We start from the raw sequence: 60,948 nt of genomic DNA, 5'->3' as shown, positions 1-60,948 counted from the left end.
CTGTGAATGTGGTAATATACAAATGTATGAGAAAGAAAGAAAAATTCACCTGTTAGAAAGAATTCCAACCCCTAGATAACCGCTATTAAGAAATCATTGAGTATTTTTCTAGGTTTCTGTTTGCCTGGCCAGAGCCCCACTCGGGGTCCTGGCCCTATAGTACCTTTGTTCCCATTTGTGGAGTGGCTGAACTGCTTTCCTTGACCCAGCTGAGGGTCAGCTGGGTTTGTATGATCAGCTCAGAGGCTGGAGCACATATAAATCTGCACAAATAAGCAAGGCAGGAGACTGCATTTCAGGGAAATCTGATCCTCTGCATTTAAAGTGGCAGAGGAGGCAAAATCCCAGACATTTTGAAAAAATGGTGAAAAAATCCTCACCAAATCAGGGCACTTGGGGAGTTGACATTCAGTGATTTGATTTCCAGGGGATGACTGGCGCCCACAAGTGGGGTTCCAGCTCCTCAGCTGATGGGTGTTGGGTAGGCCTTGAGCTGTCTCATCCTCTGGGGGCACCAGACGGCTGGTGGGGCTGTCTCCAGTACCCCAGGTGCCCCTGGGAGGAGTCACTCACCTCTCTTCTTGTCCATCTGCCTTGACTGGGCTGGATCCTGGGCTGAGACTCAGCCTCCTTGTGAGAAGCCAGGCCTTTTCCTCATCTTCTGGAGTCTGTCGTGCCTAGTTGAGCCCCTGATCCTACTGTGGGGACAGAGACTCCTTTACTATCCTCCTATCCACACTGCATCTGTTATTTACACCCATGTTTGTTACAATGTGAAGTTTTCAGTTTCCTTTATTTCTGTCTCATTCTCCCTTACAGGAATCTAAAAAACAAAGCCAATGGACTTGTTCTTTCTTTATTTTGTAAAGATTTACTTATTTCATTTTAGTTTTGGCTGAGCGGGGTCTTTGTTGCTGCTGCGCTCGGGCTTTCTCTAGTTGTGAAGAGCCAGGGCTACTCTCCAGCTGTGGTGTGCGGGCTTCTCAGTGTGGTGGCCTCTCTTGTTGCAGAACACAGGCTGTAGGCTCATGAGCTTCAGTAGTTGTAGCAGTCGGGCTCAGCAGTTGTGGCTCCTGGGCCCCAGAGCGTGCAGGCTTCAGTTGTTGAAGCTCATGTGCTTAGTTGCTCTGTGGCATGTAGAATCTTCCCAGACCGGGGAGCAAACCCGTGTCCCCTGCATTGGCAGGCGGATTCTTATCCACTGTATCACCATACTACGGAAGTCCTGAACTTGTTTTTTAAAACTCAAACCTTCTGTAGTCCTTTTTGCCTTCTAAGTGGGTAGCAGCGGAGTCATATTCTTTATACTGGTTGGCAGGGAGAGTTGGGGTGGCAGATAAAAGCAGCAAGACAAGAGGCAACAGGAAGAAGGTCAGAGAAACATTCCATGGAGAGACAGCAGAGGACCTTTTACTATGTACTATGTATCTCACAAGTAATCAATTTTATCACTAGCAGTGAAAGTGAAAGTGTGAGTCATTCAGTTGTGTCCGACTCTTTGTGACCCCATGGACTGGAGCCCACCAGGCTCCTCGGTCCATGAAATTCTCCAGGCTAGAATACTGGAGTGGGTAGCCATTCCATTCTCCAGAGGATCTTTCCAACCCAGGGATTGAACCCCAGTCTCCTGTATTGCAGGCAGATTTTTTGCCTTCTGAGCCACCAGGGATAGCTATTAATTGCATGCAAAAGACACAAGATAATTCCTAGGGAATAGTTTCTTTCTTCCATCTCTATCTCCTTGGCCATCCAGGTCTCCTCTCCAGAGACCCCCTATTACCTATTTCTTACATATAAGAAAATCTTTTAAGAACAGGATTGTCCAAGTTTAAGTTGTTTGCACGGCTATATAGATCAGTGCTTTTCAAACTTTGATCTGCATATGTCTTATCTGGGAGACTTGTTTAACTGCAGCCTCCGATTCAGAAGGTCTAGGGTCGGCCTGAGAGTTTGCATTGCTGACAGGCTCCTGGTGATGTGATGCTGTGGGCCCAGAAACACAGGGTGAGTAGCAGTCATTCTACGTTTTCAGCAAATGTGCCATGCCACTCTAAGTTTATTCACTCAACTAATATTTACTGAGCTTTTTTTTTGGTGCCAAGAACTGTTCTTGGTTACAGGGACTCAGCAGTGAATTAAACTGAAAGTCCTGCCTGTGTAGAGTTTATAATTTAGTGGAGGAGGACAGACAATACACACAATGAGTATATAGTGTGCCAGAAAAAGATGGAGCTATGGAAAAAAATAGAGCAGGAACATGGAACTGGGGGTTCTCGGGGAGGAGGATCTAAGTGTAGTTTTAATGAGGATGACCACAGAATGCTCTGGTGAGGAGACATTTAAATAAAGACTTGAAGGAGGGGTGGGAATGAACCATAGATAATGATTTAAAAAAATTGTGAGTAGGCTTAAGTTCCATATCAGCAGAGAAGGGAAGAGACTTGCCATAATCTGAGATACATGTGAAATCAATATGTGAGTAGATAAGTAAACTCAGGAGAGCGGATTCTGAGAAAAGGAGCCCCTTGGTATATTAGGGAGAGAAGTGGATCTCCATAAGAACAGAGGATGAGGTCTTGATTGAATTGTATGAAATCCCTTCTTCTAACTGTTGAATTATATACTACATAAAGACGAAGGATGACTAGAGAAAGAGTTAAAGAAATATCTATTACCCAGTACAGTTAGGTCATATGCCTTACTGTGTCAGTTCTGCCTATAAGGTTTGCTTACAAGATACAGCCCATCCAGGCATTTCTGAGTCTGGAAAATGAAGAAGGAAAGAAGTGCTACTCACAACAGGGAAGGAACCTTATGGCAAAATCTCTACCAAGGAAGAGGTTGCAGCTTAAGTACATACTTTGTGGTTGGAAACATTAGAGGCCAAAATGCCACATGAAACGAAGACGTTTTCAGGTTGGCAGCCAAGGAAGGCTGTAGTTGGAAATCTCACTGAATGCCACCTAAAGAGGCACCATGCAAGAGAACTCTGAGGAAAGGAGTTAAAGAGAAAGGAGGGGAGCAGAGGGAAGACGATGGGGGTAGTACCTGGTCGACTCATCCTGGAAGGGTGGGTTCCAGAGACTGGAGGACCAAAGATGCCTGATTCTTCCCAAGTAGCTGGAATCAGACCAGCTTCAGCGTCTTCCAGAGAAGTGGGAAGCCTGCCTTGTGTGTGTGTGTGTGGGGGGCGGTTGGTGGGGAGGCCCAGCACCTCTCATTCTGACCACCCCACTAGGTCCCAGGAGGTCTAAATCCCATTTACTTCCAGGGCTCACCCCCTCCCCCAAGACAAACATAACTGCACCTGCTGGCTGATGCCTGAAATTCCTTTAGCAGATGTTTTCCCTTCCACAACTGGAAGACGGGAGTTTTAAAATGCAAATGACTGGTTAAGATATTAGGTCACCTGCTAAAGTAGAACTACCAGTCAACAAGTAAATGGTTAGCGTCATATCCTGTTACTTTTTGACAAGGAAAGAGTTAGAAAAAAGGTAGACTGAAAGGGAGGAGGTAAGGAAATAGGGATTTTTGCAGCCCAGCCTGCAGGCAGACAAGGGCTGGGCTATTTACCTTCAATAGCTCTGGGGAGGAATAGTCGCTGTGTGGAGAGGAATTCTGTCCTGCACATCTGTGTGTTCTCCCAGCTTAGTGGGAACTTGGCCACTCAGACATATGATTCACATCAACTGTGTTTTTCATAAGTTTTAGGGTTTTCTTTTTTTTTTTTTTTTTAGCAAGATTGATGTCATTATGAAGGAACTTTTTCTCATAGGTTCCAACGGAGGTACCACTTAAAATGGCACCAGGGAAGGCCTTCAGAAGTAGCTTTTAAATTCTCCCTTCTCTCTTTCAGACTGAGAGGAATGAGAGGACTTCCTGACAGGAACAGAAAGAAGAAGGGTTTTATTTTTATCTGATCATAGATGTAATGATTCTTCAAGAGTGATTCTACATTCTTCAAAATGTAGCATTCTATTTTGGCAAACAGGACAGTATAAAATGAAGGAAATTCAATGTTAATTACTTAATAAAATAAAAATGTCAACTCAGAAAAAGTCCTCATTTACCTTTGATTTTTTCCCTTAAATTTTTTTTCTGCACATGAATAGACCATGATTTCCTTGAACACTTCAGATGGTATTTCTAGTGAACGATCTTTTTTTTTTTTAATTACAAAAATAATATTTGCACGAAGTAGAAAATTTGGTTAGAGAAAAAACCCAGGATAAATTCTTTGCAAAGAAAACAAAGTTTTTTGAAGTATTTGCTTCCTTCTGCGGGTTTTGTTGAGTTTACCCTGTGTTTACTGTATTAAATCCCATTTTTCTTTACTTGGCCCCATTTTCACACATCTCCTGAGCTTTTGCGGTGGATGGTCGGGAGCTTGAAGAGAGACAGTGCCTGTTTTTGCCATATCTGGGTACAGCCAGAGACTGGGGCCAAGGGATCATCTGAATGCTTTCTCTTTGGGGTAAAGTCGGTCCTCTGGTCTGGCTTTAGCTAGAAAACGGGCCGGGCAGGTACTTGGCGCCTCGGATGAGGAAGGAATGCATTTGGACGCCTACAGTGGCGCAAGTCGGGGACAGCAGGAGCCGCGAGGGCGCTGGAATGGGGAGTGAGAGGGAGGCAGGGATGCGCCACCGGCGGGCTGGGCGGGGCGGGGCCGCTCCCCGGGGTCAGTCAAAGGCGGCTCCAAAGCTGAACTGAGTTCTCCCTGCGTAACTGTGGTCACCTTAATAGTTTGCAACGTTTGTATTCACTTTGGTTGCCAAGAAGACTCAGCTGAGCGGATTCAGGCTTAGTAGGTGACATTTTATGAGGAAAAGAGAAGCAGTTGAGAGGGCGGGGTGGGGATGCGGTAGGAGGGACCTGGGGAGCCAGAACAGCCCGCTTTGCTAGTAACCCTTCTGGTCGCTTGACCCCCATCACCAACTTGCTTTGGGAAACTTCACAGTAGAGCTGCATTGAACTAACAGCACCTTAGTGTCGTGGTGTGAAACCAAGGCCTGACTCTTTTTGATGATGTGATCCTGGGCAAGTCACTTGACGTATCTGAGCCTAAGTTTCCTGCAAAATGGTGAAATAATGGTTAGCTGCATGATTGTTATAAGGACTATAGAGAAGGTCTGTAAGGTGCTTGGCACAGAGCTGGCACTCAATGACTTCGCTGTAATTGGATCTGATGGGTGTGAGAGTCATTAAGAGGGTGGAAAATGCTAGGCATGCCCATGAAAGGATGAGGTTATGTTCTGGTAGAGGAAACTGAACACTCACGTCTCCACTGTGTGATGGGATGAAAATGACGACTGTGGGCATGACCACAGCCCTTCCACTGTCAGAGTCCTTCACAGCCAACCTCATCCTCCCTTTTCTTTCCCAGCCCAGAGGAAGCATTCTTTCTTGGTGGGAGTGAGGCTAAGCCCATCTACCTAATCAAGTGGTGAGAGAGTCGGGGCAGGTGTAAAAGTGAGCGTGGAGGATTGTGCAGAAGTGTATGTGGGGTGAGAGGGAAGTGGGCACCAGAGTGAAGAGATTCTAACATGTTGCTGTGGGCTGTGTTTATGGGTTTCCTTTAATATTTTTCAAGATAGGAATAAAGATGGAATTCTTTTTTTGTGGTAAAATATATATAACATGGACTTCCTAGGTGGCGCTAGTGGTAAAGAATCTACCTGCCAATGCAGGAGATGCAGGGTCATCCCTAGATCGGGAAGATTCTCTGGAGAAGGAAATGGCAACCCATTCCAGTATCCTTGCCTGGGAAATCCCAGAGGAGCTGGCAGGCTACAGTCCGTAGCGTCTCAAAGTGTTGGACGTGACTGAAGCGACTTAGCACGCATGCACATATAAAATAAATTTTACCATTTTAACCATTTTTAAGTATACAATTCAATGGCATTAAGGATATGCACCATGTTGTGCAACCATCATCACAGAACTTTTTCAAGATCCCAAACAGAAACTCTGCACCCATTAAACAAAAACTCCTGAACACCCCCAGCCCCTGGTAACCTTTATTTTGCTTTTTGTCTCTATGAATTTGTCTATTCTAGGTACATTATAGAAGTGGAATCATACAATATTTGCCCCCGTGTCAGTCTTATTTCACTTAACATAATGTTTTCAAGGTTCATCCATGTAGCAGCATGAATCAGAATTTCATTCCTTTTTAAGATTAATATTCCATTGTATGCATTGTTATAGTCTACATTTTGTTTATTCATTTACCTGATGATGGGTATTTGGGTTGTTTCTACTTTTTGGCTATTGTGGATTGTGCTGCTATCAACATCGGTGTACAGGTATCTGGCTGAGTTGCTGCTTTCAATCTTTGGGCATTTATCTAGAAATGGAATTGCCATATTTGACGGTTATATGATGATTCTAGTGTTTAACTTTGGAATGCCACTTTAAGTGCCTCTTTGTTCTTATTTTGTTTCTCAAATCCTCTCTCTCTGTTATAAGCCCCTCCCCTTCTTTATTTATGACATTTTGTTGTTGTTGTTGGAGCAACTGGATTTCTTGTCTTTAGAGAATGATTCACATTTTAGATTTATGTATTCCGTCCTTGCAGTGCTATTATTTTGCTCCTCCATCCCTGTATTTCCTGTAAACTGAAAGTTAAATATAGAGTCTTGATGAGATTCTGGATCATTTTCCGCAGGAACATTTCATAGAGGTGCTTTATATTTCCCATTTGATCATATCAGGAGGCACAGATTCTATTTCTTCAATATAAATATACTCTGACAAATAGTGTATCTTAAAGGTTATATATGGAATCTAGAAAAATGGTACTGATGAACCAATTTGCAGGGCAGGAATAGAGATGCAGACATAGAGAACAGATTTTTGGATATACAGGGGAAGGAGAGGGTGGGATGATTTGAGAGAGTAGCATTGAAACATATACTTTACCATATGTGGAATAGAGATGATTGAGATGATTGTGTGCTGTGTGCCAAGTCGCTTCAGTCAAGTCCAACTCTTTGTGACCCTATGTCTCCTCTGTCCATGGAATTCTCCAGGCAAGAGTACTGGAGTGGGCTAGTGGTAGAGAACCTTCACTACCAATGCAGGAGACGTGGGTTTGATCCCTGGGTTGGGAAGATCCCCTGGAGGAGGAAATGGCAACCCACTCCAGTATTTTTGACTGGTGAACCCCATGTACAAAGGAGCCTGGTGGGTTACAGTCCATGGGGTTGCAAAGAGTTGGACTCCACTGGGCGACTGAGCACTCAGATAAAACAGATAACTAGTGGGAAGTTCCATATAACACAGGAATCTCAACCTGGTCCTCTGTGACAACCTAGAGGGGTGGGATGGAGCGGAGATGGGAGAGAGGTGCAAGAGGGAGGGGACATACATATACTTATGACTGATTCATGTTGTATGGCAGAAACCAGCACAATATTTTAAAGCTTTATCCTCCAATTAAAAATAAATAAAAAATACTCCGAGAAGGAACAAGCCAGGCATCTGGTTTATTAGAACTAGAGTTCTTAGAGCCACATTTCATAGGAAAGGAGTGGGGTTAGGATGTAATGGTCAGCAGCTGCAGCACTCCTTCATAGCATCCCTGGAAAGTGTCCCCTCTCCCGCCCCTTTAACCTCAGATCTTTTCATTCTAGGAGGAGGTGATTTTGGAGTATTCAGGAGCTGCCTCCCAGGCACCTTGATCTCACTACTGCCTCTGACCCTCACACTGTGGTGTGGAGTCTGGCCCACTTCCTCTTTCAGGGTGATTACTTTTCTGGGTTTCAGGTGCCGCTAGTGTTATGAGTCTCCTTTGGACCTTCTCACCGTCCACCCAACTGGTATTACCTCTGTCTTTACACGTGTGAACCTCAAACGTGATTAGAGTTCAAGTTATTTTCCATTGGTACAGAACACTACTTTAATGTCTCCAAATGTTTTGTGACAGCTTCAGTGGCATAAGAGTACCTGCAGAGTGGTGTCATTCAACTCCACAGGCCAAAATATGTGTGTTTGTGTGTCTAAGGTCAATAACAACAATCCCTGAGTGTCAAGATTCTTACTGAAAAACACTTATTTTTCTTTACAATTTCTGCTACATCAGGTATTTAGTACTTATATAATAAAAGTAAAATTAATATAATGTGAGGAAAAATTTTAAAGCATATAAAAAGCAAAACTAAAATAATCTGTCACCTCAATACCGAGAAATACCTACAATGAAGTTTTTGGTACAACCACCGAGACTTTTTCTTGTGCTTATGGATACACATGATTGGGGTCATCTTGCTTTTCTGGTCACATGTAGCAGAAATCATCCTCAGGAACACTAACCTAAAAGGGAGAAATGTGTTTGGAGGTGCATGGCCTTTTGAGGCTGGAGCTGGGCACTGCTCTCTGCTCTGAACAGCTCTGTGGTCAGTGGACTTCTGGATGGCTCACCATACTTGCTCTGGGGGCCTCCTCCCCCAGCCCTCACCCCTGGTGCATGCAGATGTCCAGGGGAGAGCGTCTACCACCTTGTTGGCTACCTCTTTCCTCAGGGCTGATGTATGGTTCAAGATCAGTTACTCTTCTCTGGGCAGAGCTGTGAACATGAGGGGAGGAATTCTTATTTCCCTGGCATTAAAAAAAATTTTTTTTAAATGAAGTATAGCTGATTTTTAATGTTGTGTTCATTTCTTTCCCAGCATTTCTAAAGTCCTCTATACCTAGGATGGGAAAGAAGTAGATCGAGTTGAGTCAAGAAGTGCAGAGAAGGACAAAGCTCTGTCACACGGACACAGCACTCTTGCATTTGGCAGCTCCTGATCAGAGCCGTCCCTCTTTGCTCAAGCGGCTTTGATCTGGGATTCTGTCACTCGTTTCTAAATGAGACTGACCAGTATCTCTGATCGTGGCTCACCCGCTACAGTTCCCCGTTTTGGACACTGGTCTTTGCTGCCTTTCCAAGTACAAAGTGGTCTGTACTGTTGGGGCTGGGGGTTTGGATTATAGATCCTCAGTCTCAGCTGTGTTCAGAGATTCCCTGGCTGTGATCGAGCCCCACATCCCTGGAGAGGGGATTTGGCCAGAGAATGGAGTCACACAGGAGAACTGTGGCTGCCTGGGTCCCACCTGTGTGGGGGTGTGGGTAGGTAGTTTGCCAGAGGAATTCCCAGACAGAGAGAACCATTGTGAGCCAGGCAGGCACCCTGAGGCATTTCCTAAGGGCCAAAGTATGCTTGTGCAATGATCCATTCTTTTGTGGGCAGCAGTGGTACTGGCGCTACTGAGAACTTGGTTTCTGTCGCTCTGCAAACGCAAGGACTGCCTTTTACTGTGGGCTCCTCCCATCTGTCTCCTCCTCTGGACCCTCGGGTTTCTTTCCTGGCTCCTCCTCCCCATCCTCTGCTCTAATTAATCAACGCCCTGCCCAGTGGAGACCTTGCCCTCCAGGTCACCGTCTGGTATGGAGACCTGACGTGCATGAACTCCAGTGACACTGAGCTGGGAGTGATGAGAACGATGCCTGAGTCCAGCAGAGACCTGGCAACAGACATGCTCCCAGCTGGGGTGGCAGAGCGGACCTCACAGAGGAGGTGGTATTTGAGCCCGGCTGTGGAGGATCCCTAAGATGTACATGATGCCCTAGGAGGGAAGACCCCAGGTCCTAGGGTGGGGGATTTCAAAGTGAGAGTGTGGGTTCAATGGAATGGGAGAAGGAGTATGAGGTGTGGGGGGATGAGGTTGGACAGAGCCCGGAGAAGTTCTTGGATATCATATGTATCTGTACCGAACAGCCAAGGGCCCCCAAAGTTCAGGGTTGAGAGGATGGCTCGGAAGTAAACTGTGTCCCTGGGCCAGTATAGTCCTTAGATGTGGGCAAGCAGGACTCTGCCCCAGGCAGGGCCTCAGAAGTCTCAGTGCTTCTGACCGCCCGCCTGTGAGTATTCGGAAAACCCACTTGGATGTCTGGGATGGGCTGGGCCGGGTGCCCAGAGCCTAAACTGGTCTTGTGAGGGTTATGGGCTCTAGAAGCCTGTTCCTCAAAATTTTCTGAGTCCCACTTGGATGACTGAGAGCCGGGCTACCCTCCCGGCAGAGCCTGTAGCCAGTCCCAGGACCCACGCGGGCCCTGGGCCCTGGCCCTCCCCTCCGCTGACTCTCTGCTCTGGGTATCGGGTGAACCAGATGCCCTGAGGAGATCTGGAACTCCTACCAATGGTGCCGTCCTGGGGCTTGTGCTGGGACCCCACTTCCTGGAGGGCCGCCTGTGAGTGGATTGCTCCTGCTGGCCGGCACTGTATGTTTGTGTGGGATCACATGAGTTTGAGTCACCCAGGACTCAGGACCAACTCAAGGCTCTGGGCTGCTGCCAGCCCTGGAGCCTGCCTGTGTGTGTCCACGGTCTGGCCTGGCGGGGCTCTAACCACGGGCTGCCCTGGGGCCACAGCGCCCGAGACGGGCGGGGGTGGCAGCGAGTATTCCCTGTGCCCCCTCCTCACCCTGATGGGGGTCTCTAGACCCCTGTGGGGCATTCTCTGTGGTGGCCCACCCATCTCCTCCCAGGGCTTTCAGACCTGCTTAGCCACAAGGGACCTTTCCCCTGGGGGTCCGCACTTGCTGTGAGGTGATGGGGGACATGAACGAGACTGTTCCTTTTGCTCTGGCCGTGGGCATCTTCACCTTTCCTTCCATGGAGTGTGGAAGGCAGGGCTGTGGCCAACAGGGAAAGAGGTCACATTCTAAAAATACCACAATTATGGCCTAAAGCGTTCCAGAGGGGTCATGGTTGGAAGATGTGCTGTTCTATGTTCACACTGTAAAGTCCCCAGTGGCAAATTTAACATAATAGAAAAATAAATAATTGCTTTCCTGCCACCTCCCCAATACTTTGAGTAAGACTTGCATTTGTGATCATTATCAAGGAACCACCTTACAAGCTTTGAGAGAGTCACCAGAAGCCAACACTCAGGGCCGCACTGCAGATGATGCAGTGATGGAGCTGACATTAAATAAATAATATTAGAGAACCAGAGAGGCAGGGCGGTCTCTACTGTTTCAGTATAAACAGGTTCTGAAAAGCCACAGCACTCTGAGTAAACGGTAGCCTTGCTACCCTTTCCTCCCTGTGAGATTTATGAAGTTAGCTAAGAATGACAACCTTGGCCATAAACAGTGTGAAGAGATGGTTCCTGTATATTACAGAGAGTCTTCAGTGCTCTGACTGGACAATAAAGAAATACTGAAGTATCTCTTCAATCCATTGGTGTGGCTCCGGTGGGCCCATGAATTTTTGCAGTACATTATCAAATCAAATGGTTGATGTTGATGGGGCTCCACCAAAAATATTTGCCCGAGGTCTGCATTCCTGAGGGGAGGTCCTGCCATGGGCAGCGCTTGAAAGATTTCAGGCCCCAACCCCTCACCCCTTTGGACAGCACCATCCATCCTGGTCTTGAGGGAATGGACACTCCCCTCCCTTGGGACCAAGGCCTGCATCCTAGGCCTGAGAGCCTGCCTGGCCCTATGCACTGGGTGGACCCAGGAGACAAGGGACGTGTGATGATGGCATAAGAGACCTGGAGCAGGGGAGGAAAAGGTCACAGGCCAGGAGGAGGAAGTTCGTAACAGAAGGCACATGGGTCTGTCTCTTTTGGGACCAGGTGAACAGAAGCCAGTCCTCCTCTGAACGCCTCCCTCTCTCACCCTCTGTGGGGGTCACCGGGTCCGGCCAGTTTGCTGCAAGCTGTGTGGCAGGATGGGCTGGGCGGGGCAGGGCTGCTTCACAGGGACTGTGGCTCTCAGGATCTTTGGCGTGTTCTTCTTGGGCTGCTTGGACTCCTTCAGGTGGCCCTTCCAGTGTCGTGGCTGGGGGTGAGAACCCTGGCTGCTGGTGTTGGGGGAGCAGACAGATGAGGAGGCTGCGGATGGGTCATTGCTCAGTATTCAAATGTAACCCTGCATCTGACCCCATTTTCAGTGTGGGGCCCTGCCCTCACTCTGCTGGCATGCCAGTCCAGGGACACTCAATTTTACCCTTTCATATAAAAATGCCTTTGGTGTCGGAATAAGGGGAAGCAGGAGATGGGGTGGGGCAGGAAGCGATCTTTAGTTCTCCTGCTCTTGACTCCACCTTCACCGGCATTCTTCCCCTCTCTCCACTTTCACAGGGACCTGGTGGCCCTGATTTGTGAGCCATTGGGCAGCTCTGGGGTATAAAAAGGATTTTTTCTTTACTGCCCCACAGCTCAGGACTGAACTTGCTTGGTTCTGCTTCATTGGTTACCATTTGTCTAATTGCTTTCCAGCTTCCAAAATGTTGCTTTGGACATGTCTCCTGTTCTCTCTTTCCTTATGGGTTTTAATATTAAAAACATTAAAAAAAAAAAAGAATTTCAGAAAGCAGTGGAGATGAATACGTGGGCCCACTCCACTGCCATTAAGCTACCAGAGTGATTCTTTTTTTTTTTTTTTTTCTCCCTAGAGTGATTCTTCTAACATCTAAATGTGATATCTCCCTTCTGTTCAAAAACACTTCCATGGCTCCTGATTGGCAGCAGGGTAAGAAATAGAAATTGAGTACATGGTGTTTTTAAGGCTCTGCCCCAAGTCAGGGTTTACTCCTTTCATGGACCAGACTGCACTTGATTCTATTAATTTTAATGAAACAATTTTAGGATACATAGAGAAAGAAAGAGTTAAAACTTCACTTTTGGTTCTCTGTTCAATGCCAATTCTAAAACAGTACTTGGCAGTTACTTGCATAACTTTTTCTTGGGGAAACTTTAATTGCTGAGTGGTACTGAGTCCTGAGCTGACTGGGCTTGGGGGTCAGTGATGGTAGAGTGGTGTGTGTGTGTGTGTGTGTGTGTGTGTGTGTGTGTTCACACCTGCGGCCTGCAGCCCTTAGTTGGTGCGGGGAATTTCCGGTTTATGTTGCCAGCAATGAGAAGGCAAACTTTTTTTTTTGGTATTCTTTCCAGGGCATAAATTGCAGCTGGTGATAAAATTTGTTCAATCCACCTCACTCTTAAATCACATCAGACCACACAAATGCTGAGCCTACCTTATCCTATTAGACCTACACCAAAGGGCCAGACTTTCCTCTAGATGGCTTGAGAGTTATAACTCCACAGGTGAGTTGGCAGGATCGTCTAAAAGACGACAATCTCCCTTTGGATGCTGGTGCTCAAAGACAGTATCAATTTATTTACCTATTACCTTATCAAAGAAAAATACCATCATAAATGTGGCTTCAACAGAGTATAGGACCCCATGGTGACTTTGCTAAACATCTCTTTAAAAAGGCAATAAAGACTCTCCTCCCTCTTCCTCAAAACAAGGCTGCATGATCTGGCCAACCAAGACGCTGTTCTCTTGCTCTCTGTGTATCTCTGCTCTATCAGCACCTGTTTCACCAACACCCTACTCTTACCACAGAGAATCCTGCATACTTGCCCCTGCCCCAGTGAATGATCAAAACATCTCCACCAGCTTATCAAAGGAGTGGTGAGAGGTGTGCCCTTCTCCTGGTTTCCCTGGTAACTGATGGGTCAACCTGATGATCAGTTTCCCCATAACTGGTAACCTTTGCCTGCTCTTGGGAGTGAAGCTACCATATCAAGCCTTCCATCAGCTGCACACGGCAGAGTGTTGCTCCAGACCTTGCTTTAAACAAGTAAGCTCCCCATCCACTAGACCGCTGATGTTTTTGTCTCTGACTCCAGGCTCTTTCTTTGGTCTTGAAACTGGGCAAGCACAGAGCTCACAGGCCTGGCAGTGCAGCCCAGCAAAGACACATCGGTTTTCCTGTTCAACCACATAGAACTACCCATGCTATCCAGGCAAGGGCCTACTTTCTTTTTCATTACTTAGTTATTATTTTTAAAAATTAGAGTATAATTGCCTTACAATATTGGTTTCTGCTGTACAACATTAACCAGCTATATGTATACAACTGTATATTCCTCTTGAGCCCCGCTCCCACTGCTCCCCCCAACCCCATCCTTACCTCTAGGTCATCACAGAGCACTGAGCTGAGTTCCCTGTGCCATACAGCATCTTCCCCCCAGCTATTTTACACATGGTGGTGTATTTTTGTCAATCTTACTCTCTCAGTTTGTCCTGCCCTCTCCTTCCTCGCTGTGTCTACAAGTCTGTTCTCTGCATCTCTATTCCTGCCCTGCAAATAGGTTAGTTCATCAGGTTCTACTTTATTTTACATGAGGTTTTGTTCAGTCTTTTCCCCTCTGTCTGGAATACCTACTCTGATTTTTTTCTATTCCTGCTAGGTTGGCCTACTTGTTGCTTTCTAACACTTTTGTCATCTCACCTCAGAGCCTTGGCACTGGCTATTTATCTGCCTGGACTGTTCCTCCCCCATGTCTCCATGTGGCTTGCCCCTCATTTCATTGTCTCCACTAAAATCCTACCTCTTGGTCATCATTGTAACACCCTCCACCCAAAGACCACCAAGAACCTACCTGCAGTGGAGTCAGTTAGGTTTATTGCTCATTGCAGTAGAGGAGAACACACGCCATGGGGAGCTGCCAGGTCTCAGTACTGGGTGGGGGAGGGCATCAGAAAGGCCTTCCAAGGTTGGGGCTTGTTTCTATCTAGATCCATCTTGGTCACAGAGTGGCCTTGTCTGAAGTTGATGTTCTGTGGGATTGTTTATATTCTGCAGGAGAGTGCCAGAGTCCAGCTGTGAATGCTGGGCCAAGACCTGGATGGCTGTAATTGCTGTTCTCTTTAACATCATGGAATCCCCAGCACACAGGAGATGGTGGAGGAGAGGGTGGCAGACAGTGAAAGAAAATTTGTTGAACAAATGGATGAAGTTTGTCCTTGGCACATTCTTACTCCACATTCAAGGAACCTCTCTTCTGGAAAGTGTACCTGGTGGCCCTAGGCTGGCCCTGATCTGAGCCTCTCCTGTGCACTGCTCCTCTCCTTACAGCAGTCATCTGAGTCCAGCTGAGAGGGTCTGCAGTCAGGCTTCCCACCCTGTTGTGAACTCCTTGAGGGCAGGGGTTGCCTTCCCCTTAGGACCTCAGTGCAAGCACAGAGCAGGTGCCTCATAAGTCACTGACTGACCAGCTGAAAGCCCAGGTTGACTGCACTTGAGTTGAAGGCGTGAGTTGCACACTTTGGCAGTGTGTGTTCTGAGACTATAGTCTGCAGGCCACTGGATGGGAAATAGTTAAATAGGAGCCACCGGGGCACCAGCAGTGTGCACACAGAGGGTGTGTTTGTGAATTTGTGATTCTCAAAAACAGCTTTAGACTGGAGGACTTTGGCCCTCCTGTGGGGCCTCTGCTGTAACTCCCTCTGGGTTTGGTTCTTCCTCAAAAAAATCCTCCCATCTCGGCTACCCAAGACCCAGAAGAGGCTGACTGAAGCCTATAGGTCCCAGAAACAGGATAGGAAGGGGCTATGAGAGCCTACGGCTACTGCTGCTAAGTCGCTTTAGTCGCGTCCAACTCTGTGCGACCCCATAGACGGCAGCCCACCAGGCTTCCCATCCCTGGATTCTCCAGGCAAGAACACTGGAGTGGGTTGCCATTTCCTTCTCCAATGCATGAAAGTGAAAGGGAAGTCGCTCAGTCGTGTCTGACTCTAGCGACCCCATGGACTGCAGCTTACCAGGCTCCTCCGTCCATGGGATTTTCTAGGCAAAAGTACTGGAGTGGGGTGCCATCATGTCTAAAACAGGGACCATGTACATGGGAGATGGAGTTATCTGATTATCTGGTTCTATTCTCCTTTGTTGTTGCTGTTCAGTTTCTAAGTCATGTCTGACTCTGAGACACCATGGACTACAGCACTCCAGGCTTCCCTATCCCTCACTATCTCCTGGAGTTTGCTCAAACTCATGTCCATTGAGCTGGTGATGTTAATCTATCTTATCCTCTGCTGCCCCTTTCTCCTTTTGCCTTCCATCTTTCCCAGCATCAGAGTCTTTTCTAACGAGCTGGCTCTTCGCATCAAGTGGCCAAAATATTGGAACTTCAGCTTCAGCATCAGTCCTTCCAATAAATATTCAGGGTTGATTTCCTTTAGGATTGACTGGTTTGATCTCCTTGAAGTTCAAGGGACTTTCAAAAGCTTTCTCCAGCACCATAGTTTGAAAGCATCAATTCTTTGGCTTCAGCCTTCTTTTTGGTCCAGCTCTCACATCCATACTTCGACTATATGGGCTTTTGTTGGCAAAGTGATGTCTCTGCTTTTTAGTACATTGCCTGGGTTTGTCATAGGTTTTCTTTCAAGGAGCAAGTGTCTTTTAATTTCATGGCTGCAGTCACTGTCTGCAGTGATTTTGGAGCCCAAGAAAAGAAAATCTGTTATTGTTTCCACTTTTTCCCCATCTATTTGCCATGAAATGATGGGACCAGATGCCATGATCTTCATTTTTTGAATGTTGAGTTTTAAGCTTTTTCCACTCTCTTTTACCCTCATCAAGAGGCTTTTTAGTTTCTCTTCAGTTTCTGTCTTTAGAGTGGTATCACCTGCATATCTGAGGTTGTTGATATTTCTCCCACCAATCTTGATTCCAGCCTATAGTTCACCCAGCTTGGCATTTCACATGATGTACTCTGCATATAAGTTAAATAAGCAGGGTGATAATGTTCAGCCTTCTCGTACTCCTTTCCCAGTTTTGAACAAGGTGGGACTAGTGGTAAAGAATCCATTCTCATAGCAACTCACTAAAGTAAGAAAGTCTTACCATTATTTATAGATGAAGAAGCAGTGGCACAGAGGTTTGGTAACCTATCCAGAGACACACAACTAGTGAGTGACAGAGGTGGGATTCAGACTCATGTCTGTCTAATCTCCAAACCCATGTTCTGGACACCTGCATAGACTGTCTTCCCACAGGCCTTTGTGTGGTCTCAATGAAGGTGGGGGTGCTCTGACATTTGAATTAAGGAACCCATTCAAATAGCTCTCTGGACCAAGAAGTCCCTAGAAGCAAGGTTCTGATGCTCAGAAGTGCCAGGCAGGAAGTAGCTGCTGTCACAGAACTGGTACAGGTTGGGTGGACTAGGTCTGGCAAAGCAGAAGAGACAGCAGAGAGGACTCCATCCTGAGGCCTGGTGAGACCTTCAGGCTGCCTGTGCCATCTCCACAGGCCCTAGGTCAGCCAGGATTGGATGTGCATGAAAGTGAAAGTGAAATTGAAAGTCGCTCAGTTGTGTCCGACTCTTTGCGACAAAACCTTAACTCTGGTGGGCATTTCCTTGTCTGTGGGTGCTTCAGCTTCCTCTTGTGGCCACTATGGTCCCAGGCCCCCTTCCTGCTGTTATGCTCAGGCCTTGTTCTATTCTGAGAGAGGATTGGGTGCTACACTAAGATCATGGCATATGGTCCCATCACTTCATGGCAAATAGATGGAGAAACAGTGGAAACAGTGTCAGACTTTATTTTTTGGGGCTCCAAAATCACTGCAGATGGTGATTGCAGTCATGAAATTAAAAGATGCTTACTCCTTGGAAGGAAAGTTATGACCAACCTAGATAGCATATTCAAAAGCAGAGACATTACTTTGCCAACAAAGGTCTATCTAGTCAATGCTATGGTTTTCCCAGTGGTCATGTATGGATACGAAAGTTGGACCGTGAAGAAAGCTGAGTGCCGAAGAATTGATGGTTTTGAACTGTGGTGTTGAAGACTCTTGAGAGTCCCTTGGACTGCAAGGAGATCCAACCAGTCCATTCTAAAGGAGATCAGTCCTGGGTGTTCATTGTAAGGACTGATGCTAAAGCTGAAGCTCCAATACTTTGGCCACCTCATGTGAAGGGTTGACTCGGAAAAGACTCTGATGCTGGGAGGGATTGGGGGCAGGAGAAGAAGGGGACGACAGAGGATGAGATGGCTGGATGACATCACTGACTCGATGGACATGAGTTTGGGTGAACTCTGGGAGTTGGTGATGGACAGGGAGGCCTGGCGTGCTGCAATTCATGGAGTTGCAAAGAGTCAGACACAACAGAGCGACTAAACTGAACTGAACTGAACTGAAGGCCTTTTCTGCCTGTGGCCTCCCCTTTCAAAGAACAGCTCACAGTATTCCTAGCAAAACCCATGTATAAAAGCCTGCTGAAGTTTTAAAAAATGATCTCCTTTCACATTTAATAAAAGGAAACATGGGTCTTCTCTATAGGTATGGCAACCACACAATTCTGTTCCCAACTTCTAGCTGAGATGGCATAGTGAGTTCATGCTGTGGCCTATGCCCTCTGTTCCAAATACAGAGCAATAATAAATAAAATAGAGAAAATGATAAACAAAAGGACATAGTTGGGCCCTAAACCAAGATAGATATCTTTGTGCACCAGAAATGCAATGTGATGAGTAGGGCTGAGGGCCTGGTGGCCTCGGGGTCTAAAAGCAGCAGTAGCTGCCAAAGGCTTAGCTCCTGGTTACAAGTTCTGTGTAGGACAGGGGACAACAGCCAGGCTCCTTGAAGCCAGGGGTGGGGTGAAGCTCCCTCTGCTTGTGAAAAGAAGCAAGGAAAAAAATAAAGCCAATTGTCCATGTACAGCCTGGGGCTTAAAATGTGGAAAGATGAAGACAGACTCTTGGCTAGGAGCTGAGCCAAGCCACCCTCTGGCTACATGCCTGGGTCTATGATATCCTCATACCACAGCAGAGTGGGGGCCCTAAAGTGCTATTCTAGAACTTGGTTTTCAACTGGGACTGAGGGTCCCAGCTCAGGACGGAGACAAAGTGAAAAATAGATATTAAGACAAAATTTTAGAAATTCTCCAACTCACTGAGATTCAAATCAAAATACAAGAAAAATACTTAATGGTAAGAAAAACAGTCACAGAATCAATATTTGGAATTTGAATTTATTCCAAATTAATTTTCTGAAAATCTTGTAAAGAATTAAAAATAGTGTTTTGAATGCCTAAAGAGGCAAATTAAAGTTTAACATTAACAAGAAATGATTGGAGGCAGATAGAAATGAAATGAGAACAAGGAGATACAAAAAGAATTAATTAGAGCTCTTGGAAACAAAAACTTTGATCATTAAAAAATGTAGTAGACAGAATAAATGTAGACTAGATACAAAGAGAGAATTAGTGAATTAGAAGACATTACTTAGGAATTAACACTAATATAGTACATGGTGACAAAGATTAAAAAATGTGAGAGCAGTTATGAGATGTGAAGGATAGATTGTATGAAGGACAATGTATGTCCAATAAGAGTTTTGGAAGAAAAAAGTGAATAGAGCCACAGTGAAGTAATAAATGAGGGAGTAGTAGCAGAGAATATTTGGGGAGAAATTGCAGACTATCAGATGCAAAGAGAAAAAGACCTTATAGTAGACCCAAAAAGAGAGTATTTACAAAGGAACTTCTGGCCTCAGCAAAAGCCAAGACCAGAGATGGTGGAGTAGAAGCTTCAAAGTCCAACTGGACTTTTATACCAAGTTAACTTGCAGTTAAAATGAAAATAAAAAGAGGCATTTCCATATATACTCTCATTGAAAGAATTGTTATCGGATATACTTTGAGAAGATAAGATGAACCCAGAAAGAAACGGAAGGGTACAAGAAACAATGTTAACCAAAGAAAGTGATAAAGATATGTTGATAAAGCTAAATGAGCATTGACTATAAGCAAAATTCTAAAATTCTTATTTTTGTTAAAAGTAATACATATTTTTAAAAGTCGCTTAATTCTCAAAGGTTCTAAAGTTGGTCCCCGATGATCCTTGCCTTTTAGTCATACACTTGTGTTGTAACCCCCACACTGAACAGAGCTGACTTGCGCGACCAGTAGGATGTTGCAGAATGTAATGGAGTAGGACATCTGAGGTTACACGATGAAAGACATTCCAGCTTCCACCGGGTTTCCTCTAGGCTTCCTTCTTCTGGGGGAAGGAGACTGCCATGGGGTGAAGACACTCAAGTGGACCCAAGGAAAGGTCTGTGTGGCAAGGAACTGAGGCTTTGTGCTAATGATCAGCACTGATTGCCAGGCATGCCAGTGGATCACTTTGGAAAGGGGGCCTTCAGTCTTAGCCAAGCTTTCAGATGATTATGGCCCTGGCTGGGGTCTTGACTATGATCTCATGAGAGATTCTCTCATCTCCACCTAGCTAAACTCCTGAATTTCTGACTTACGTATATGAAATGAAGTAACAAACATTTATTGTTATTTTAAATTGATTAGTTTTAGGTGATTTGTTATACAATAGATAATTAATACAGATGTACCTCATTTTATTGCATTTTGCTTTATTATGCTTCACTGACACTGTGTTTTTTTGTTTTTGTTTTTTACAAATCAAAGGTTTGTGGCAATCCTGCATTGAAAAGTCTATCAGCGCCATTTTTCCCAGCAGCATTTGCTCGTTTTGTGTCTTTCTGTCACATTTTGGTTATTCTAGCAATATTTTAAGTTTTTTTTCATTATTAAGATGTCTGTCATGGTGATCTGTGATCAGTGATCTTTGATGTTACTATTGCTAAAAATTACAACTTCTTGAAGTTTCAGATGATAATATTTTTTGTGATCAAGTATTTTAAATTATGGATACATTATTTTTTATATATAGCGCCACTGCATGCTTAATAGACTACAGTATAGTGTAAGCATAACTTTTATATGTACTAGGAAACCAGAAATTCATGTGACTTGCTTTATTGCAATGTTTGTACTCCTGAGGTAGTCTGGAACCAAACCTGCACTATCTCCAAGGTACACCTATATAATTTAAACGAAAATTTGCAGCCCCTTGTTCCCTCTTACTCCATCCCAGTTCCCATCCACTAAAGGCAAACACTTTCAACTCCCTTTAGCTAGTGTGTTCTTGTTATTTGCCTCCATATTTTTACATGCCTTGTTTATATTTTTCTTATTTTTCATTAAGTATTATATATTGATTTCCTGTTTTGGAAAATGATGCTATTTTTCTCCTTCCCAAATTCTCCAGCACTTCCTTTTCAAAGTAATTATATCATATTTTCTAGTTATTCAGTGCTAATATTAGTATTACCACGTCAGTACTATTCACAGCAAACTTTGAATTGTGAGATGACTACATTTCCTTTCTTCTATCACTTTCTGTTTTCTCTGGTGATAAAAATGGTCTATCTTTTTTTGTTTGATTAGATTTCCATTCCTAGGAGTGACTCATTCTCAATATGTCTGAATGTGTTAGGTAATCTATTAATTTCATATTTTTCTTGGGGACATCGCCTCCTAGAACCCTTAGTCCCCCTCTTTCTGAACAGGGTGGCGGCACCCAGGCCTACTGTCCAGCTGTCTTCCTGGGACATTCCTTCTCTGTCACCCTGGGGATTCCCTTTGCCTATAGCCTGTGTCTTATATCTTCTTCTTTCTTGATTTATTCCTTCATTTTGGAGTATATTCTCCAGCAGCTTCCTATGCAAGGGTGTGTAACACCTAGGCTCAATATTTTTTTAGCATTTTCACCCCTGAAAATGTATATTCTACCATCACATTTGAATGATAGTTAGGCTGTACAAGTAATTCTGAGTGAGAAATAATTTTCCCTCAGAATTTGAAGGCACTACTCTCTTATATTTTAGCTTCCAGTGTTACTCTTCAGAAGTTCATTGATATTTTGATTCCAGATGCTATATAAGCGTTCTTTCTTCTCCTGGAAAACTCTTGGCCTCTTTTATCCTTATTGTTCTGATATTTAATGATTATATGTTTTGGTGGGATCTTTTTAAAATTATTGTCCTGAGAATGTGGAGATTCTCTTACTCTAGGAAATTCATGTCCTTTATTAGAAGTCTTTCTTAAATTATTTTTTTTGATACTTTTCTCTCTCCGTTTTCTCTTTGTAGATTTTTTTATTATTTGAATGTTGGTCTTTCTGAGTTGATCACTTAAAGGTCTTACTTTTCTCAGCTATTTTTAATCTCTCTTAAGTTCAGATTCCTTGGTTTTATTTCTAAACCTTATTCTAAAATTCCATTTCTCTACTCATATTTTTATTATTCACATATTTCTACTTATCTCTCTGAGGATACTAATTACAGATTTTTAAAGCAATTTTTTTTCCTGTTCTCAAATTGCCTTTATTTCCTGAAAATTCCTTCTTATTCACTTGTTTATTTTTGTTTCTCCACACAGGAAATTCAAATGATTGATGATGTTTGTTTGTTAATATTTAGTATAAAATATAAAAAGCTGTCTGTCAGCTCTGTGTACATCAGTGGGGTTTGGCCAAGGTAGATTTCACTGTTGGACTGTCTAGCTGACCATTTTCTCATGGGTTCACAAATAGGATTCTGAGACTTAGAATGAACAAAAGAATGTAAACACAAGTAACAGTCATGAAATATTAATTGCATATTAGATGAAAAAGGATGTCAGTCAACACCATGCAAACTGTATTCTCTGACCACAAAACTCATAAATTGAAAATTAACAATAAAAATCACATTAAATCTTCCACATGTTTAGAACTGTAAGGAGTCACTCCTAAATAAACAAGTTACAAAAGATATCACAGTGGAAATTACCAACTATTTAGAACGGAATGATAACAAAAATACCATATATCACAACTTGTAGGATGAAGCCAAAACAAATCTGATTTTTCGGGCACTTATTACAAACAAGACAGGATTAAAATTAATTAAACAATCAATACAAAGAGCTAGAAAAAGCATAACAGAGCAAACCCAAGTAAAGTGTTGTTGTTACTGTTCAGTTGCTAAGTTGTGTCTGGCTCTTTGTGATGTCATGGACTGCACTACGCCAGCCTTCCCTGTCCGTCACTATCTCCCAGAGTTTCCTCAAATTCATGTCCATTGTGTCGGTATGCCATCTAACCATCTCATCCTCCGCCACTCCCTTCTCCTTTTGCCTTCAATCTTTCCTAGCATCAGGGTCTTTTCCAATAAGTAAACTCTTTGCATCAGGTATCCAAAATTATTGGAGCTTCAGTTTCAACATCAGTCCTTCCAATGAATATTCAGGGTTGATTTCCTTTAGGATTGACTATTTTCATCTCCTTGCTGTCCAAGGGACTCTGAAGAGTCTTCTCTAGCACCATGGTTCAAAAGCATCAATTCTTTGACACTCACATCTGTCCATGACTACTGGAAAAACCATAGCTTTGGCTATACAGACCTTTGATGGCAAAGTGAAAGTGAAAGTCACTCAGTCATGTCCAGCTGTTTGCAAGCCCATGGACTATAGAGTCTGTGGGATTGTCTAGGCCAGAATACTGGAATGGGTAGCCTTTCCCTTCTCCAGAGGATGTTCGCAACCCAGGAATTGAACCCAGGTCTCCCACATTGCGGGAGCTGAGCCACAAGGGAAGCTGGCAAAGTGAGGTCTCTGCTTTTTAATACACTGTCTAGGTTTGTCATAGCTTTTCTTCTGAAGAGCAAGTGTCTTTTAATTTCATGGCTGCACTCACCATTTGCAGTGATTTTGGAGCCCAAGAAAAGAAAATCTGTCACTGCTTCCACTTTTTCCCCTTCTATTTGTCATGTAATGATGGGACTGGATGCCATGATCTTAGTTCTTCAAATGTTGAATTTTAAGCCAGCTTTTTCATTCTCCTCTTTCACCTTCATCTAGATGTTATTTAGCTCCTCTTTGCTTTCAGCCACTAGGGCAGTATCATCTGCATATCTGAGGTTGTTGATATTTCTCCCAACAATCTTGACTACAGCCTGTGATTCATCCAGCCTGGCATTGTGCATGATGTACTCTGCATATAAAGTAAGTAGGGGAGGAGATTAGTAAAAATAGTGAGGTTAGCAAAGTAGAACACAAAGAAAGAAAATGCAAAAGCAGTTTAGTGAAAAAACACAATACACAAGCTTTTATTTTTTATTTATTTTAAAAATTTATTTTTTATTTACAGTTGTGCTGATTCTTTGTTATTGTACATGGGGTTTATCTAGTTATGGCAAGCGGGGGCTATTCTCTAGTTGTGGTGTGTGGGCTTCTCATTGAGGTGGCATCTCTTGTGGAACACAGGCTCAAGGGTACTCAGACTTCATTAGCTGCAGCTCATGGGCTCCAGTTGGAGAAGGAAATGGCAACCCACTCCAGTGTTCTTGCCTGGAGAATCCCAGGGACAGAGGAGCCTGGTAGGAGGCCGTCTATGGGGTCGCACAGAGTCGGACACGACTGAAGTGACTTAGCAGCAGCAGCAGCAGCATGGGCTCCGGTAGTTGTGGCACACGGGCTTAGTGACTCAAGGCATGTGGAATCCAGGTCAGGGTTTGAACCTGTGTCTCCTGCATTGGCAAGTGGATTCTTAACTACTGGACCACCAGGGAAGTCCACAATACACAAACTTTCAGCAAGATTCATCAAGAAAAAAAAGAAGTCATGAATAAGCAATATTCAGTTCAGTTCAGTTCAGTTGCTCAGTCGTGTCCGACTCTTTGCGACCTCATGAATCGCAGCACGCCAGGCCTCCCTGTCCATCACCAACTCCCGGAGTTCACTCAGACTCACATCCATCGAGTTACTGATGCCATCCAGCCATCTCATCCTCTGTCGTCCCCTTCTCCTCCTGCCCCCAATCCCTCCCAGCATCAGAGTCTTTTCCAATGAGTCAACTCTTCGCATGAGGTGGCCAAAGTACTGGAGTTTCAGCTTTAGCATCATTCCTTCCAAAGAAACCCCAGGGCTGATCTCCTTCAGAATGGACTGGTTGGATCTCCTTGCAGTCCAAGGGACTCTCAAGAGTATTCTCCAGCACCACAGTTCAAAAGCATCAATTCTTCGGCACTCAGCCTTCTTAGAAACAAAAAATAGACACAACTAGAAATAAGGTAGAAATTTAAAACAATATAGTAAGAGAATGATAGAGCAATTTCTGGTCAGTGAAATTAAAAACAGAGAAAATAGATATTTTTCTAAAAATATGAATAATCAGATGACCCAAGAATATACAAAAATTTTTGATTAGCCATTAATAATTGTACAATGAATCAAACATCTCTCTCTTCAAAATACATGAGTTTTAGCAGGAAGGTTTTATTGACCCTTCAAAGAACTACTTCATAGAATTGAACCAGATAATTAATTTTTGAGGCTGGTAATTAATTCTTGATACAAACCAAACAAGATCGGCTCAAGAAAAGAAAATTATAAACCAATCTCACTGGTAGCCATCCTCTAAGATGGCCCCTAGTGATCCTCATCTCCTGATATTCACATCCTTATGTAGATTCCCACAGTGAATTGTGGCTTGTCTGTGTGTTCACTACTAGAGTGCTGCAGAAGCAACAGCATACGTCTGTGGAGGCCAATCCATAAAAGCCACTAGAGCTTCTCTGCCTTACCCTATGGACAGCTCGCTCTAGAGGAAGCCAGTTGCCATGTCATAAACACACTCAAGTATCCCTGTAGAGAGACCCATGTGATGAGGAACTGAGCCTTCTGCCCATAGGGAGCACTAGTTTGCCAGTCATATGAGTGGGTCACCTTAGATGTGTTTCCTCCAGTCATAGTTAAGCCTTTGGATGGCTGTTCTAATTGGCCATCTCATGAGAGACCCTAAGACAAAACCACCCAGCTACATTCCTCACATATTCCTGACCCACAGAAACTAAGATAGAACAGATGCTTATTGCTGTTTTTATTTACTTTTTAATTTTTGGCTATGCTGGGTCTTTGTTGCTATGTGGGCTTTTCTCTAGTTAGTGGAGAGTGGGGGCTCCTCTCTAGTTGTGGTACAAGGGCTTCTCGCTGGGGCGGCTTCTCTTGTTGCAGAGCACAAGCTCTAGGGTGCGGGCTTCAGTATGTGCAGCACGTGGGCTCAGTAGTTGCAGTTCCCAGGCTCTAGAGCACAGGCTCAATAGCTGTGGCACACAGACTTATTTATTCCATGACATGTGGAATCTTCCCAGATCAGGCATCAAACCTGTGTCTCTTGCATTGGTGCGCGAATTCTTTACCACTGAGCCACAGGGAAGTCCTATTGTTTTAATCAATAAGTTTAGGACAATTATTATTGCAGTAGAGAACTGATACACACACTTGAGCTTCTAGATGCAAAAGTTATAAACAAAAATACTAGCAAAATGAAATAAGTGGTGTATAATTAGAGTTTGCACCAGAGTGCGAGAATATTTAGCTTAGAAAAATTTATAAATGTGATTCACCATATCAAAAGATCAAAGGAGAATATGTATGTTCATTTAACAGATTCAGAGAAAACATTTGATAAAATTTTAAATTCATTCATGACAAACCTTACCAGTTTGGGTTAGAAGGAAACTTTTTGAACATAACGAAGGTTACCCATCAATAATCCACAGCAAGCATATATAGCCCAATTTCAGCAGCATTTCTTTTAAACTTAGGAGTAAGACAAGGATGCCTGCTATCATGACTTATTTTCCCCACTGGAGAACCTTGCCAATGCAGGAAAATAAGGGGTTTGAGAATTGGAAAGGAGGAAATTCAGGTGTTCTTCTGGCAGATTATATTTGCCTATATAGGTATTCAAAAGAATTTATACATAAAATTCATCTATCTGACAGGCCTGGAGCTCTTACTGTCTGCTAAGGTTTCCACTATAGATGCAAGAAAAATGTGTCCTTGTGATTTCAGTCTGTCTGATTGTGGCAGCCCAGATTGAATGGGGGAATACAGGGAAAAAATTTTGCAACTCCCAAATAACCTTGTGAACAGTAAAAGCCTGATTAATTAAAAAACAAACAAACCAAACAAAAACAAAAACAAATTTCAGTTCAGTTCAGTTCAGTCACTCAGTCGTGTCCGACTCTTTGCGACCTCATGAATCGCAGCACGCCAGGCCTCCCTGTCCATCACCAACTCCCGGAGTTCACTCAGACTCACATCCATCGAGTCAGTGATGCCATCCAGCCATCTCATCCTCTGTCGTCCCCTTCTCCTCCTGCCCCCAATCCCTCCCAGCATCAGAAGTCTTTTCCAATGAGTCAACTCTTCGCATGAGGTGGCCAAAGTACTGGAGTTACAGCTTTAGCATCATTCCTTCCAAAGAAACCCCAGGGCTGATCTCCTTCAGAATGGACTGGTTGGATCTCCTTGCAGTCCAAGGGACTCTCAAGAGTCTTCTCCAACACCACAGTTCAAAAGCATCAATTCTTCAGCGCCCAGCTTTCTTCACAGTCCAACTCTCACATCCATACATGACCACTGGAAAAACCATAGCCTTGACTAGGACCTTTGTTGGCAAAGTAATGTCTCTGCTTTTCAATATGCTATCTAGGTTGGTCATAACTTTTCTTCCAAGAAGTTAAGTGTCTTTTAATTTCATGGCTGCAGTCACCATCTGCAGTGATTTTGGAGCCCCCAAAAATAAAGTCTGACACTGTTTCCACTGTTTCCCCATCTATTTCCCATGAAGTGATGGGACCAGATGCCACGATCTTCGTTTTCTGAATGTTGAACTTAAAGCCAACTTTTTCACTCTCCAGATAGACTATTAAAGTATTTAATTCAATTCAGCTATATTTCAGGACACAAGGTCAACACAGAAAAAATTACTAGTTTTCCTACTCATCAATCATGACCAGTTAGGAAATGTAATAGGAAAAATAAAGATCTCATTCATAATGGCAAGATAAAATGTGAAGTGCCCAGTGATTAATCTAACAGAAGATAGGAAAAATTTTATGGAGAAGATGACAAAGCATGGTGGGAAGAATACAAAGAAAGATTTGAAAATGAATGAAGAGACATATGTTCATGGATCAGAAGACTCAATGTTCATGCCAGTTTCTCCCAAATCATCTATAAATTTAATTAAACTTCAATGAAAATTGCAATGAAGTTTTTTTGATGGAGTTTGACAAAATGATTTAAAAACTCATAGGGAGGAGCAAGAGCTAGATAATTTTGGAAAAGAACACAAGGAGGTAGGATGGAAGGAAGACTTAACCTACAAGATAAGAAGACTTAGTGGCGTTGTAAAGGAATAGTAATTAGAGAGTAGGGTAGTGATACAGAACAGAGAGCCCAGGAAGAGACCCACGCACATATGGAAAAGATACACAACAGCTGATATTTCAAATCAGTAAGGGAAACAAATTACTTTTAAAAATAAATGATGCTTGAAAAATTGGTTATCCACATGGAAGAATATCAAATTAGGCTGCTAGTTCCATACTCCAAAATAAAGAACTAAAAAGCTAATCTTTAAAGCTTTTAGAATAAATATAGAGAGAAGACTTTTGGGCAAGTAATGATTTCTTAAACAGAACACAAAAATAGATCATAAAAGGAATGAATGACATCTTACTTGTTTTAAATGAGCAGCTTCTGTTCAAAAAAGACATCTTAAAGAAACTTGAAGATGAAACTCAGACTACAGGAAGGTATTTGCTACTTAGAGAAATGACAAAAGATTAATATCTACAATTTGTAAAAAAAATTCTACAAGTGAAATAGGAAAGAGATAAATAACACAATAGAAAAATATGAAAGGGTGATTAAGACAAAAAGAAATCTAAAAGAGCAACTACTTTAATAATCAAGGAAAAAATTTAGATTATATGAGATAGGGACTTCCCTAGTGGTCCAATGGCTAGAACTCTGCACTCCCAATGCAGGGGGCCCGGGTTCCATCCTTGGTCAAGGAACTAGATCCCACATGCTGCAACTAAGACCCTAAGACCCAGTGCTGACAAATAAATATTAAAAAAAAAAAGAATATATGAGATACCATTTCACATCCATCATATGGGTGAAGTAATTAAAAAGGGCTACTACCAAGTATTTATAAGGATGTAGAGTAGATAACCAGGCAGCTGGTGGGAAAATAAATTGGTACAATCACTTTGAAGAATAATCTGGCAAGGTCTGATAAAGCTCAGATGTGCATGTCCTTCAACTCTGCAGTTGACTTCTGGAGAAATCCTCGCACGAGCACTAGACGGTACACATCATCAAATTCCACTTGAAAGCAGTCCTGCTACCAGAATAAACAATGAATAAAGTCCTGTGACAATCATAAAAAAAAAGAGCCCAATATAACATTGCTTATAATAGGGAAAAACTGGAAATCATCTACATATCCACCAACAAGAGAATGAATAAATAAATAGAATACTATAATGCAGTGAAAGTGTGCATATATAAATATGGATAAATCTCAAAAGCATAATGTTGAGAAAAAAATCACTTTGTGAAATGATATGTAGAGTGTGATACATTTTGCATGAAATTTGAAAACATGAATATTATATATAGTTACATATATATATGCATGTAGGATACAGTGTAAACACACCGGGGAAAGATAAATACCAAAATCCCCAGAGCAGGGTGTTGGGTATTTAGATGTAAGGTAGTGAGCATCTCTGCTTGTTTGTTTGAAATGTTGTAGTCAAAATCATCATAACCCGGATCTACATAACTGTTAGTTCAGACAGGACTCCTGAGATCCCTGTGTGTCCATATGTTATGACACTGGGGTTGATGGTGGCCTCTCCCAGTGAATCCTGAGCTCCCTCAGGGGCATGGTCTTTTTGCTTGCCACATTCCTAGAGTTTGGCAGAGTGTTCAACCCATCCTTGTTGGTTGACTGACTGGCTGACGAAGTGGAAAAAGAGGGAAATGTGAAAGGAGCAAAATGAGGAGGAGGAAGGAGAGACTGAGACAGGCCTCCAGTGTCTGCCTCTGACAGGGACTGTGGAGAGACGTAGATAGGCTTGAGCAAAGCTAGAGAGATGAGCTGTGCTGGCGGAGCTGTGATTAGAGGGAGAAGCCTAGGAGGTTCGCTGAGCCTCTCACTGGTAATGGTGGAGTGGTCACCTGACATTTTATCTCTTTAGGTAAGAGCCCTGAAGGGCATGTAGGTCAAAGAAGTCCATGAGTTTAATTTTTTTAATGTTATATGTTCTTTTAAAAAGTATTTATTTATTATTTATTTATTTATCTATTTATTTTTGGCTGTGCTGAATCTTTGTTGCTGTGCGGGCTTTCTCTGACTGTGATGAACAGGGGCTACTCTTGAGTTGTGGTGTGCGGGTTTCTCATTGTGGTGGTTTCTCTTGCTGTGGAGTGCGGGCTCTAGGGTGCAAAGGCTTCAGTCACTGTGGCTCCTGGGCTCTTGAGCACATGCCCAGTAGTTGCGGCTCATGGGCTTGGTTGCTCCTTGGCATGTGTGATCTTCCCAGACCAGGGATTGGACCATGTCCCCTGCGTTGGCAGGCGGATTCTTTACCACTGAGCCACTGAGTTTAATTTCAGACAGTGATGTGAGCCCTCCAGGTGTGAGTATCCAGTGTGTACTAGGACATGTGGTCTAGAGCGTAGGGGAAATGCCAGAGCTAGGAGTGTAGACTTGGTTGTTTCAGGAGAAGGATATGAGTGTTGAATCTGTGATGAGCTTTCCCAGGGAGGCAGGTGGCTATAGACAGGCCCTGGGGAATATCAGTGTTTAAGGAAGGAGGACAGAGAAAGGACCCAGGCAAAGAGGCCGCGTCCAGAGGAGGAGGCAAACAGGAGCAGCAAGATAAAGTTTCAGGAAAGAGTCCCTTTTGGTGAGGTCAGATAAGGAAGAAACGTCCAGAAAGATAAAAACAGAATAGTGTCCTTTGAGTTTGGCAGAGGAAGGCTATTTATGATCTTCGCTGAAGGAGTCTCATTGGAGAGGTGAGAAGGAAGAAGATTGTGTTGTGTCATGGGCAATGGGGAGCTGCATATGAGCACACGTGGAAGAGTGAATCTCCAAACCTGCTTTTTTCAGATTCCTGGACTTGAAGGGTAGACACAGATAGGTCAGTAATATTGTGGTGTGAATTTAGGGGATGGGACATAGTTGACTCTGAAGAAAGTAAGGGAAGGAAATTTGAAGTCTCCCACATAAAATATGGGAGACAGGGAGAGATAACTAATGAGTCAAGGTTTTGGCAGAAATGGAGGAATGCAGTAATATTCACAACGCTAATCAGTACCAGTAACACCATTACTAGCACACACTAATAGAGCCCTCACTACGTACAAGCGCTCTTCTAAGTGCTTAACAAATATTTAACTCTTTTAATCATTACAACAAACCTATGAGGTCAGTATTCTACCCCCTTTTACAGATGAGGTAAACTGAGGTACTGAGTCAAAACAATGATCATCATTATCATTTATTGGGCTCATACTTACTTATTTAATTTCTTGGCTGCACTGGGTCTTTGTTGCTGCATGGGCTTTTTCTCTAGTTGTGGACAGTGGGGGCTATTCTCTAGTTGCGGTGTGCGGGCTTCTCATTGTGGTGGCTTCTCGTTGTGGAGCACCAGCCCTAGGACATGTGGACTCAGTAGCTGTGGTGCACAGGCTTAACTGCTCCTAGGCATGTGGAATCCTCCCAGACTAGGCATTAAATCCGAGTTCCCTGCATTGACAGATGAATTCTCAACTCCTGGACTACCAGTTCAGTTCAGTTCAGTTGAGTCGCTTAGTCGTGTCCAACTCTTTGCGACCCCATGAATTGCAGCACGCCAGGTCTCCCTGTCCATCACCAACTCCCGGAGTTCACCCAAACTTATGTCCATCGAGTCGGTGATGCCCTCCAGCCATCTCATCCTCTGTCATCCCCTTCTCCTGCCCCCAATCCCTCCCAGCATCAGAGTCTTTTCCAATGAGTCAGCTCTTCACATGAGGTGGCCAAAGTATTGGAATTTCAGCTTTAGCATCGGTCCTTCCAATGAACACCCAGGACTGATCTCCTTCAGAATGGACTGGTTGGATCTCCTTGCAGTTCAAGGGACTCTCGAGAGCTCTTTTTATTTATCAGGAGTATGATTCTTGACAACACCTCTATAATGTGTTAATAGATCAGTTTACATATTAGGCATAGTAAGAAGACAGTCAGAGGCAGTCAGGACACAGAAAGAAAGTCTACCTTGGTCTCTAGTTTTGGAGGGAAGGATGAATGTGGACATAGAGGTGGGTACAGAAATAAGGAAGGGGTGGAGAGAAGGCTTACTTTGAGGCAGTTCAAGACAATGGCTTTGGCTTCTATGGCAAATAGAGAAGGAACATTTATTATGGAAAACACAGGTAACAATAAAAGAAAATAAGAATAATTCTAAGCCTTTGCCATAATCACTTTTTACATCTTGTGTTTCCTACTAGAGTTTTCTGTAAGCATACATATACAGGTATTTATACATACATAACATGAGAAGTCAGTCCTTTGTTCTGATTGAAAGAATAAGAACAAACAAATCCAATAGAATCTACACCTTGCAATTTTGGAGCTACAAGCAGAACAGTTCTCAGTGTCAGGAGATAGCGCCCCCTTGTTCTGAGCAATCTCCCTCCCTCTATAGTTGTGCAAACCTTGCAAAAACCCTCTTCTGGCACACAGAGGTTTGAGGCGCTGTGACCTGGAGAAGCCAGACTGTTTTGCACAACATATTGAAAGATCACCATTGTAGTGGGGCAGCGGAGTTGCCTCTCCAACAGACTGTTCTTGGAGAAGTGTTTCAGACCTACATATGAATTTAGCTCAATCCTAGAGGCAGAAAATATACTTACTATGAACCAATTACATATAAGAACAAAACAACATTTATATGTGTGTTTGTGTTTTTGTTGCAAGGGAGATTGTCCTAGATTAAATGTGGGGGTGTATGTGTGTGTGTTCTTCACTGAAAAGTGCCAAAAATACATTCTGGCCTCAGGGATGCAGCCCCCATCAGAAATTGGGGGTAGGATTGGGTGAAGCTTCCTGGAATCATTGAAGGGTTCATTCAACAGATGGGTTCCCAATGAGTGGCCCAGTTGTCTGGGGAAGTGACATGGGGGTATGACAACTCCCTTGGTTTACAGAGGGTGTAGAATACTGGCAAACAGACACTTGAGAGGGGCTGTAGGAGAGATGGAGGTGAGTGGCTCTGACCATAGGAAGTGGAAGGGACTGGACCCTGTACTGACCCCAAGCCTTTGGCTGCAACCTAAGGATAGATAAGGAATTTATTTGAAGAGATGTTATCTCAGGACCCACAGTGATCAATGGAGTCAAGAACTCAGACAGCACCTTTTAGGCTTGTCTTCTAGGAAAACTTGTTCAAGCAACAGCACTGCTTTTATAAATATAGAATTCTGTTTCACATGAAGAAAGTGAAAGTTACTCAGTTGTGTCTGGCTCTTTGAAACCCCATGGACTATAGCCTGCTAGGCTCCTCTGTCCGTGGGATTTCTCAGGCAAGAGTACTGGAGTGGGTTGCCCTTCCCTTCTCCAGGGGATCCTCCTGACCTAGGGATTGAACCCAGGTCTCCTGCATTGCAGGCAGATTCTTTCCACATAGTTTTTATTAAACAATATTGTAAATATCTCTTCATATAATTAAGCATACTATGCTATGATGTTCAGTGGTCACTGCATTGTGAATAGAACATGGCTTATTTTTTTTTATTGGAGGATAATTGCTTTATTGTGTTGGTTTCTGCCGTTCAGCAACTCGAATTAGTCATAACTGTGTGTCTGTGTTCAGTCATTCAGTTGTGTCTGACTCTGCAGCCCCATGGACTGTAGCCCGCCAGGTTCCTCTGTCGATGGAATTTTCCAGGCAAGACTACTAGAGTGGGTTGTCATTTCCTATTCCAGGGGATCTTCCTAACACAGGGATCAAACTCAAGTCTCTTGAGTCTCCTGCATTGGCAGGCAGATTCTTTACCACTAGCGCCACCTGGGAAGCCCCCCAGTCATAATTATTTATATGTATATATGTATCTCCTCCCTCCTGTACCTCCTTCCCGCCTCCCATCCCACCTGGAACATGGCTTAATAACTACTGTGTTGGAACTGTCCACCGGACTGGACCTCATCAGCAACAAAACTAAGCCCCTCTTGTTGTCTGGCCAGTGCCATATGCTTGCCCTCCTCCAAGGACCAGGTAAGTCAGTTCCTCCATCTCTTACCTCTCAGCACCTTCCTGCGGTAGTTGTGGATCACCTGCTGAAGTCCCAGCATGCCTTGTTCCCAAGCTCACGGAAGTCATGGAGAAAAGAAGGTCCAAATACATCGAGGAAATACTGAGGCAAAGACATGGCTGGGATCCCAGCACAGATTCCCCGTCCTCCTGCAGTTATAGTCTTGGCTGAGTTGAGCCCTTTCCTCACAGTGTTTGGATTGGATGTTGGACTAGGTGAGTCAGGCCTCTTGGCACCCTCCTCTGAGTCGAAAATCACATTGAGATGGGGTTGTTGGCAGATCAGTAGAATAATCGGTCCTGTGCACAACCCAAGTCCTCCCATCCCTCTCTCTGAAACTAGGTCCCACTGTGTCTTTTGAGGGTGTAGGCTGGACCAAGTCACAGGAGCTGACCTACATCAACCCTGTAGTAGCCCAGAGCCTCTTGTGGTGACCTGGGTCCTGGGTCCCAAACGAAGGAGGCACTTCCCTCTGGGCCTTCAGCTTCTTTCTGTGGCCAGTGAGCTCACCCCTCCCAGGCAACCCTAGACAGACCTGGTTGGAATCCCAACTCCATCACTGACTGGTTGGGCGACCTTGGCTTCACCTCTGTGTTGGGATCCCTGCCATGGCTTTGCCTCAGTGTTTCCTCAGTACGTTTGGGCCTCCATGCTTCTGTGAGCTTGGGAACAAGTCCTCAGAGATGAGTTTTCCTCATCCTTAAAAATGAAAAAAATGTTATCTGTTCCTATGAATGTAAAAAGTGTCAATGCATATAAATGTAACAGGACCTTAAAACTAGATTTTCCACCAGGCATTAACATGTATTATAGATGTGAAAATCCAAAGTGCGATGCCAAGTCACCTTCTGGAGATTTTCTAAGGAAATGCCAACATCTGTTCCAAGACTTTTGAAACCCCTTGCCCGCTTTGAGACTCTGAAAAAGTAGAAATAGAGGAGGCAGAAGGATATTGTGAGGAAGATTTCTTTGAAGAAATCTGTGCTGTGAGTCCTGTCTTGGGGCTGGTGTGAGTGCCTGCTCCCTCACCTCAGACCTAGTGAGAGTGAGTGTCTGGGGGTGGAGAGGGCTACTCCAAGTGCTTAACATATGAACCCTGGATCTGGGACCTGGGGGCCTGGCCCTCACCCACTTAGGGAGTCTGGAAGATAAGAGAAGGGCTCACTAGCTACTCTTGTTGGGGGGCTGCCATCATCCTGGGACCAACTTCCTCTCCCAGAGTTTTTTTGGGATACAAGAAGCATGGGAGTTTCTGCTGGTCAGATGTGGACCTCACAGCAGAGAGCCTATGAGGGCTCCATGTCTTGGGTCCTGTGTGGAGGGACCCTGCTAGCTAAAGGTTAGTGCTGAGGAACCCCCAGATGACCAGCTGAAACGAGATTGGACTTGAGATGCAACCACAGGTTAGGGAGAACTCGGAAAAAAAGGGGCTGAGTGGGAAGCCTGTGGAGAGGGTATTAAAGCACTCCATGAGAAAGAGGCAGAATTCAACATCTGCCTGGCAAGGAAGCTTGAAGTCAACTGCCAGCTGTTGCTGCCCCTTCCCATGGAGTAGCAGAGTTGTAGCCATGGCAACTGGCTGGGGAGACCCAGTGGAAAACCATAGAAGAAGCCAAGTTCTCTCCACTGTCGCCACTGCGGGGTCCAGCTGGGCAGGCCAGGCTGGGGGAAAAGAAAGGATTTAAGGTAAAAAGAAGTTCTGAGTTTTGATGAAAGCCTTGTATTTGCATTCCAAGTACTGAATCTAGACTGTGTTTGCAACCCCAAGAGACTGCAGACCCTATTCTAAAAATGAGCAGAAAATCTCGGGTCTGCTAAGGATGTCATCCAGGCCTGGAGGCTTTCCTCCTGGAATACTGCAGGTGCAGGGAAACAGCATATGGTTGCTTAGGGTTCTGAACAGAGCGTTTAGCAGCTGCGACACATACAGCAATCATTTTTTCTTCCCTACCCACCTGATCATCTCTGATATATAGTCCGCGCTTGCTCTGACACATGTTCCTCCAGTTCATATGTTATACCTGAAGCATGTTGTCTGTCTGAATGCCAAGGCCAAGGTTTGTGGGCAAAAGCCCTTTTTTTTTTTTTTTTTGCTCCTGATTATCTTGAGCCTAATCTCCCTAGAGGGAGAAGGCAATGGCACCCCACTCCAGTACTCTTGCCTGGAAAATCCCATGGACGGAGGAGCCTGGTAGACTGCACTCCATGCGGTCGCCAAGAGTCGGACATGACTGAGCGACTTCACTTTCACTTTTCACTTTCATGCATTGGAGGAGGAAACGGCAACTCACTCCAGTGTTCTTGCCTAGAGAATCCCAGGGACCGCGGGGCCTGGTGGGCTGCCGTCTATGGGGTCGCACAGAGTCGGACACGACTGAAGCGACTTAGCAGCAGCAGCAGCAGCAGCAGCAGCAATCTCCCTAGAAGACAGATGAGCTCTATGACAGGCACGATCTTCCTGTGGGGAGAGGGGATCATGCAGTGTGTTTCCCATTTCTCAGATGGAGGAAGCACTACCCAAATCAGGCAGGGAAATGGAGCCAGGCAGACTACCACCTCCCCACCATTTAGCCGTCTTAAAGCCCCCGTCCGTGGTCTTAAGCTTCCTGCCCCACTGGCTGCTCCTCTGTTAAAAAAAAAGTTGATAATAATAGGGCAAATCTCAAAGAGTTAAAACTATGAAATGAAATCATGTATGAGGTTGAATTCTAGGAAACTGCCAGTATTCAATGGTCTTTTCACTCTCAGAAATGGCAATTTAAGATGGTTTAGCCTAATGTGTAAACAATGCTTTGTGAACTCTAAATTGTTAGTTATTGTGTTAAAAAACCAAAATAACAGTAACAACAAAATCCTTCCATCCCTAATGAGTCTCCAGAATTCTGTTTGCAGGAATGTCCTGAGGCACTGCGGATTTGTAAAGCGGCTACACAGAACAGCCTGAGACCAGAGAGTATGCGAGACCTCAGTTCTGTGCTTGTTTCTCCCAGGACCTAGACAGCTCCCCCTCTCTCTTCCGGTTCCATTGCAAACACTTGCACAAATGACAATTCTCCCCCACCACAAATGTCTGAAGTTTCACTACTTTGGGTCTAGATGGGCATCTATTATGTTCACTCTGCTCGACACTCAGTATTCTCTCAATTCTGAGGACTCAAGTTTTTTAGGTTCAAGAAATACTCATTGAAGTAAGTCAGACCGAGAAGGAAAAAGATCATATGACATCCCTTATATACAAAATCTGAAAATAAATGATACAAATGAACTTATTTATGACATAGAAACAGACTCACAGACTTAGAGAATTAACTTATGGTTGCCAGCGGGGAAGAATGGGGTAAAGAGACAATTAGGGAATTTTGGATCGACATGTTCATGTATATTTGAAATCGATAGCCAACAAGGTCCTACTGTAGGTCCTTCTGTTTAATATTATGTGGCAGCCTGGATGTGAGGGGAGTTTGGGAGAGAATGGATACATGTATATGTATGACTGAGCCTCTTTGCTGTCCACCTGAAACTATCATAATGTTGTTAATCAGCTATACTCCAATATAAAACAAAACAGAAAAATAAAATAAAATACTGCCTTAAAAACTCTTTCAGCTTTGGAACTATAAAAAAAGAAATACTCATTCTTTAAAAAGATATATCTCCCACCAGAGGATAAATTTGACTATGTAAAAATTTAAAACATTTGCATGATAAAATACTATAAATGCAACTGAAAAAAGGATTCAGGAGGTGGAGGGGCTGAGTGAAATGGGTGAAGGGGGTCAAAAGTATAAACTTCCAGTCATTAGATAAATAATTCCTGGGGATATAATATATAGCTAGTGACCATACTTAATACTGTATTGTATATTTGAAAGTTGCTAAAATAGCAGATCTTAAAAATACCCAACAAAAGAAAAATTATATAGTTAATGTGTGTGGATGAATATTAACTAGACTTTTTGTGGTGATCATTTTGCAATATATTGAATCATTATGCTATACACCTGAAACGAATATAATGTTATATGTCAATTATATCAATTTTAAAAACGGCAAAGAGGGAGAGGGTGGGAAGATTTGGGAGAATGGCATTGAAACATGTAAAATATCATGTATGAAACGAGTTGCCAGTCCAGGTTCAATGCACGATACTGGATGCTTGGGGCTAGTGCACTGGGACGACCCAGAGGGATGGTATGGGGAGGGAGGAGGGAGGAGGGTTCAGGATGGGGAACACATGTATACCTGTGGCGGATTCATTTTGATATTTGGCAAAACTAATACAATTTTGTAAAGTTTAAAAATAAAATAAAATTGTAGTTGGAAAAAAAATACAAAGAGAAATTAAAAAAAAAAAAAAAAAACGGCAAAGAGAAAATTCACAGGAAAGGAACCCCAAATGGCCAGTAAACTATCAAAGGGTGGTCAAACTGACTAGAAATCAAGGTCATACAAATAAAAATTATAATGAGGTATAATTTCTTATCCATCGGTCTTGCAAAATTAAAAAGTATGAAAATATTAAGTCTTGGTGAAGTTGAGGAAAAGTGGGGACAGGTATATACTACTTGTTGGAGTATAAATTGAAGAGCGGTTTTCCAGAATATAGTAAAATTGGAAATGTGGATATCCTATCACTCTGCAACTCTTACTTTTAGATATGTACTTGGAAAAGCTTCACCCAATTGCCTAAAGCACATATTTTTATATTGTTTCATTGTTCATGATAGTAAAAAAAATTGAACTGTTGCATAAATCCATCTATAGATAAAGTACTATATAAAAATGCAGTATAGTCAGTAATACAATGAGATGTTCTATAGCAGTCCAGAGAAATTAACTGGTTTACTCTCGTAAATGTGGAGAAAGCTAAAACTTACACTCTGATGTGAAAACCCCAAGTTATAACAACATATGTGCAGTATATTACTACTTAAGTAAACTTTAAAGCTACATGCAACGGCATTGTATTTGTTCAATTGTTTAGTTGCTAAGTCGTATTTGACTCTTTGTGACCCCATGAACTGTAGCCTGCCAGGCTCCTCTGCCCATGGGATTTCTCAGGCAAGAATACTGGAGTGGGTTGTCATTTTTTACTCCAGGGGATCTTCCTGAACCAGGGATCGAACCCGCATCTCGTGCTTGCAGGCAGGTTCTTTACCGCTGAGCCACTGGGGAAGCCCGTTTATTGTACAGTACACATGTGTATTATGTAACAAATGGGCTTCCCCATATATATGTGTGTGTGTATATATACAAAATGGACTTGGAAAGATCCATAAATTCATTATAGTGGTATTGCCTCAGAAGAACCATCAGTTTTATCTGTAGTTTTATTTCTCTAAAAATATTACTTGAAGCACATCCAGTAAAACATTATAAATTATTAGTACTGATTAGTGGGAACACATTACATTATTTTCTAATTTTTTAGTTTTAACATTTCTTTAAAAATTCCCTCTCTGTTCTATTTTTCTTTTTCTGGAACACCTGTTAGAAGGAGATTGGAACTTTAGACTTTATTTTCCACATCTCTTAAATTAATTCATACTTTCCTCTTCTTGTGCTGCATTCCAGAAGAATCCTTCAGCTCAATTTTCCAACTCAGTAATTCTTACAAACTGTCGTTACTTTGTTATCAGCTCATCAGCTTAATTTTTAAATTTCCTTTATGGTATTTCTTATTTTCAAGCGTTCTCATTGGTTCTTTTTCGGCACAGCCTGCTTCTTGTTTCTTGGATGCCAGACCCTCACTTACCAGTCTGAGCATTTGGATTATGTTTAGGTCTTGCTGAGAATAAACTTTGCTTCTGACCGCTCCTTTTTGTTGTCTGCTCCACTTTTTCATGGTGTTAGCCTTACGCAAGAGTGTGCTGACTGTTGACTCTGCTCATCACTGGAGCTGAGTGGTGCTCTCTAGTATCTGCTTCTGCTACTTGCTCAGGAAAACAGCGGGATGGGGGTGAGTGGGGAAGGAGAGGGTGGGCAGGTGGGAGCAGGGGGGTGGCCCTGGCTGGTCTTGTGGCATGGATGCTCCAGTTTCTGGTGTGTACCGCAGCCTGCCTTATCTCTCTGTAGATAAGGCAGGGTGCCTTATCTAGGCAGGTTGTGGGTTGTTCCAGCCCACAACCACCCTGTTGGGGAGGGAGATGTCCCGGTTGCTTCTGACTGGCTGGTGTCTGAGTGAGTGTGGTCAGGGGTTGGTTTTTGGAGACCAAACACTGCTCCCCTTGGCGGTTCTCTGTTTGGGTTGCCTTGGTCCCCCTCCAGCTCCCGGGCACGCCTTCCTCTGGGCCTGGTGCTGTCCCGTCCACATTTTGGATTGTGTTATTGTGTTTTCTTAAACCCAATACCCATCAGCACTTCACCAGCATTTCATCTTTAGAAGTTCTTTATGGTTGCTAATCCATCAAGGGACCTCTTCATAATTTTGAGTTGCAGATTTAAAAATTATCTTTTTTTTTTTTCATTTGTTAGTGATCTTTCTTATTTATAGGCTACCATCTGTGAATCTCGAGCTTGGAGAAAGAGCTTAGGGCTAGCCACATAGATTTGGAAGTCATTTGAATAAAATAAAACCTGAAGCACGGAAGGGTAAAAGAAAGTCAGAGAGAGCCTATGCACGGAGAGAGGAAAAGGAAACCAAGGATGGAAATTAGGAAATTACCCGTGCTTAACAGGTTGGGATAAAACAAGGAGCCAGTGGGCTGGAATGGTGGGAGAAGCAACAGGAGACTTGCGGAAAAGTGGGAGAGAGAGGAACAGCACGCACAGAGACATCAGAAAAGGCCAGGAGGGCAACACTGAGGTTGCTGGGAGCCCTTGGGAGTTGCCTCACCTGAGCACTGGGTTCAAAGCCAAACAGTGAAGAGTTAAGCGCCGGGTGATGAGAAGAAAGCTGAGGCAGGCATTGTCCTGCTATGACCTGGTGTAGAAGTGGAGGGGGCCTTGGAGGCAAAACGCCAGCCAGGATGGGGTTCTGGGAGACCCTGGCTAAATCCCCTCCATTTATTTGAGGCTTCCTGACACCCACATGTAAGGAATTTTTCCTTGGTATAGGAAGCAGATAGAATTAACAGCTTTGATTATTATTTCTGTTTGTAATATGTACAGCAAGAGGTATTTTAGAAACACTTGTAATTCCCCGTTATAAATCCATCTTTGTTAAGAAACCTTCTTAACTTTCTTTTCATGAATTTTTTTCCATTTTTCATTTCCATTTCATGATTTTTTTCCATGTCATTGATGCAAGGCATATACCATTAGGTGTCATATTTTTTACACAGGGGAAAATAATAAAAGGTGCAGTCACAGCTTCTGCCCTTGAAACAGGTCATGGCCATGCTCCTCAGAAAAGCCTCCTCTCTGTTTACTCTGTTTACACCAGGAGAGCCACCCCAGCTCTCAGATCCATAACTGCCTAGACCAGCGAAGAATTTGGATCTTTGGCAAAGGGCCAAATCAGTGGGGTAAATATCTGTGAGTTGCTTGGCACCAGAGAGGAAATATGATGTAGGTTAATGCTGTGAATGGACTCTGATTAGTTGAGACCTGAGGCTTCCATCATGAGGTGGAAAAGACAGGGCTGGGTCCAAGGACAGACTCCTCATGTATAGGCATTGGGCAAAAGGCAAAGCCACCTCCTTCTTTTGCACTTAATGAAGCCATGATGCATGGAGGAATGGCATCTAAAACAGAAACTTTTTAGCATCTGAGCAAGAAATGCTGACCATGAAAACCATGAAAGTGAAAATATTAGTCACTCTGTCATGTCTGACTCTTTGTGACCCCATGGACTGTAGACTGCCAGGTTCCTCTGTCCATGGAATTCTCCAGGCAAGAATACTGGAGTGGGTAGCCATTTCCTTCTCCAGGGAATCTTCCAGACCCAGGGATCCAATCCAGGTTTCTGGCATCGCAGGCAGATTCTTTACCATCTGAGCCACCATGGAGCATGTGCAATAAAAATGTGTAAGTTGCTGATGACCCTGAGTGACCTTCCACATGTGGCACTCAACTAGTGAGGGCAAATTTAAGAGAAAACAGTACTTAGAGTGCATGTCCAGTGGCTTCAGGAGACAGATGCATGGGACCAGAAGCTGACCTGGTTGCAAGCTGGGTTGCAATCTGGTGCAACCCAGGCCACAACTCAACCCTCTCCTCGGTGAATATTCCACCCCTAATCAAAAAGACCCCCACCTATTTAAAGGGCTAAAAGTAAGATAAAATGGGGAGCAAAAATCTCTGGGATGTGCCCCTCACTCTCAAGGATGCCAGCACCCTTCTCTGCATGTTCCTCTGCTTTTGCCTTAGTAAACTGCTTCTTTGCAGCACAGGAGTGAGCCTTCTAATAAAGGAGTTGCTAAAGGGGAGGTGGAGGGTCTACCCTCCTCTCTCCTCACAGCCACCGGCCTTTCTTAGTGAGTGTGCACAGCTCTCCTCTTCCTGCTGCTCTCCGGAGGTGGAGAAGTCCCAGCACCCTGGGCACATCCAGTCTGCTCTCTCCGTGCCCATGATCACCTCCCTAAAACACCACAGGATGCCATTTTTGTGGCCTCCAAATCTTTGGTGTTTCCCCCCAACCCTCTCTCCATGCTCTGACCCTTTTTTTCCACTCTCAATCACTCCACACTTTTCGGTGGAGCCTCTGAGAAGAGCTGGGCACTGTGTCGGGTGTTGACAAGTGTAAAAATGAACTGATAGCTTGCGGCCTGGCAGTGGGGCGCTGGGGTCTCCTTGGAGCACATGGTGCAATAGTTCCAGCATCGAGACTTACTTGTTCCAGAGCCACACAGCACCTAAGGAGGGAGAGTGTACTGGATACAGATGATCTAAAAAAACGTTTTCAGGAGAAGAACTGGGGAGGGCATCCTGGACAGGGGGACCAGCACATGTGACGACCCAGAAAGACGCTGTGGTACGTTTGGTAAAGGTGGGTGGTTTTGTTGCCTAGACGGAGGGGGTGACATGGAGGGAAAGGTGGACTGTGAAGGGCTTTGTACCAGCGCTCGGTGGAGAGGCAGCAGGCAGGTGGAGGTTATAGGATGACCACACCTACATTCCCTGGAGCTGGCTCTGGGACCTGTGCTGGGTGTATTCTGAAGGGAACACTGTGGTGGGGGCAGGAGGACCGTTTAGGAGACTTGTACTGGCCAGACAGGTGGCGCTGAGGGCCTAGGCTCTGTAAGCAGTAGGGGAGCTAGACAGACGGTTCCCAGTCTAGAAGGTGAAGGGTGGTGAGGGGCAAGGGTGTGGCTGGCATTTCTGTACAGAATTCCTGGTCAGGTGATGGGGACTGGAAATGTGAGCTGGGGAGCGGAGTCGGGGAGGTCGCTGGAGTCTCATCCTCCATCCTACTCCCAGGGCCCAAGATCCCAGCAGTGTACTTTCCAGCCCCACAGATGGGTCTCTGTCTCTAACACACCTCGTCTGGTCAAGCCTTCGCTAATGGTGTTCTTTCTGCCCGACGCGCCCTCACTGTTCACCTGTCTTCACCCAGTAAATAGTAATCATGGCTCATAACATAAACATAATTAGAATCACTTTTGAGCCCTCACCTTGAGTCCAGATAGGATGCTGACCTCTCTGTCTTTAACCTGTAAATACTCACAACAAACCTACGAGATAGGCATCGTTACTGAAGTTGTAAGATGAAGAAATTGAAGCCAAGAAGTGGTTAGGTTGTTGATAATCACAGTAAGTGGCAGAGCCAAGATTCGATTTCATGCTCTTAAAAACTAGTCCCTCATGCTAGAGAGACTCCAAGGTCCAGCTTCTGTAACACCTTCCACATGGAACTAGCCTGTACCCAGCCTCTTCTCCACCAAGTGGGATTCCCCTCTTTGGGGCTCCCTGTTGCCTCTCTGGGGCTCCCAAGCTCTGTGCTGATGACTCTGGGCTCTGACCCTAGGCACTTGTGAAATTGGGGGATGCTAGGACCAATTCCTACCAGTCCCAGGAAACTGGGGCTCAGAAAGGGCAAGTAATTTTCATACTGACACACAGTTAGAAAGTAGCAAGACTTTGATAGGAGAATGAGCAAAGACTGCTTGAATTACTGGACTGTAGTGAAATAGGCATGACATGAGCACAGATCCTGAGAAGGTCCCAACACCTTTGATCAGCCACTTCCACCCATCACAGATAACCAAACCCTTCCCAGGGTTCAGTGGTCATGCTCAAAGATTTTTGAAGAGCATCATTGCTTATGAAACCTTCTAATGATCTGATTGGGTGGGGTGTGGGGGTGAGCGTGAAGGGTCATAGGTTCAGAATGATGTTTTCCCAAGAAAAACAAGCAAGAAAGAAGAAGCCCAGACCCAGAAGGATGTGTTCAGGGTGGAGACACTGCCGGAGAGGGAGGGAACCACAGCAGCAGATAACATCCACCTTTCTTCTTTAGAGGAGGGTCAGAATTTTGGGGGCTTGCTAAGACAATGGCATCTCTTTCGTAGGCGCTTTAAAGAGCAGCCTGGGCTGCCCAGTCTCTGGAGTGGAGAGGCTTACAGCTCTGGTTCTGGGCACAGTCCGTTGCTGCTTCTCTCTGGCTCCTGCCTGATCCCCCTGGGGGTTTTAACCTCTCTCACGCCTCTACCTTTGACACAAATACTGAGCCTCAGCTCCCTTTGAGTCTGACACAAGGTGGCCCATCTCTCTGAGACTTGACTCTGGGCATTTAGGACGTATTACTTGGGTCCAACTCTCTCAGTAGTAACATGTTGCCTGGAGAGTCCAGGGTCATCCAGACAGGGCGGCACCTGGGTTTTTCTGAAGGCCTTTTCCTGCAAAAGCGGAAATGGTAGCCTCCGGTACTTTCTCAAAACCCTGACCATCATGGGGTTTATGAAGGAGAGACTCAGGAGAAGAGAAGCAGTATTCCCTAGTGTGAATACTATGTGGGTTGACAATTGACACAGGAGAGAAATGTGACACAGAAGGATGATTCTGGGTGTATGACTGTGGGAGATTTGTCTTGTCTCTACTTTTCCATATGCTCTAGATTTTCTATAATGAACAAATATTACTTTTTTAAGAAAAGAAATGATTTAAAAATGTTTATCTGAAAGCTTGCAACCAATTATAAGAATGTTAACATATATTTAAAAGATTGGAAGGAAAACGCTCTCAAAATTCTCTTTGCTTCTTTCTGGGTAGAATGTCATCCGATCCTCTAAATATGAAGTTCCTACCGCGCCCACCCCCAGTCTCCCTGCTCTCCTTGCCCTGTTTATTCTTCATGCTGTTTATTATGACCTGATGTATTTTATACTTGTTGAATTGTCTCTTTTCTGCTTTCCCCACTAGCATAGAAACAACACAGGAGCAAGTGCTCTATCAGTTCTGTTCGTCTCTGCTGCACAACGCAGACCTGGCATTAAGAAAGTCTGAGCCAGTATGTGTTTGTTGACTGAATGAATGGTCAGCCTTGTGAGCGATTTTAATTTTCTTCTTCATACATTTCTGAGATTCCTGCTGTTTTCCAATGAACTTTTATTACTTTATGAGCAGAAAAAAATGAATCAGTATTATTTTTTCCTCCATGGAAATAGCACAATGGAGTGACATCTCAATTATGATATCTGAGAGTAAGCTCCTTTTATAAGGAAGCTGGCATTCTTTTAAGTCTCAAAAACACTTGAGAAATCTGTGGGTGTGAGTCATATGTCTGCCTGGCCGGACTCCTGCTGAGCTGGGTGAGAGCACAGATGTGTAGAGAAAGCTGCTCATTGTCGGCAGGGCCCCCAAAGGTACACAGGGCCAACTGTGAGAATTTGCTCTGCAGGAGGCTAGCTGGAAGCCTGTGCTCCGTGTATCTTTCCTCATCTGCTCACCCTTGGATCTTTGGTTAGAAGGTGTAGAGACATGTTTGCCAACAGGGCTCTTGAAATTTGATCTAGTCCACCTGAATTAGATCTCCAGAATTAGATGCCTGCTCTCTCCTCGGTGGGATCCCTGCTTTCCTGAGAAGATAAACAGGGGCTGGTCTGGTTCCAGCTGTTGAAGCTTCTGGGGAGGAATGAGGCATCTTTTGTCCTCAGGCATCTGGGGCCTGTCCTCCAGGATGGGTCTGCCAGGCTCTTCCTGTTCCCTGTTCCTTCCCTTGCTGCCCTTCTTCCTCTAACTTAATTATTTGCCATGCAGTTCCCATAGCCTGTTTTCTATGCTCAGGGACACGGCTTCATCTTTTTTTTTTTTTTTTGGCTGCACTGTGCTGATTGTGGGATCTTAGTTCCCAACCAGGGATCGAACTTGGGCCCACAGCAGTGAAAGTGCTGAGTCCTAACCACTGGATGGCCAGGGAATTCTCAAGAACACGGCTTCTTTAGATGATGTTCCGTGATAACCTCAAACCACAGCTCAACTTGCCTGCCCTCTTGGAAAACCTCTCTATGCTCTTTGAAGATTTCCAGCCTCTGATGACAGCATTTCTGACCACACAATCCATCATGGAATTGCAGCATTCTCACTAGTGGGATTTCAATTTGCAATCCTCTCTGCAATCCTTTTTGCATGCCTTTCTACGATGGGCATATTCTCCTTTCTCTCTGTCTCTCCAGACTCCCAAATGTTGTGTTTATACAACCCATGCAAAGAGGTTCATTCCAGTAGAAGCAGTGGCCTCTTAGTTGGGCTAAGGGATACTTATTTCTATAGAGCTTGCTTGAGCTGTATTTCATTTCATCTACATAATGTGTCAGTTGACATCCTGGTTTATTTGCACCTCCTCTCCTCATTTTGAGAGAAGTCCCAGGCTCTGAAAATTCCTGTGGACTCTAGGGTACTGACACTCTGAGGTTCCCTTTAGCTCTGAATCCCTTCCTGCATCTTTGGTACCACTGAGATCGTTTGCATCCCACCAACTCAGATATGTGCCTTGACTTTGTTTTCCCCTAGAATCAATTACACAAAACATTTATTTGATATATATTTATTTATTTGGCTGCACCAGGTCTTATTTGCAGCACAGGATCTTCAATCTTCCTTGCAGTGTGTGGATCTTTTAGTTATGGCAAGTGGGATCTAGCTCCTTGAGCAGGAATCAAACCCAGGTCCCCTGCATTGGGAACGTGGAGTCTTAACCACTGGGCCACCAGGGAAGTCCCCAAAATATTTATTTGAGAAGCTGACTTTATTGAAAACGGTAGATTAAAAATATTTTTATTCCTAACTCACCTCAAAAATTGCTGTACAATCACAACTTTGATCCCTGTTTGGCTAACATCTGTTGAAGAAGATAAATCTAGATTTTTAACAACTTCTGCCATTAATTCTGAAAAGGCTGGATTTTTTACATCGCAGGACAAATGGTTTTAGCATTAGTTATTAGATATCCCTGCCCACCACCAGTTTTAAGAACTGCAAAATCTTGGTAACCTACCTCTCCCTCTGTGTTCCCATCATCTTTCACATTTCTTTAGCTGCCTTACTGATGGAAAAACCATCCAGCATAAACAACCATCATAAAAAAAAAAACATCCCTGTAGCTGGAACTCCTCACAGATCCCTCCCTCCCCAGGCTCAGCCTCCACTAAGTGCCTGGGTCCCCCTTCTCCTCTCCAGAATCTGCTGCCAGTTACTCCAGCCCTGCCCCCTTTCCCCTCAGAGCAGAAGGGAATAGAGTCACTTTTGTTTTTAAACAAGTTCTCCAGCCTCCTATAATTAACACAGAACACAAAAACAAAAAGAACAGAAGAATGAAGGCATCTGAAATCCTCACAATATACAAATGTGGAGGAGAGCCACTATTGCCATCTCTCTCTCTCTCTCACACTCAGCTCTCCAGCCTCAGGCACAAATGCACACAGGATTTCCCACCCAAGAGACAACTTCATGCCTACTTCTATCCACAGCTTTAAATGGATCTGCAATGGATTGATTATGACCTTGGATCACGACAAACTCTCGTGTTGATCCATGATTGGCCTTTCACTTTATTTACCTATTGATACACTCATGAACCTGCTGTTAGTTTTAAGATTTATTCTGTTGCCTTCTTTGTTCTCCACCCTTGAGAGGTTTATCTTCTTGAGTATTGTGTTTATTATTACCAAACATCAAAAAGTAGCTGTATCCCAAATTTTGAGAAAAGTCAAGGAGAGACAATCTACTTTTTAAGAAGAACAGCAAGAAAGGGAGACGTTCCTATCAGATATCAGTGATGTAATGGGGCTGGGAAGACTGGGTTAGCCATCCAATTCACGTTCATCTCCCACCTTCCAATCCCTTAGCCCTCCTGGATTCTAGAAGCAACTAGAGAAGAAGTCCTGGAGTCCCCACAGAGAGGCCTGGAAACCATACTCACACAGTAGGCTAGACAGTGAGGCTGATAGACTGACAGCATTAAAAAGCCATCCCGGTAGCTGGCAGGTTTATCTGGGGACAAGGAACATGGCTTCCAAGATAGGAAGATACACTGTGGATCCCAAGACCCTGCAGTGTCACTCACCCTTACACGGCTTTATAGGGACAAGGCAAAGCACAGCTGGGGACAGAAGGACAGTCTTTAGATTAGATGACTTCATCCTGCAGCACGGCCTCTGCTCTGAACTGCTCAAGCTCCTCACTGTCCTCGCCTAGGGGGCACGCCTGGTCCTCAGCACCTGGGGCCCTTTTCCAGGGGGAGCAGCAATGGTGCCAGAGGCTGCAGAGGCCATAGACAGTGGCCAGTATGACAACCCCCAAGCCCAGGAGCCAGCAGAAGAAGGTGGTGACAAAGGAGAGATCCACAGGGCTGTCTGCCTGCCAGGGCTGCAAGGAGAGTGGGGCGTGCAGCATCAAGGTCACCACTAGCAGCCAGGAGCCAAACACCAGCATCAGCCAGGCCTTGAGCACCCAGAATGGGGGCTGGTCAGGGGCCCAGACCTTGATGGTGAGCACCAGGGCCAGCAGGAAGGAAGGCAGCATCAGCATGGTGTGCACTCGGAACTCCAGGGCGTTCCTGTTCTCAATGAGGGCCACCATTTCCAGCACTATCACAACAAGGGCCAAGGCTGTGGCCGCCCACTCCAGCTTCATGCTCTGCTGTGCCAGCCACGTCTGGCTCGTGAGATCCACCAGGGCACTGAGCAGGAAGAACGCAAGGATGGTGGCATATTGCCACGCACTGTGATGCTGGAAAGGCCTCCGAGGGTCCTCCCAGTCTATTGGGAGAAAATGATTGGTTCCAGGCGGGAAGAAGAACTCTCCCAAGATCAGTATCATGCCGGCTCCCATCTTCACCACTGCCTCTGCATGCACTCGTTGCCCCACCTCTGGCCTTGCTTGTCCTTTGTGGGGAGTGGAAGGAAGAGGAGCTTCTGCCCCTGTGAGAGGGCCCGGGACACCATCACTGCACAGCAGAGGCCAGTGGAATAGATAAGCAGGGCCGGAGTCAGGTGACCCAAGAGAGTGACCATGCCTCAGCCAGCAGGCTGCTGGAGGGCCAGGGCTTGTGAGTGACTCTCCCCATCTCTTAACTCTCAAAAGAGGCCCTGTGGCCCCACCTCTGTTGCCCACACAGGGGGAAGGCACAGGCCCCATGTGGGCCCAAGTCATCTTCAGGTAACTGAGTGCTGGCCAGGCTCCTCCCTGATGGCCAGGTTCTAGAACAGGGCGTTACTGTTACAGCAGACAGAAATCTGCTCCCTTCCTCAGCCCAGAGCTTGCATCCCACTGTTAGAAGAATGCATGGGAAGTACTTGGCACCTTGGCAGTACAAGAGATGGCACTTATTATCATTTATTACTACATCAACTGGGATGCCCTGGGTTTCACCAGCCAGTGAATATAAACCCAGGCTCACCACCGTTGATGGCCAAGTTCCCCAGCCTCACCTGAACCCCTGTGTCCTGCCCTTCCCCAGGCCTTTCTGAGGCTATGAGGGAAGGGCTGTGGCTCAGGTTCTGACTGTTGCTTTCTGCTGCGCCTGCACTGGTGGTGTTTCTGAGCTTTGATGCTACTGCTGCAGGCCCTGACTGGGCTGCCCTGACAAGACAGTGGTGGTGATGGAGCCACTGACACTTGGTTCCTCCTGCCCTGAGAGGCCAGGACCACGTCTGCCTCTTGTCCTGGTCACCAGGTCTTGGCTCTGCCTTCTTCCTCCTTCTCTGGACAAACCCCTTACCCCTACTCTGCGCAGGGCCCTGCCTGGAGCAGGCACTGTCTTTGGGTTCTTGACATGTAGCAAAGGATACATAAAAGTGTTTAAAACCTCACAATGGAGGTCTTAAATGGAGTGGAGAGGACAACACCAAGGCCAGTAGAGACAGGGGCAGACAGACTTCCACGTGGGGGAATCGGGCAGGAGGTGGCAGTTGAATCTGGTCTTGAAGATTTAGGCATTGGAAGTGGAGGGCCCTGTGGTAAGAGATCACAAGAGGAAACTCTAGACTCAGGGACTGAAGCAGGAGGATGGGGGCGAGGCAGAAGGGAAGAAGAAGCAGGTCTGGGCAGCCAAGTAATGGGATAGGGAGTGGGGGACTTAACTATTGGACCACCCATTTCTATTGGACCAAGAGCCCCAGAGCTTGGGGCTGAGAGATGACCTGGGCAGGGGCTGTATCAAGTGAGAAATGGGAAATGCCTGGTAGCCTCTTCTGGGATCTATTCCTGAACTGTCTGCTGTTCATATGCCTCAGAGACAGGAGGATAAGCAATGTCCAGTGGTATGAGGAACATGGGGTGGGGAGAAGAGACCACAGGTCAAGGGGAAGAGAAGACTGGGGCAGAAGGAGAGAGTACATGGACTGGTCTCTTTTGGGAGCAGGTGAACAACCAACTGCAGAGTGCATCATGCGAAATGCTGGGCTGGATGAAGCACAAGCTGAAATCTAGATTGCTGGGATAAATATCAATAACCTCAGATATGCAGATGACACTACCCTCAGGCAAAAAGCAAAGAAGAACTGAAGAACCTCTTGATGAAAGTGAAAGAGGTGAGTGAAAAAGCTGGCTTAAAACTCAACATTCAAAAAACTGAGATCGTGGCATCCGTTCCCATCACTTCATGGCAAATAGATGGGGAAACAGTGAGAGACATTATTTTCTTGGGCTTCAAAATCACTGCAGATGGTGACTGCAGCCATGAAATTAAAAGACGTTTGTTCCTTGGAAGTAAAGCTATGACCAACCTAGACGGTGTATTAAAAAGCAGAGACATACTTTGTCAACAAAGGTCCATCTAGTCAAAGCTATGTTTTTCCAGTAGTCATGTATGGATGTGAGAGTTGGACCATAAAGAAAGCTGAGTGCCAAAGAATTATTGCTTTTTAACTGTGGTGTTGGAGAAGACTCTTGCAAGTCCCTTGGACTGCAAGGAGATCAAACCAGTTAATCCTAAAGGAAATTAGTTCTGAATATTAATTGGAAGGACTGATGCTGAAGCTGAAACTCCAAAACTTTGGCCACCTGATGCAAACAACTGACTCACTGGAAAAGACTCTGATGCTGGGAAAGATTGAAGGTGGGAGGAGAAGGGGACGACAGAGGATGAGATGGTTGGATGGCATCACCAACTCGATGGACATGACTTTGAGCAAGCTCTGGGAGGTGGTGATGGACAGGGAAGTCTGGCTTGCTGCAGAGCACGGGGTCATGAAGAGTTGGACACAACTGAGCGACTAAACTGAATTCTGAACAACCAAGTGGATGCCCAAGCCAGAAGCCAGGCCATTGTCCTGGGCTCTTCCCTTCCTCCACCCCCACAACCAGTCCCTTACCACATCCAGCCAGTTCTTCCTCCTGCAGAGGCAGACTTTCCTTTTCCTCTGACCACCCCATCTCAGCTCTCTGCTAGCCCATGAAAGCATCCTCCTGACCTTCACTGGCCTCTCCACCTCCTGGTGTCTCTTTTCCATATAGCTGCTAGAGAGGGCCTGCTAGTATTCATAGCTGATGGTGCCATTGCCCTAATGAACATTCTTCAAGTGCCTTGTGTTGGCTGCAGGCTGGAGGTACGTGGCTGGGCAAACAAGATCCTGTGTGGTCTATCCCCTTCTATCACTCATGCCTGCATTCCCCCACCTACCAACATTATGCTTCAGCTCCTCTGAATTCTCTGTATTTTTCTAGAACATCCCCATGCTTTTCATTGCCTTGGTCTTTTGCCAATTGATTCTCTCTGTCTGCAAAATCCCCTCCTACTTTATCTTTTTGGTAATCTTCTACCCAACACCACTTGATTAACCAGAGAAGTGACTCTATGTTTTGACTGTACTCTGCCCAGGCTCACACAAATCCAGTTCTCCGTGTGTCGTATCATCTCTGCTGCACTCTGGAGCTGCTCCTCTCAGATACCTCTTCCAGAAAGGACTTGCTGCCCAGCTGCCAAGCTTTGGTGAGCTGACAGCTTCAGTTATAGTCTCCTTCAGGGTCAACCTCAGTTTTCCAGCTGACAGCTCATCCTTTCAGGGTTATCTCCAGCCAGCTGCCCAATTAGGTGGTGTCATAAGAGCCCAGCCACTTCCCCCCAGCACCAGATCTCTAATGGGTGATGAGCAACATGTGCAGGCAGAGACCCCAGCAGGCCTGAGTCATAGCTGGAGAATTCTCCCTGCCCACTCCAGCATCTGCCTTTTTCTTTTCACAAGTGCTACTCACCAGTGAAACTTTTAGACTCCTTACTCCATATTAGCATCTGTTTTTAGGAGTGGTTGGAGAAATTAGTCAGTAAGATGGAGTTTGGGAAATTATCACTCCATCACCCGGCTGGCAGAGGGCCAACATCCCATGTGGTAGGTGGAGTATGGACAGCCCCCAGCACAGGTTGTTGGTCCCATCACTAAATATTTTGCTGGTGGTGACCTGGGAGAATGTGTAGGTAGAGAATGACGAATTAGCCTATGTGATGATTAGGCATTAAAAAGGTAGGCAGAGGCATTTGAAAGAAAAACATGTCTGTGTAATTGTACACACATGTGTGCACACACAAATATGGATACTGCTGCTACTGCTAAGTCACTTCAGTCGTGTCTGACTCTGTGCGACCCCAGAGACGGCAGCCCACCAGGCTCCCCCGTCCCTGGGATTCTCCAGGCAAGAACACTGGAGTGGGTTGCCATTTCCTTCTCCAATGCATGAAAATGAAAAGTGAAAGTGAAGTCGCTCAGTCATGTCCGACTCTTAGCGACCCCATGGACTGCAGCCTACCAGGCTCCTCCGTCCATGGGATTTTCCAGGTAAGAGTACTGGAGTGGGGTGCCATTGCCTTCTCCGCACATATGGATAAGTGGGAATGAATAGTCGGGTTGATAACCTACAGGCACATCATGAAAAACTGAGGGCAATGAACAAGCAACTGAAAATAAGTGTGAGAGCCTAAGGGTTTCTTTGGCAATTTACAAAGAATTCTTCATCTTACACAGTTGATGAAGAAAAAAGAGCTGGAGATGAAAGTCAGGATTTAATAGAGTGGCTGAGTAACATAATATGGCTCCAAAGATGGCTGAATACTCATCCAAGGCAGATCTGTGGGACCCTGACACGTGGGATGGGGATTCTGGGTAGACACCCTGGAAAGTACCAAATCCCTGAATTTCTGCCTCCGAGTGATGTGGCAGGTAATAGAGCCAGTGACTCTTGTGATCATGCCTTGTTTCCTTTGCTGCAAAGGAATTCCCTGGATAGATGTTGCATTGTCTGTATTTTCTTATTTCCTGTATTCTTTGGCTGTACCGCATGGCTTGCAGGATCTTAGTTCCCTGACCAGGGATAGAACCTGTGCCCACTGCAGTGGAAGCGCAGAGTCCTAACCACCGGACTTCCAGGAAAATCCGTCTTTCATGTATTCTTGATCCCCTGGCCTTTCAGGCCTTGATGTTGGAGAGATTGTCCCCCCAGGGCTCACTAATTCCTAGAGATAGCAAACAACTTCCCTGCAAGTGCACCTTTGATGTGAAAACCAGTCAGTCCAGAGGCCACGTTCCCAACTCTCTCCTTTATCAAACTTTCACATACGCTGTTCTAAACCACCCTATGGCCAGGTACCAATTAACTAGCATCCACCTCTATACCCCAGAGCCCAAGGAAACCACTCAAACTATCCAACCCTAAACTTACTCAGAGTATCTACCCTGCCTTACCCATTCCTTCTCACAAGAACTCCCAAAAGGCTCAAGCCATGCTCTGCCCCTCTTCTGCCTCCTGACCAACACTGGTGCTTCTTGAAATCTGTGAGTATAAATTTCTTCCTTCATGACACTCATTTTCATATCTGCAGGTCTCACCATACTCAAAACAAATCCTTGGGCTTCCCTGGTGGTCTAGTGGTTAAGAATCTGCCTGCTAATGCAAGGAACATTGGTTCGATCCCTGGTCCAGGAAGATTCCATGTGCCATGGAGCAACTAAACCTGTCCGCCACAACTACTGAGCCCATCCATGAGCCTAGAGCCTGTGCACCACAAGAGAAGCCACCCACTTGCTACAACTAGGGAAAGCCTGTGGGCAGCAACAAATACCCAGTGAGCCAAAAATAAATAACTTAATAAATTAAAAAAATCCTCAGTACAGTCTTAGAAAAGATACATGTTGTACAGGATTCCTCATCTGTGAATCAGGCATTCTATAACTACTAATGCTGTATTTCATGCTTTACGTGCATGAAAGGCAAACCTACAAACCTATACCAGATGAGTTATCTATCTCTGTGAGTCAGACTGTTGACTTTGGGGATAGAAGGGACCTAGTGCAATCAACCTGCTACCGTGTGACTGGTTGGTCTCCTCAAGGAATAACACCACACTGGGCACTGGTCTCTGTTGCTGGCAGATCAGACATTCAGAGGCAGCAGCAGCTAGACTGTCTTTGGTAAGAGTGAATACATGCCATTGAGCCCTTGAGTAGCCTCTTTCTCTGCCATCATTGTTACTTGGCTCATGCGTCCATCATGATGACAGTGGGGTGGCCACAGATAAAGGCTGCCCGCATCACTTTGTCTGCTTGGCACCTCTCCCACGGTGGATGCCTCCCTGGACCACTGCTGGTACTGAGTGCTGCAGGTTGGACTCTCCAGAACCAGTTGCAGAGAGAGTTAGGTATGCAGAGTTGGGGCAGAGATTTCACTCGAGGGCAACGAGTGTGAAAGAAAAGGGGATGGCAGGACTGAGCAGGGGCAGCCATCAGATAGAAAGGCAAATATGATAAACTGCCACCCAGAGGGGCAGTTCCAGAGCAAAGACTGGTACAAAGCTAGGCCCCGTGCCGCCATCTTGCTCAGTTATGGGCTGGGGCCCACCCCAGTGAAACGAACAGCTGGAAGCAGCCAGCAGCCACACCCCTTGAGGCTGGTCAGCACGCCTTTTTTTTTTTTTTTTTTTTTTTGCCCACGTCATTTGTTTGACACGTGGGATCTTAGTTCCCAGACCAGGAAGTAAGTGGCAGCGCCCCCTGCAGTGGCAGCACAGGCTTAACCACTGGACCGTTAGGGGCGTCTCAGCACGTCTTTTCTTTCTTTTTTTTAATTTTATTTTATTTAACTTTACAATATTGTATTGGTTTTGCCATATATCAAAATGAATCTGCCACAGGTATACATGTGTTCCCCATCCTGAACCCTCCTCCTTCCTCCCTCCCCATACCATCCCTCTGGGTCATCCCAGTGCACCAGCCCCAAGCATCCAGTATCGTGCATTGAACCTGGACTGGCAACTTGTTTCATATATGATATTACACATGTTTCAATGCCATTCTCCCAAATCATCCCACCCTCTCCCTCTCCCACAGAGTCCAAAAGACTGTTCTATACATCAGTGTCTCTTTTGCTGTCTCGTATACAGGGTTATTGTTGCCATCTTTCTAAATTCCATATATATGCGTTAGTATACTGTATTGGTGTTTTTCTTTCTGGCTTACTTCACTCTGTATAATAGGCTCCAGTTTCATCCACCTCATTAGAACTGATTCAAATGTATTCTTTTTAATGGCTGAGTAATACTCCTTGTGTATATGTACCACAGCTTTCTTATCCATTCATCTGCTGATGGACATCTAGGTTGCGTCCATGTCCTGGCTATTATAAACAGTGCTGCGATGAACATTGGGGTACACGTGTCTCTTTCCCTTCTGGTTTCCTCAGTGTGTATGCCCAGCAGTGGGATTGCTGGATCATAAGGCAGTTCTATTTCCAGTTTTTTAAGGAATCTCCACACTGTTATCCATAGTGGCTATACTAGTTTGCATTCCCACCAACAGTGTAAGAGGGTTCCTTTTTCTCCACACCCTCTCCAGCATTTATTACTTGTAGACTTTTGGATCGCAGCCATTCTGACTGGTGTGAAATGGTACCTCATAGTGGTTTTGATTTGCATTTCTCTGATAATGAGGGATGTTGAGCATCTTTTCATGTGTTTGTTAGCCATCTGTATGTCTTCCTTGGAGAAATGTCTATTTAGTTCTTTGGCCCATTTTTTGATTGGGTCATTTATTTTTCTGGAATTGAACTACAGGAGTTGCTTGTATATTTTTGAGATTAATTCTTTGTCAGTTGTTTCATTTGCTATTATTCTCTCCCATTCTGAAGGCTGTCTTTTCACCTTGCTTATAGTTTTCTTTGTTGTGTTGAAGCTATTAAGTTTAATTAGGTCCCATTTGTTTATTTTTGCTTTTATTTCCAATATTCTGGGAGGTGGGTCATAGAGGATCTTGCTGTGACGTATGTCGGAGAGTGTTTTGCCTATGTTCTCCTCTAGGAGTTTTATAGTTTCTGGTCTTACATTTAGATCTTTAATCCATTTTGAGTTTATTTTTGTGTATGGTGTTAGAAAGTGCTCTAGTTTCATTCTTTTACAAGTGGTTGACCAGTTTTCCCAGCACCACTTGTTAAAGAGATTGTCTTTAATCCATTGTATATTCTTGCCTCCTTTGTCAAAGATAAGGTGTCCATATGTGTGTGGATTTATCTCTGGGCTTTCTATTTTGTTCCATTGATCTATATTTCTGTCTTTGTCAGCACGTCTTTTCTTGAAGGAGGGTCTGGATGTGCGTCTTCTTTGTTACCAGGGGCTCAGACTCAAGAACCAGGCCTTGGGTCAGACCACAGGCATGAGACCACACCACCGAGACCATGCAGCTGGTAGCTGAGGGCAAGGGGAATTTAGAATGAAGGGTAGAGGAGGGAGGCGATGGGTCCCAGCTGTGGCCCCAAGACCAGATAGAGTGAATGGGGGTTTCTATTTCATCCCCTTAACTTCCCTCTTACAGGTTTTTGTGAAAGAAAACAGGCCCCCAGAGGCTGGCCCCCTGCGTGTGGAAAAGCGGGTCCATGCAGCACAAGGCATGCACTGAACGAGACACAGAGCTGCACTCCCTGCATCTCCTTTGACAAACGTTGAGATCTGAGATGAGATGACAGCCTCAGCATCTGCGTCCACGATCAAGGTCAGCTTCCATTTTTGAGCTGAGCCCAGCCAGTGTGATCTTGACAGGGCCTGGCTGTTACTGCTCACTGAGGGACTCTGAACAGGAAACCCTGAACATCTTTGTTCCAGAGCTCCCGTGGGGCTGGCAGAAACTGACGAGTCTGCATTGCGACGTTGGTCCATCCCCAGTCCATTTGCCTCCCCTTTCTTTCCTGGCATTACTTACCAGCGGATTTTGTGCCCTCCCAGCTCAGTCAGCCTCTGCTTCTCAGAGAACGCCACTGGCACAATCTGTGTGGCATCCTCTGCTCTGCTCTTCGAGGGCACCTGTGATTGTGGTCTGACCCCCTGGCCAGCTGAGCGCCCAGCATGGCTGTCAGTACTGTGCTTTGTGACTGTGCCAGGGGCACTGGGATTCTGCATGTGTTCTCAGAGAGTGTATGGCCTGGGTAAACCACTTGGGGTGCAAAGAATTAAATAAGCAGCCCGAGGGTACCTTCATGAGATTATGACCCCCAGGGACAGCTTTAGGCTGGAGGAGGGTGGCCACCAGGTCCCTCAGTCCCTCTGCAGTGTGGACTCCATCTGAGCCCTATTTCCCTGAGGGCCGGGCAAGAAAAGAGAGATTCTGGGTTAGGTGCCAAAGACTGGGACAAGAAGAGGCCAGGAGAGCCGCAGCGCCTTCCAAATAAGAGCTGCAATCCAGAGAGCAGCTGGTGCCACAGAGGGACTGAGTGCTGGAGGCAGAGGGATCCTCTGTGGTCTGGCTGATGAACTTTCTAAATAACTTTAATTGAGGTATAATTGACATGTAAAGTTATATTAGCTTCAGGTGTACAACATAATGATTCAATATCTATACATATTGCAAAACGATCACAATGCCTTGTTAATATTCGTCACCACACAGAGTTTTCTCGTGATGAGAACTCTGAAGATCTACTCTTAGCAACTTTCAAATATACCATACAGTATTATTAACTGAAGTCACCATGCTGTACATTGCATCCCCATGACTTATTTATTTTCTATCAGAGGCCTTTATGGTTACAGAGCAGGACTCCCCAAAGGAGCAGAGAGATAGGAATCCAGTTGCCTCCCTCAACCTCTCCAGGCAAAGCACGATACACCATGAGAGGTACTGGGGTCTCTACCAATTACCTACACTCCAGTTACCCTATGTAATTATTGTCATCATATGTTCTATTGGGGGGAATCATGTGAAACTGCCATTTTTATAGATCAAAAAACAGTGAAATACTGGCAATTTTATTTGGCCTAATTTCATATAGAGAGTTGAATTGAAGTTGTGTGCTTAGTCGCTCAGTCATGTTAGATTCTTCGAAATCCTTTGGACTGTAGCCTGGCCAGGTTCCTCTGTCCATGGGATTTCCCAGGCAAGAATACTGGAGTGAGTTGTCATTTCCTCCTCCAGTGGATCTTCCTGACCCAGGAATCGAATCCACATCTCTTGCATTGGCAGGTGGATTTTCTACCATTGAGAATAAGTTAGAGATATACATATATTCATTCCCAGAGTAGATGTCTACTTATGGACCTTCCCATAACCACTGTTCCTAGAGCACTTCCTACTGACCAGGCATCAGACAGAAGTATTTCTGTGCATTCTATACTCACAGCAGCCCAAAGAGTATGTACAATTATTATCCCAGTCTTTCAGATGAAGAAGGAGGGACGGGTGACTACATCTGCCTGACCTACAAACCCATGTTCTTGACCCCTGCACAGACTGCCCTCCTGAAGTCCTTTGTGGCCTCCAGGGGCTGAAGTGGGGTTGGGGACTGCATATTTGAGTTAAAGAACTGTTCAGAGAGCTCTACAACAAGTGGTGACTATGTGACAGTCAGAGTCAGATATGTATAGAGTTCGTGTGGCCTAAAGCTTAAAAGGGATTCCCAGGTGGCGCTAGTGGTAAAGAACCCTGCTAATGCAGAAGTCATAAGAGATGCAGGTTTGATCCTTGGGTCAGGAAGTTCCCTTGGAGGAGGGAATGGCAATCCACTCCAGTATTCTTGCCTGGAGAATTCCATGGACAGAGGAGCCTGGGTGGGCTACAATCCATGGGGTCGCAAAGAGCCGGACATGACTGAAGTGACTTAGCGTACAAAGCTAAAGAAGCTCCTGAGACCCTCTTTTTGGAAAAATAATACCCCCCAAAATCTTACTGTTGCAGATTTTGCATAAATGTGTCCATGTGAACATCTTGCTAAGGGCGCTCCCCTGGCCTTAGAAGGAGCTTGTGCAAAGGAAGGGTGCTGTAGATAAGCTTCATTATCAAGACCCCTGATAGGTCAGTTTGGTAAAGAATCTGCCTGCAATGCGGGAGACTTGGGTTTGATCTCTGAGTTGGGAAGATCCCCTGGAGAAGGGAAAGGCTACCCACTCCAGTATTCTGGCCTGGAGAATTCCATGGACTACATAGTCCATGGGGTCACAAAGAGTCTGACATGACTGAGTGACTTTCACTTTCACTTCACTTCACTTCATCAAGGCCCCAGAGGGGCTCGTTTGGAAGCTGCTTTCACAGAGCAGGCCTGGGCAGAGGTCTCTGGTACAGCCAAGGAAAGTCTAGTAACGCTGTAAGTTCCACCTTGGACCCAGGTTGTATAAACCCAGACTCCAGGTGGCCTGTGCCTGTTCCACAGGCCAGACTCTGAAAAGGGGGTCCAGTGTCTTCAGCGTGGGGGTGGGGTGGGGTGGAGTGTGTGTGTGTGGAAAGCCTTACACTTTCCCGTTGGCATTTCCTTGGCTGAGAGCTCAGCAGCTCCCACTTGTGGCCACTAGGGGGAGATGCTCCTCCGGGAACTGTGTGAAGAGCCTCATCCTCTCCGTCTCCCTACCCGGGCACCTCGAGTCCCTGAGTCGCTCCCGCTGTCATCGTCAGGCCCAGTTCTGCTGATGAGGCCTCATCTGCATCTTGTGGCCTCCTGTTTCAAGGAACAACTCACACGGGGAGGGGGTACAGCAGATGGAGGGAACTTGTGGATTCTCCCTGGAGGGTATGAAGGAGCAACCTTTTCATTCTTCAGGAGACCCTGATCCTCTACAAAATTCCATGAGTAAAAACTTGCTAAAAGTTTAAATCAGAAAAATAGAAAATTCAATTCACGTTTGTGTTGTTGTTGTTCAGTCACTAAGTCACTTCTGACTCTTTGCGATCCACCCTGGACCGCTAAGTCTCCTCTGTCCTACACTATCTCTTAGAGATAGCTCAAACTCATGTCCTGAGTCAATGATGCTATTTAACCATCTCATCCTGTCACCCCCTTCTCCTTTTGCCTTCAATCTTTCCCAGCATCAGGGTCTTGTCCAATGAGTCGGCTCTTCGCATCAGGTGGCCAAAGTATTGGAGCTTCAGCTTCAGCACCAGTCCTTCCAATGCATATTCAGGGTTGATTTCCTTTAAGATTGACTGGTTTGATCTCCTTGAAGTCTTCTCCAGCACCACAATCAGAAAGTATCAATTCTTCAGTGCTCAGCTTTCTTTATGATCCAACTCTCACACCCATACATAACTACTAGAAAAGCCATGGCTTTGACTATACGGACCTTTGTTGGCAAAGTGATGTCTCTGCTTTCTAATACACTGTTTAAGTTTGTCATAGCTTTTCTTCCAAGGAGCAAGCGTCTTTTAATTTCATGGCTGCAGTCACAGTCCAGAGTGATTTTGGAGCTCAAGAATGTCTATCACAGTGTCCACTTTTTCCCCTTCAATTTGCCATGAAGTGATGGGACCAGATGCCA

General features: G+C 45.0%; 1 protein-coding gene and 1 non-coding gene across 2 annotated transcripts; one reads left to right on the top strand and one right to left on the bottom strand.

Moving 5' to 3' along the window:
• Positions 1 to 4,499: 4,499 nt before the first annotated feature.
• On the bottom strand, positions 4,500 to 49,256 carry LOC123465623 (transmembrane epididymal protein 1A-like). Its single transcript, XM_045165189.1, is given in 6 exon segments — positions 4,500 to 4,606; positions 8,198 to 8,313; positions 11,687 to 11,832; positions 40,690 to 40,869; positions 48,384 to 49,096; positions 49,099 to 49,256. Coding segments are annotated over 6 exon segments (1,410 nt in total). The 5' UTR covers positions 49,247 to 49,256.
• Positions 26,457 to 26,587, top strand: LOC112587438. The gene has a single exon (XR_003111934.1). It is a non-coding gene; the product is annotated as a small nucleolar RNA SNORA31 (small nucleolar RNA).
• Positions 49,257 to 60,948: the final 11,692 nt, after the last annotated feature.

The sequence above is a fragment of the Bubalus bubalis genome, chromosome 1, assembly GCF_019923935.1.
Source record: "Bubalus bubalis isolate 160015118507 breed Murrah chromosome 1, NDDB_SH_1, whole genome shotgun sequence".
Lineage (NCBI taxonomy): Eukaryota > Metazoa > Chordata > Mammalia > Artiodactyla > Bovidae > Bubalus > Bubalus bubalis.
The sequence above is the reverse complement of the archived record's forward strand: the minus strand, read 5'-3'. Positions and strand labels throughout refer to the sequence as shown.